The sequence below is a fragment of the Engystomops pustulosus genome, chromosome 2 (assembly GCF_040894005.1).
Source record: "Engystomops pustulosus chromosome 2, aEngPut4.maternal, whole genome shotgun sequence".
Classification (NCBI taxonomy): Eukaryota; Metazoa; Chordata; class Amphibia; order Anura; family Leptodactylidae; genus Engystomops; species Engystomops pustulosus.
In genome coordinates this window covers 216,581,881-216,642,828 of record NC_092412.1, presented here as the reverse complement: position 1 = coordinate 216,642,828, position 60,948 = coordinate 216,581,881, and the positions used below count along the sequence as shown (strand labels likewise).

The 60,948-nt window shown below is 41.7% G+C and overlaps 1 protein-coding gene across 5 annotated transcripts; it reads right to left on the bottom strand.

The window, feature by feature from the left end:
* Nucleotides 1–4,803: 4,803 nt before the first annotated feature.
* On the bottom strand, nucleotides 4,804–44,030 carry INPP5K (inositol polyphosphate-5-phosphatase K). Of its 5 annotated transcripts, none has more exons than XM_072138143.1 (14): nucleotides 43,910–44,030; nucleotides 35,284–35,353; nucleotides 25,967–26,074; nucleotides 23,424–23,532; nucleotides 21,070–21,186; nucleotides 20,476–20,651; nucleotides 20,212–20,323; nucleotides 19,463–19,572; nucleotides 16,801–16,827; nucleotides 13,997–14,189; nucleotides 13,167–13,304; nucleotides 11,278–11,361; nucleotides 10,620–10,724; nucleotides 4,804–9,565 (listed from the first exon to the last, which is right to left on the bottom strand). In XM_072138143.1, the coding sequence occupies exons 2-14, from the start codon at nucleotides 35,343–35,345 to the stop codon at nucleotides 9,470–9,472; spliced, it is 1,437 nt and encodes a 478-aa protein (XP_071994244.1). In that variant the 5' UTR covers nucleotides 35,346–35,353; nucleotides 43,910–44,030; the 3' UTR covers nucleotides 4,804–9,469. The 5 variants fall into 5 exon arrangements, with proteins under 5 accessions (XP_071994244.1, XP_071994245.1, XP_071994243.1 ...); XM_072138144.1 differs by having other exon boundaries at nucleotides 43,974–43,995; XM_072138142.1 differs by lacking the exon at nucleotides 43,910–44,030 and adding an exon at nucleotides 41,147–41,189.
* Nucleotides 44,031–60,948: the final 16,918 nt, after the last annotated feature.

Below are 60,948 nucleotides of genomic sequence, written 5' to 3'. Positions count from 1 at the left end.
CCACTAGTCTGCCCGTCTGTGCCGCCAGAAAATACCCATAAAAGAAAGGAAGTCCTAATCCTCCTTCTCCAACTGGTCTATATAAATATCCCATCTTCATTCTAACTCTTTTCCTCCCCCAGATTAATTTGTTCACTATTGACTCTAGCATTTTAAAAAAGGAGGCGTCAAACCAAATAGGAGATGCAGAGAGAACATATAAAATCTGGGGGAGCAAAATCATCTTGATTAGCCCGATTTTGTCTGCTTTGGACAGAGACAATCCATTCCACCCATGTATTCTCTTCCTCAAGTTTGTAATTAAGGGGACTACATTAAGTTGGTAAAAATCTCCTATGTTATGGGATATCTCAATGCCCAAATATCTCAGATTATTAACACATGAAAAACGTCCTTCCCTTCTAGCCCATTCTTTAACTTCATTGTCAAGGGGGATTATGTTGGACTTATTCCAATTTACCCTGAGACCCGAAATGGTCCCAAATTCTTCAACCAGATGGATTGTTTTAGGGATAGTAATAGGGGAGTTACGAAGGTATAGCACCACATCATCTGCGTAGAGGCAGATTTTATCCCCTAGGCCACCACATCCTCCGCCCTCTACTTGTGCCGAGTTTCTTATATTTAAGTTGAAAAGATGCTTAATACACATATGGATCAAAAGCTGTGTGGCTGGTGCATCATGTAAGCACTGACTTACATTTTACATCTACTATATGTGAGTGTTCTCAACCACATTCCCTAAATTGGGGCGTATTCCCCTTCCTGCTTGCTTCTATTAGTATTGTACTTTTTAGTTTTCTGCTTTTCTATGTATAAAAAACTAAAGAGCTTTGTCCAAAACTATGTAAATAAGACTGACACATTGTTGCATATATTGTAAATTTACAAAGACTATGATGTCTCAAATGTTGTGGTTTCCTAATCCCATTAAGATACATGTTTGGACTCAGTCTTGAGTAATACAACGCGGTGGATGTGTCAGTGCTCAAGTAAATTATTACTGGCTGGGAACATATTTTGCTCCAAAAATAGAAGAGCAAACAACTTAGGTCTATGTGCACGGAAAGATGAAGAGTGAGAATGGGATGTTATATTATGTTATGTTTATCTTTAAAGGGGGTAAGGGTGATTTTAACTTACATTTTTTTTTTTCCAATTTTTTTTAGACCCCATAGGGTATTCTACCTCATACTATATACTGCAATACTACTGTATTGCAGTATATGGAGAATTTGCTATAGATCTGTAGAAGCGTGCCACTGGCACACTGTTACAGATCTGCAGCAATGACAAGGCTGTCATGGGAACTGATTGACACTCCCTGATGACATCATGGAGAACAACGATCAAAAGCAATATGGTGCCGCCCACGTGCTGCCAGCTTTTGACCACCACCAGCAATGGGTTAACAACTGTTATCGGAACCAGCACTAATTGCAGGTGTTACTGGTGGGTGTTTGCTGCAATATGCAAACACCAGGCTTGTATGGAGTGGGCTCAGCCAATGAGCCTACTCCATAATGCCTTAATGGACTTGTGACGTACTAGTCACAATGGACATCATTTTAATCACTTTTAAGCAGGGTTTGACATGCTGTTTAGGAGCACTGGAACTACAGTGTTAACCAAGTAATTTGCAAGGAAAAGCCTTGTGGTTTTAGTTTAATGGGGCGGAATACATATTTGGCCGACCTTTTAACACTTTCCAGATTACATAGTTTACAAAAACAGAACCTTATACACAGCATGGTGACCACCACTTTACTGAGCTGCATAGAACAATTCATTCTTTATTTGATTTCCAAGATTCTGCTGCCTCACAAGAAGTTTCCTGAATTAATTGCCTTAGGTTCCCTCATTATAGGCCTTTTGTCTAATGAAAAGAAAAGATGGGCATAGGATATTAAACATGGCCATTAAGCCTAAATGCATTCCATTATTTTTACTGCCTGCAATATGCTGAAGTTTTCCATGTAAAAATGATCCTTACTGAGGAAGAGATGTGTGCAGGGGACACGCCTAAAAAGAGGGGCATATTCAAGCGACAAGACTGACCTCTACTGGTGGAAATTATACTGACAAGTGACTCATCAAAAATAAACCTTGGGAAATACTGAAGAATGAAACCTTTGAAAGCCAGATCCCCTTGTTCTACATATCTGCATTTTATATATCCTTACATGATTACCTATGTATAAGGCTACCAGCACATTATTGTGTGCAACATTGGGCCAAAAACAGGATCATTGGCATGTGAAAGCTGCTCACTCACTGATGAAAATAGAAAAAGACTTCCCAAGCTGCAAAGAAAAAGCAATAGGACCTGCTCTATAATTTGTGGCATGGGGAGTTGGGTGATAAAACGGGGCTGTGGAAACCATGGCCGTATGTATGAACACATTAAAATACATGTGGTTGTGGCTAGCCAAAAACATTATGCATGTAGCCTAAGTGACCTTTACAATCCCTCTTTAAAGGAAACCTACCATTTCAAATGGTAGGTATAAGCTGTAAACACCGAGCACCAGCTCAGGGTGAGCTGGTGCCGGTGCTTAGTTTCGTTAGTGTTAAAACCGCGGTATCGCGGTTATAAACACTTTTTAAACTTTATAGCAGAAACTGCTTCGGCGCTGCGTGCGCCTACATAGGAAATGCCGCAGGCGTTGCGCGCGCAGCGCCGAAGCAGCTTCTGCTATAAAGTTTAAAAAGTGTTAAAAGCGCGATACCGCGGTTTTAACACTAACGAAACTAAGCACCGGCACCAGCTCACCCTGAGCTGGTGCTCGGTGTTTACAGCTTACACCTACCATTTGAAATGGTAGGTTTCCTTTAATATGCACGGATGAGATAAGATGTGGTTCTATGTGGATTTGTACCATCTGACTTGGTGTATCTATTTAGTGCAAGAGTGAAAAATAAAAAAGGAGGCTCAGTGACCCCCTACCAGCCCCATTCCAGAAATTCCCAGGTCCCCACCATTCTCTAGTTCTTGGTCCTTCTCGACAAACATGAAAATGTGGCTTTGTGTATCCTTAGCAAAGGCTTACATCCTAATTATCCGGAATCAAATGGGGCAGTTCCCGGATTTCTGGCTTCGTCCAGTATAGTCGGAGGTATGCCGACCGAGCTAAATAAAGTTATAGTGCAAAGAGTTGTCATTGTGCAGCAGCTGCTGCTGAGTTCAGAGCGCGGCAGGGTCATATTTCTGTATTCGTTATTTTATTGCACAGCCACAAGGGGAAGCTGGGGGTGTCAGAATATGAGTAGGACACAATATCAGGGACCCTGGGGGTTACAATATACAGCAGAGCTTAGGGGACACAGTGGGGCACATTTACTTACCCGGTCCTGTTGCGATCCCCGAGGTGCGTTGTCCGACGAGGATGAAGTCCGCGCAATTCACTAAGATCGTGCGCCTGATATCCTGCATGTGTCGCTTCCCCGCTGAGGTTCGCCGGAGTTCATCTTCTTCCCGGTGTATGCGAGTGCATTGTCTTGCAACACAATTTGAATTTTAAATCCCACACTTAGTCAGAATCAGTGGGGTTGTCCGACAGCCATGCCCCCCGATTTGTGTCGCATGAAAGTCAAAAATCCGATCGCGTGCGCCAAAAATCCCTGTTAACTGCGGCGCAAATCGGAAATAGTCGGGCAACCCGACGGAAATGGTTGTGTGGACCCTTAGTAAATGTGGCACAATATTTTGGGGCCTCAATATCTGGGGGAAATAATATCAGGGGGTCATAATGCGAAAGGTAGGAAGGGTTACAATATGGGGGTGAAGTAAGGGATGGGGCAAAAAGACACAGTGCAGCATCTTTTGTCCATATTTCACTTCCATTAAAGTTTGGAGGTATGGCCAAGGTGCATCGAGACTGCGGGCAATGTTGGGTGTAGCAGAGTTATGCATAAGGGGAGAACCAGGAGACTGAGCTGGCAGTTGGTAAAGGTGGGATTGGCATGGAATTAGGTTAAGATTGCCGTTTTTTTCTCTTTTTAACTCAATTCTTGTGTAGCTTGTGTATGGGATGCTAATTTGACATCCTTTCACAGTATTGTAGACACCTTGAAGACAAAATATTATAGGGGGTATTTTTATTGTCACACTCCATGAAGAGCAGGGGTGCACCCTCCTAAACTTTTCCAAAAAGTAGAGCGTAACAGAAGGCCCGAGCCACATCAGAACCAGCACATCAAAGAAATCAGTGACTGGGATTGAGATTGATTTTTTTTGTTAGGTCAGAGAATTAAAATTTTTTAATAAGAAACTTTTCAGTATCTGTTAGATTAATGCAATTTTTTTAGTGTCTTTTTTTCCCCTCTTTTCTCTTTTTTTTCTTCTTTTTACTGTCTTAGTCAAATGGAGATTTCCAATGAGTAAAAATAGATTGGGGTTGCAGCCAGAGACTAGTGAGTCACAAAACGGAGACAGTTTGTAGAGTGGCTGAGATGAGTAAGCAGGATACAATGTAAGACATAAGACGTCTTCAGCATTTCTCAGCGTATCCAGAAGCGGCTCACACATCTATTGGCGCCGGGAATGCACATGGTACTAGATCAATAGCAGAATCTAGACATATTGGGATACTGGGATAAATTTACTATAATGCAGGAACTACAGACCTTGATTCACCTTTCAAAGGACTTATGCTCAACCTGCTGCTCTACCAACTAGTGAGAATAGGACCCTCTTCTCTAAATTTCTGGGAGTCCAATCAGGTCATGTGGATAGGGGATAACATGCAAACCTGGTACAACCTCTAAACTTAAAGGAAGAATAAAAAAAAATACAACAATAAGAAAGCTTTTTCATTCTAGGTTTATTTGTTAGTATCCAAAATCTCAATAATTGAAAATAAAACAACAACCATGGTTATAGTTTGACATAGGATGTGAATATAAGACAATTCTAACAAGGAGGTCTTACAATGATGTGTCAGAAGTAGACAGCTGGGCTATTTTAATTCTTTTATGCAGTAAAACCCACAGAACACTTTAAAATAGCTAAATAGATTATTCCAAATAAGAGCATTTACTAAATACAATAATTATATGTACATCTCAACTAATAAATAATATACTTATCTTCTAAAAGAACTCGCTGTAGGCTCTGGGTAACACATAGAATAAGTGCATGTACTAATACCTGGCCAGGAAGTAAAAGCGTGGAATAGTTTTCTTTTGAAAATATTGGGAATGGAATACTTTAAAGGGCATCTAACACCAGGATGAAGGACTGAATGCAAATGAGCCTGAGGGGCCCCATAGGTGTTAATGGAGCCCGGAGCCCCTCAGGCTTATTTACATACAGTCTTTTATCCTGGTGGTAGATGCCCTTTAAGGGTTGTCTCAGAAAGATAATCCTATCCAAATACCCAATTGGGGGTATATTTATACCCGGTTTGAGCCATGTACTGGAAACTTCTTTGGAGCCAGAAGGGAAAGCCTCTAGTGTTCCCAGTCCATCCAGTGTTCTTTATTTTAATGCTTAGCATTTCTCTGCAAATAATATCTAAATTGTGGGGTTTTAGAGAAGCCAATTTTCATATGAATTGTCTTCTTAAGGCTTCAAAGATATATTGAAAAATACCATGTTATTTTATACACTGATATATCCAACACACATTTTCCCAATAAAACAGATCAAAATGAAGCTTGGTCTCTCAGAATATGCTGGAACATGTAGTTCTCTTATGACCAATTAACATATCATTCATTCTAGTTTATAGATCACAGAACTATAACCCGTTGATAGATTAGAATATTGTGGTCCATTCAATTTTACAATGGAACTATTAAAATAAAGTAGAAAGGAACTCAATTCCAACTCTAAATTTTACATTGACAAAGTTTAAAAATAAAAGTAAAATAATGAAGAAATCAGTTCACTTTTGTTTCAGTGAGAGATTCCACATTTTACTCATCCAAATGGGGAGCTGGTGGTCTCTGTTCGGTGCTATGATAGGTTTCATCTGGGGATTCATTTAATTTTTAAGGCCAAAATAATTCTGAATGCTGTGCTGCTCTTTCATTAGCAACCTCTGCACAGTAGTGTGAACAGAGCTTTATATGCCATATGGATCGCAGTATACCGAAGAATGATAAAGATTCAGTAGCTAACATAAGATCATATACATTACCAGCAGTAGAAGATTATGAATTTCTAATAAATAACTAGAACATACCAGAAACTACAATAAGTATCTACCAGGTTCCATAGACAACAATAAGATACATACAAGAATGGATGCATAGAAAACCATGGGGCTTGAAGCCCGAAACGGCTCTTGAACTTTTGAAAGAGAAAACAATGTAACCCATAACCCATTTACTTTCTATATACCGGATCATAAAGATTGATGCCAGAGAAGCTAAACTGTTAACGGCAACAGAGTAATTCACCATGTGGTGAACACATGTAAACTTTCCATGTGTAAAGTAAGATCAAAGCCTACAATACACAAATAGGAGCAGGCGAAGATAAAGCTCCTCAGATTTCCCACAGTATAAAGGAACAAGGCACTCGTGATCTTTTGGTCCTTGAAAGTCCTTTAAATCTAAACATAATTCTTTGAAGTCAATGGTGTGCCTGAAAGGGACCGCCTAGCCACCCATTTACCCATTTGTGGTTAAAAATATAATTTAAAGAATTTTACCCTTCATACCAGTAATACCAGCTGGTAAAGGGTTAAAAGTTCTCCCCATATCACTTACAATGTTGTTCCACTGAGCAACTGTACCATAATTACAGCCATTTTTCTGATATGCAAATGAGTATAGATGAGTCAATTTCTGAAGAGAAGAGTCAGGTTTTCTTCCAGGCTGTCAGTGAACCCCCGCCTCTCCCTGTCCTTACTAAAATGCTGTCCCTCTAACTGTATGGTGTTATTAAGCAGTGTGTGGGAAATTGCAGATGTTGTAACTATTTCACACCCCACACAGTGGGCGTGGCCAATTGGCGGTGGGCAGAGCCACACACCAGTGGGTGGAGCCAACATAGACAAAAGCAGAAAAAGTTTGGGGAACAATTTTTACTTGTGGAAGGAGGCAGATTTAAACTGTAATTTTCAAAAAAGGCACAGTGGGGCATGTGTAAGGTTTATTGTGCCTCTTCTTGATGACAAGTTCCCATTAAAAGAATTATAGGGGTTATGTCATTAACTATATTTAACCTCTATCCACAGGACACGGCATAAATATATGATTGTGGGTGGTCTCAGCTGTTGAAGTCAAAGGAGCACAGGATGGGGCTCTATCTTGTGTTTCTATAGGACTTCTGGATCAGCATGCAGTGCGCCAGAAATCCGGAAGTCCGGTGCTATGGTGCAGATAAGGGGAACTTGCAATTTCCTGTTCTTCTGATTGAGATGGGGATCCAACAGCCAAGACCCCCCTTCCTGACATCATATCGCTACTCAGTTGAATTGTATGCCAGCACAGCTGACCGAATACATCAGGGGGCCGCAAATGCGACGCCGGAAGGACAGGGCTTTCCTCATATGCCGATGCACAAAGTCTATGTCCTCCATTATCATAGTTACAAAGGGTTTATAATGTGGGTTGTCTTACCCTTTACACTGTGGATTGTCAGAAGTCATAAATACCCTATACTCAATTCCTCCTCCTATAGCATTCTGAGAATATGTACCTACATAGGAGGTAATGAGTTTATATATTAATTTCAATTTCATAATCAGATACATAATTACATAAAGATAAAGTAGAACACCTCCAGGGCAGGATTTACGCAGAGGGCTTGTGTCTACAGGATGCCTGCAGAGAGGGGATTTACATCTGAATGCACCTATGGTATGATTTTATATATCACTTATATGTAATTATTTGTAAACTCTGTATCACAGTGCTATGACAGGGGGGGGGGGGGGGTTAATAAAATCTTAGGATAGGCAGACTGCTGTTTTGGAGATATAAATTACATTACGGTGTGCCCCACATGAGAGGCTAAGAATCAACTTTCAAAGGCTATTGACATACAATACTGAATACATAAAGGTACAGAACTGTATTTTTCCTAAACACATATGAAAATAGACACTTGTTTTCAACAATTTGTCAAAAATTCTTCGCTTTAACGCTGTATTTCACTGGTGCAGGTTATAGTAAATTCGCTAGGCCAAAGCGTCCCTGCCTGCGGCCACCTGGCGCTGAGGTTTAACTAGAACTAATCTAGAAGCTTAAAGGAGTTGTCTACTTTCAGCAATAATTGATATGTTTGTGTAAGGAAAAGTTATACAATCTTACAGTATACTTTGTGCATAAATTCCTCACAGTTTCCTAGATCTCTGCTTGCTGTCCTGCTATAGAAAGCTTCTATATTTACTTCCAGTGGATAGAAATCTGTTCATGGTTTGTGATGGATACGCAGGTTCAGGGTGCGATCACCTATATTGCTAGCGTTGTGCTTTCAAACGTTTTGTAAACGCAGCGCTAGCGGTAAGTGTGACCGCACCCTCATCACAGAGAGTAATCAGAGCCGTGTGATACTTATACCTTGTGCACCTGCGTATCCATCACATGATCAGGGACAGATTTCTATCCACAAGAAGTAAACATAGAAGCTTTCTATAGCAGGACAGCAAGCAGAGATCTAGAAAACCCTGTGGAATTAACACAGAAAGTATATTGGAAAATTGTATAACTTTCCCTTACACAAACCATATAAAATATTTCCTGAAAGTGGACAACCCCTTTAAATAAATGCTTTCTAAATTGAATAAGGCTCTTTTCACACTTCATTTTCCTGCTGTATTTTACAGGTAAAGCTTCTGGTGCATACCCGAAACCTATCCATGGACGACATCTGAAAATGAAGCCATGTTTTTCCCTGCCTGTTGTGCTATCCAATACACAGACATATGTATAACACAAAGTTATATAACTGCAACTGTATATACTGTACCTCATACTGTAAATCACCATACAAAACGATTGTAAGCGCAAACAACGCATGATACAAGGCCACTTGACTAATAGTTATAAGAAATTGTTTGACCATTAAAAGACATGAGATAAGAAATTGTAGAAAAGCACAGTGTACATTGAGGGACATATAACCAGTAATTCGGTCCCTGGAGATAGTCATCAGTAGTAGGTGCACTTTGAAACATATATGTAAGATCCAATCTATAGGGTTACTACAAAGTCTGAAAAAAAAGTAATTGGTGACTACAAAGTTTTGAGCACTAGTCACTCCATCATTTACAAATTAAAATAACACCTCCTGGGTAAAAGTAACGACTCTGTAAATTGAAATGATTAAAAAAACCTAAAATGGTCCATGGGTGTTCTGCTGTGTCCAGTGATATTATGATATATTCTCCTTGAAGGATGTAAACACATTTTTGCAGAGCACAACAAAGCTAAGCAGATGCAGCGTTCTTGTGCTGCTGAAGAGCACATCAAGGCATTCACCCAAACAAGAACCTCAGCGCAGATCACAAGACCTCTAAAACCCCGCTCCCATGAACATGTCCGACTTGGTGGAATCATCATTCTTTTCTTCAGTGCCCTCTTTTGATGATAAGATCCTACCTGGCTGTATCTGGATAACGAAAAGAAACACAGGGTGTCGGTTGTCAGATGAGGCAAATACATTTTGGGGTATGTTCACACAGCTAGGTTTTAAAGGAAATCTACCATTTGTTTTATGCAATGTGAACCAAACATACCTTGAGATTGCTGCAGCTACACTGATGCAGAAACATATCTTGTTTAATCCCTGAATCGAGTGGTTTTGCCCAAAAAACAATTATGAAATTCAGGACCTTGGGAAAGCTCGGTGCCGTACATAAAAGAGCTGCCTGAACTGTCCAGACAAGACTATTCAACCTGAGCTGGATGACTCATACAAAGCAGCTGGGGGATGGTTCAGCAATTGATTACTTCTGCCTGTCAGGGACAACACAGTAATGACGTATTCTCAGCTGGTGCAGTGCATAATTAGGAGAATAGACTGTAAGCTCTTGTGAGCAGGGCCCTCACTCCTATTGTTCCATATGAATGTTTGTACTCTGTAATGTAATATTATATTTGTATATGTCCCCTATGATTTGTAAAGTGCTACGAAATTTGATGGTCCTATATAAATAAAGATTATTATTATTATTAAGCAACACGGCAGCCAGAGGAGCGACATTATCATTATCATAATTTTAGAATTGTATTTTCAGCAAAACCACTCACTTCAGGAGTTAAACAAGATATGTTTCTGCATTGGTATAGCCACAGAATTCTCGAGATATGTTTGGTTCATAATGCATAAAAACAAATGGTAGATTTCCTTTAATATGAAAAAAGAAACCATCATTTTTTATTTTTAATGGGAGTACATGGTAAGAAAAAGGCAGAATCTGCTCTTAGCTCCCATTGAAATATATATTTGCAATATATATTATTAGATTTTATGGAGGTGTTAGTGTCAAAATGTATTATGGTGGAAATATATATTATAACTTACTGTGGGGGCTACTCTACAAATATTACAATATTACAAATATTAAACTAAAGACTAAAGTTGTGCTTGCCGATATATAGCAAGAACTTACATTACTCCACTAGCTACTAGAACCCCTGGCACGTGTAGTTAATCCACATACCTGGAAAGGATCACTGATACCAGCCAAACATTGTAAATTATGACAGAAATAGCCCAACAAAAATTCACCTCCATCAAGTGGAATTTCATCAGCATTAATGTAAACCTAGAAAGGGGCAAGGATTGAAAGGTCACAAGGTTACATCAAGCAACATTCTATTAAACAGATCTTTTGACAGCATTGTGGGGAAATTTTAGGGTACATTACAAAAAAATCATGTAAATCAAGGGACACCATGATTTAAGTGTAAGTGGAAAAGTATTAAAATGGCTCATAAAGTAATGGTATTAACTTAGAACTGGACATTACTTTATAATGTATGGGGGGGGCTGACCACCAGGAACCCTATGGACCCTGACAGTGAATGGTACCTGCTGGTGTTGTGCTGCACATCTAGTTGGCCAGGGACCAAGGTGCGGGTAAAAACAAGGAAATTGATTTGGTACTTGATCAATGTTGTGGCCCTTTCACTCTCAATCTCACAACTCAAGGTCACCAATCATAAAGTGATGTCTCATCCAAGTGAAATGTCATCATAACAAACATTTGGAAAGCTGAAATATTGGATTGTATGTATATTCTATATTCTATCACAAGCGTGACAAAAGTGAATTTAAAGACAACAAACAGTTAGACAAAATATTGTATGTATTCTTACCTGACTACAGTCTTTACTAAAAGATATTTCATCATCTTTAACCCAGGCATAAGTGACATAGTCATTTGTATGTCTAAAGCCAGCCTAGAATTAAAACAGAGGATCCATATAAAGCCCCTCAGTAGTTACTACAGTAAAAGATTTATTAAAATGTCTCTGTGTAACAAATACCATATATACATGAGTATAAGCTGACTTGAATATAAACGGAGGTGCCTAATTTTACCAGAAAAAAACTGAATCAAATATAAGCCTTGTGTGGGAAATGTATTGGTCACAGCCTCCCACCAGTATATAGCTACTCAGCTCTTTGCCCCCTAGCATATAGCTAGCCAGCCCCTTGCCCCTGGTATATAGCTAGGCAGCCCTCTGCACCTGGAATATAGCCAGCAAGCCAATGCCTTCAAGTATATAGCTAGCCAGCCTATGCCCCCCAGTATATAGTCAGCCCCTTGCTCCCCATTATATAGACAGCCAGCCCATGCCCCCAGTAAATAGCCAGCCAGCACCCTGCCTGCCCCAGTATATAGCCTTCCAGCTCCTTGCCTGCCCCCAGTGTATAAGCTGCCAGCCCTCTGGCTACCACAAGTATACAGCCTGGTGGCCCATGCCACCAACGTGCAGCCAGCCACCCAATCCCCACATTATACAGCCAGCTAGCCCCTGCCCCCACTATATATCCAGATAGACCCTGGCCCCAGTATTTAGCCTGCCAGCCCATGCCTCCAGTATATAGTCAGTCCCCTAATATATAGCCAGCTAGCCCTGGCCCCCTAGTATATAGCCAGACAGCCCATTCCCCCATTATATAGCTAGCCAGCCCATGCCCTCAGTAAATAACCAGCCAGCCATGATTCCAGTATATAGCCTACCAGCCCATGGCCCAGTATACTCAGAAAATGAAAAAAATATAGACTTGCTGACATCATAGTGTGTGCACCGCCACCATGCACTGACTTGTCACTGCCGGAGGACACAATATGTCAGCAAGCGGGTGATGTCATAGTCTGTGCGCCACCAGTGCGCATGGACCCCTTGCTGCCAGGCACACAGAAATCAAGAAGAGGACCGTCGTAGAGTACAGAAAGGCGAGTAAAGACTTTATCTTTTAATATATATGGGTGGGGCTTATTCATCACAAAAATTGTTCTGAAAAACTTGCCTTATACTCAAGTATATACAGTATTTAATTGGTTAAAGGGAACCTACCACCACAATTCTACCTAGAAAGGTAGGTAGGTGGTAGGTGCATGTATGGGACGCGAGGATAGCTCTTTTTAGAGCTAATCCTCACGTCCCCAATATCTTTTTGAAATTTTTATTGCCCTAATATGTAAATTTTGTAAAGCGCTACTGGGGTGTGGAGTAGCCGGACATGAGGTTACACGTTGCAGCTACTACAGGCCCCAGTAGCCTCTTTGCTCCTCCATGTTCTGCGCATGTGCAGTAGCTCCGGCTTCGGAGCAGTGGCCGCATAGCCGCAGGCCTGTGTTCTGCTCATGCGCAGACTCTGCGGACGAGGGCGCGCAGCTACGAGGAGCTGGGAAGCGAAGATCTCAGGGTAGGAGGAGCAAAGAGGCTATTGGGGCTTGGAGTAGCCGTGATGTGTAGCCTCATGTCCGGTTACTCCACTGTAGCCACTTTACAAAATTTACATATTAGGGCAATAAAGATTTCAAAAAGATAGCGGGGACGCGAGGATTAGCTCTAAAAAGATACATGCACCTACCACCCGTTCACCTTTATAGGTAGAATCGTGGTGGTAGGTTCCCTTTAAATCAGAATCTGGAATAAGTTAAACAATAATGGTAATAGTCTTGCATAAAAAAATACAACGAACAAAGAAAATTAAACATAACGTGGAGAAGCAAGAAGCAACCATTACATACCTTATAAAGCCCAATCCAGTCCCAGGTACTGCTGGGAAAATCCTTGCTCACAGTATAGCTGATGAGGGAGTCATGGTCGGCGTTCCACTCCCCCTCTGCTCTCAATGTAACTGAAGGCTCAAGGATGAGAGGTTTCATCTGCAAGAAATGTTACAATTCACTTGGAGGTTATTGTCACCTTTGTATGAGAGAAATCAAATATATATGGTACTAAATTCCTATTGTAAAATAAAATGCACTTAGCTAGTCTTATAATGCATGCATAAATTATTTCCAAACTGCAGAATCTTCTACATTCAGAGTTTTGGCTGTGGAGCATTTCCTGGCCCTGGTCACATCTTCTGTCTCTTTGGATTTCACATGAAGGAGCACAGCTTTGGCTCTTCTTTATACACTGCTGCAGTCTCCCTTCTCACTGGATAAGTAGTACCATGTCAAATAAAAACGACTTTCTTTTCTGGGGGTGTTTCACATGGAGGGGATATAGGCACGGCTGATACAAGCAGAAGGATGTGCCGACTCATACTGATCTGTCTGTGACATGACTTCTATAGAATATAGTGGATGTTGCAGAGGGAGATGAGAAACGGACTTGTTCTTTACAGCAAACTGCTCCAAAATTTTGGCACACTGACTTTTCTTGCAAAGTCATGTCCCCTTTTCCCTAGGTTGCACCTGGTTTTCTTACAGGCCCAAAAAGTGCCTAAAATGGTATATGCTAGATTTTGCTGCAGATTGTTACATCTGCCTCTCTACATCCATTCAAAACAATTGTAAATGAGACTTTAATAAGCAGAATCACACACTGCAGCGACTTGTGACATATGTACCTGTAATGTGAAGGTTCCTGTTACTGGCTTGTGATCACTTATTCCAAAGCTCATATGACTTGTATATTTTTCTAAATTAATTTTTAAGATCTGCTCAAAATCTGACGCCGCAGCTTCATCCAGTTCATTTTCGGAATCTTCCTTTAACCTCCAAAGAATGCGATCTGTCCAAGCTGGTTTGCGCTTTTTCCCACTAGAAAATAATGCAAAATATATATATCACAGGTTATTTACAGTTTCCGTCCTACCGAAATCTGATCTCCACCATAGATGAGAAGTATAATGCATCTGCTGCATCAAGAAAGGCAAGTAACTTACTATAGATGTTAGGATCTGTACTGGCTATAATTTGAGAAAAATCTTCCTAATGTGGTTTATTGAGCCTGCAAAACTTTCATTTTATAATGTAGTCATTTAATCATATATCAATCTTTAAATATCGCTAGTTTTGTTGTATTTACACAACAACGTGCTTGCTTGTGATTTGCTGCAAAATTTTTTGAGCGCAAATGGCTTTCATGCATGTGGATGGGGGTTTATTTCTGCGCATAAAGCAAAACCTGGCCATTGTACAATCACCAAGACCTTATGCTTCACCTCCTCTTCCTCATTGACTGTAAGCTCCCAAGAGCAGGGCACCCAGTCCTATTGTTTCATCTGAACATGTAGTGATATGGATGATATGGATATTCCAATAAATACATACATGAAAACAATTTGTTATATATCTATATGAAAAGTATATACATATATATTGGTAGAATGTATAAGAAATATAAACTGGTTAACAAGCTGCTGTGTGATAGTGGAAAACAGGAGAAAGAAGAGTCTAATTATAAAGAGGAAAGAGGACATTTCTCCCACATTCGGTGCTCATTAGGCAGCGGTCGTGCTGGGAGCTGGCACTTTATGTGGTTAGGACTCACTGAACTGTTCTGCTGGAGCGCCAGAGACAATTACGTATGTGTTTTTTAGATTCGCACATCATTTTTTTTCACAAAGGACGCTACAAGCATTGATCATCTATAAATAACACCAAAGCAATGTACTGTACAAATAACCGGGACATTTCATTCATTTGTAAGAGAAGAGAATACCTCTTGGATATTAAAGTAATATTTTACGTAATTGTTTCTTTATTTATCCTGCGGAATCGTTCTAGCACTAGCAAAGAATATGTTTAAATGGTGCAGGTAAAAGAAATGCCTCAGTTAAACTGTATGTGATTTTTCATGTTTTTATGTAACAAAAAAAATAATAAAAAAATCCAAGAGTGTTATCAGATATTAAACTAACCTGGTGCTGTAGGGCTTGAAAATGGTATTTCTGTCATGTGATAAAAGTTTGTAAGAAAAAATATATCCTATAACAGCAGTGCATATTTCAACCGCGCAGTGCGGGTTATCTGCAGAATCAAGATAAAATCTGTGTGATAACCTGGTTGCTCCCCGGTATGCCCATGCTACCCGGGGATGGCTCCCCGGTATGCCCATGCTACCCGGGGATGGCTCCCCGGTATGCCCATGCTACCCGGGGATGGCTCCCCGGTATGCCCATGCTACCCGGGGATGGCTCCCCGGTATGCCCATGCTACCCGGGGATGGCTCCCCGGTATGCCCATGCTACCCGGGGATGGCTCCCCGGTATGCCCATGCTACCCGGGGATGGCTCCCCGGTATGCCCATGCTACCCGGGGATGGCTCCCCGGTATGCCCATGCTACCCGGGGATGGCTCCCCGGTATGCCCATGCTACCCGGGGATGGCTCCCCGGTATGCCCATGCTACCCGGGGATGGCTCCCCGGTATGCCCATGCTACCCGGGGATGGCTCCCCGGTATGCCCATGCTACCCGGGGATGGCTCCCCGGTATGCCCATGCTACCCGGGGATGGCTCCCCGGTATGCCCATGCTACCCGGGGATGGCTCCCCGGTATGCCCATGCTACCCGGGGATGGCTCCCCGGTATGCCCATGCTACCCGGGGATGGCTCCCCGGTATGCCCATGCTACCCGGCATGACTCCCTGGTATGGCCATGCTACCCGGGATGGCTCCCTGGTATGCCCATGCTATTCAGATGGCTATGCGGCATGCCCATGCTACCCAGGATGGCTATGCGACACACATGCTATCCGGGTAGCTCTGTGCCATGCGCACACTACCCAGGTTGGCTCTGCGGCGCTCCTACTCCTCTCAAGAAGGCTCTGTGATGTGCCCAGGCTATCCAGGTGCCTCTCCGTGATGCCCACGATGCCCAAATGGATCTGCACTACGTCCATGTTAGGCTTGATGCCTGTGTGGCGCAACTACGCTACTCAGCTAGGGTCTGCTTTGTGCCCATGATACCCAATTTAACTCCGCCAACAGAGCATTTTAGTGTTCAAAAGTGCTGTTGAAGATTTCTGGTGTAAACTAAACCAAAAAATAAGTTGTACTAAGCTAGACTGGACAGTTTAATAAAAAATTTGAGTATAAGACCGACTTTCAGAAACTACCATTTTTATACTATTTAATCCCTTTGTGAAATAGAAAAACAAAGGCCTGGTCCGTATAGGGTTAAATATTCTGTGTATTTTTAATATCCAAGATTCATTCTCTTGAAGTTAATTCTTAGTAAATAAAAAAACATAAAAATGCAGTATTCCTATTTATTCACAATTAGGGACAATACTAGACAAATCCGAAATCAACAAAGAGAAACACATGTGAAATGGCAACTAGTACATGGCGGATACTACTGATTGTTTTATATTAGTAAAATCTACAACTAGGTTTAGTCGGGGGATGCAAAGGATTAACTCTTACTTAAATCCCAATAGTGACTTCTTCCATCTAAAAATGAAGCAGATCAATCAGTACATATCAAGAATATTATTATAATAAAAACTACTGAAGGTTGCTTTTCTAGGATAATAAAACTGATGACGTATCCAAAGGATAGATTATCCCCCCTAGATTGATGGGGGTCCAGCACTCTGGACTCCTACCGACAATCTGCTATGGGTAGCAATTTGGTGGTGGAATAGTAACAGAGAGTAGAAGTAGGAAGACTAGCTGTGTGCTGTTCCAGCCAGGATCCATTTATTGAATTCTTATTCAATATTATGTTGTATACCAAGATGTCCATACTATCACCCAATGGTCACTGTGGTATATGGTTATGAGCTATTGATGATGTAACTTCCCATGTGTCTTTGCTCTTTTGTGATTCTCCCCATTGTATGAGGTCACATCCTGTTTATGCTGTACCTCTCCTGTGAGCAACATGTTAGGCTAAGTTCACACCATCTCTCGTGTTGTCTGTTAGTCTATTCTGTTATTTCTTCTAGAACTTTTTGATGGAAGACGCAGTCCCCGTAGTTGGCCATTGCACGGGACGCGGAGCTGGTCTTCTGAATCTATTCTCCTATTATTCGAAGAGCTACTGCTAACAACTGATCAACAAGAGTCTGGGCTAATGGATCCCATGGATCTGACATTAACAACCTTTCCTTAGGATAAATCATGAAGATTTGAGATTAGGGAACTTGATGATCCCGACCCGGATGGATTCCTGGATTGGTGGCCGAACAGCCAATCTGGAACTAAACACCCCTAGCTATTAGCCACGGCTATGACTGGCCAGTGGAACTCCCTCCGGTCAATCAAAACCATGGCTAGTTGCTAGGCATTCATTTGTTGAATTGGCTGTTCGGCTTCCAATCCGCCAATACATCTGGGTACGGCGGCCGAACCCGGACATCAAGTCTGCTCATCTATAATCAAAATAATTATCCTGGAAAACCCATCCAAAAACAACTTTTCTTGGTTCCCCTGCCCACCGCCCCCTTCTATTGACTTTTAGCTCAGACATGACTGTATTTGATTCAGAAGAGCAAGATTCATTTACATGCAGTCCACATGTGTCATAATGTCCATACCTGCTGCTAGTGACCACATGTATACAGTCAGACTATAACTAAGAAATAATCCACATAATGGTGAGAGAGAACCAGTTGAGTAAGGGCTTATTCACATGGCAGTTATGGGGCCGTGATCTGGTCGCATGATTTGTGACCCCCATAGACTTCTACGTCCCCTGGTAAGGATGCGGTGAGCACATGGCCCCCTATAGGTTTCTAGGTCCCCTGGTCAGGATGCGGTGAGCACAGGGCCCCCATAGACTTCTAGGTCCCTTGGTCACGAAGCAGTGAGCACACGGCCCCCATAGACTTCGACGTCCCCTGGTCACGGTGCGTTGAGCACAGGGCCCCCATAGACTTCTACGTCCCCTGGTCACGGTGCGGTGAGCACAGGGCCCCCATAGACTTCTAGGTCCCTTGGTCACAAAGCGGTGAGCACAGGGCCCCCATAGACTTCTAGGTCCCCTGGTCACGGTGCGGTGAGCACAGGGCCCCCATAGACTTCTAGGTCCCCTGGTCACGGTGCGGTGAGCACACGGCCCCCATAGACTTCTAGGTCCCCTGGTAAGGATGCGGTGAGCACAGGGCCCCCTATAGATTTCTAGGTCCCCTGGTCAGGATGCGGTGAGCACAGGGCCCCCTATAGATTTCTAGGTCCCCTGGTCAGGATGCGGTGAGCACAGGGCCCCCATAGACTTCTACATCCCCTGGTCACGGTGCGGTGAGCACAGGGCCCCCATAGACTTCTAGGTCCCTTGGTCACAAAGCGGTGAGCACACGGCCCCCATAGACTTCTAGGTCCCCTGGTCACGGTGCGGTGAGCACAGGGCCCCCATAGACTTCTAGGTCCCCTGGTCACGGTGCGGTGAGCACACGGCCCCCATAGACTTCTAGGTACCCTGGTCACAAAGCGGTGAGCACACCATTTCTCATCTTTCTATGAAGAAGTGAGGGGTGAAGAGCGCCCCCGTCCGGCCCTGTGCTTGCCTGGGATCTGTTCTGGTGAGCAAATGGCCATCTGAATGAACCCTTTATCTAAGCATACTGAGGAACGTTGTGCAATCTTTTATTATATGCGCTATTTTTGAAGTTTGCTCTTTGAATAGGTTTTCTTAAATTCCTTAACTGGGAAACTTAAAATGAACCTGTCATTGGGAGCCCTTTTTCTGGCTTCTCCATGTCCCATAGAGAATAGTGTGCACATTGCTAAAGTGTATTTTTCCTGATAAAAAGAAGAGTTAGATAAAAGTTTACCTTTCCCTCTGCAGAGCAGTGTCCCATGGGAGTGGCCAGTGAAAAGTGGTCCCCCCCTACCCTCTGGAAACACAATGGTGCGGGGGACACCGATTCTTACTGGCCACTCTCATGGGACATGGGACGCTGCTCCTCAGAGAGAAAAGTAAACTTTCCTCTAAGTTTTCTTTTTATCAGAAAAATGTGCACACTCCTCCCTATGGGGACATGGTGGAGCCAGAAAAAGGTATCCTGATAACAGGTTGCCTTTAAAAGAATATAACACTTGACTTATTATGCATTTTAACACTAAGGTTTTCAGATAATTTTACCTTGTATCATATACATCTGAATTCAGGTCAAATTTGTATGTTGGCTTAAACTTCAATGGCCCCTCCAGAAATCCTTGGAGAAATCGCTCTTTCTTCTTCGCAATATTTAACTAGACAAGCACAAAAAAAAGAAAAATATGGTCGAAAAATTGCTTTCTAAAATATGATGTTTGCAGGTCACTACAAAATTATTAATAATGTAATACAATTCAAAATGTACAAAACAAGATAGACAGTAAATGATGTAATAAAATTGATTCATTATCCAGAAATGTATATAATCACTATAATCTATCAATGCTTGTACATCTCATGTAATTCAGCTGAAATGTTTGAGTCTATATATTTTAGATCTTCCTCCGCTTTTCTGCAAAGATACTGTAAATGTAAACTTTTTTTAATGTGTTATTTTAGATTAATTGTTGGTGGCCTTCAGTATAGTGCTCCATCAAAAAATTCCAGGTTATTGCTGCCGTTTCGATGTGTTATTTAACAACTATGTGGCTTACTTAAGACCAAGAACATATGTAATTTTATGCAGATTTTATCAATTAGAAACTGTGTGAGAAAGATGCATTGCTTTCTTCCAGAATCCATACTAATCCCATCTACAGGTTTTGTGTAATCTTGCTGTAACTATATATACTTCATCTGAGATGATACAACAAAAGTTTGGAGTTATTCTGCAAGAATATTGCTATGATTTTCTAGTCCATCACAGTAAATCCACAAAAATGGAGGTGACTTACCTGGTCCTTCTCCCACAACAGATTATATCTATTGCTATTCACCACTTCTCTAATAAAATGGATTCCAAAGTCCGCTATCCGAAAGTTGAGGTCCCCAAACCAGAACACGACACTATATATATGAAGAAAACAAACATTTTGACATGACGCTTATAGAGGTAGGTTTTCGGTCAATAACTAGTAAAGCGATAATTTGCCCACTTTGTCAAGTTTTTAATTTGGAGACATACAGAGGTCCTCACCATATCATTCATATTAACTTACTCATGATCCAGAATGCTGCCAATGCTTTCCCCATCAAATTGTTGTGCCTCAAGCATTCGCTCAAAGTCATCCAACCTCTGGTTTGTGTTCTCCATGTGAGCGGGCAAGTGGCAGTTCATGAAACACAACATGTGTCCATATACAGACATACGTATCGTCACTCCTCCCTTGTTACCCTGGGATTTATAAAATAGAATCAAAGTCAAGAATTGGATCGTAAAGTCCAAAAATTCATAAAAGTGATGAATAATGATGTGAGCTCAGGGCCTAGAACTCTAAAAGCATCACTTAGGAGAGTAAAGCCATGGTCTGGAACATCATAATTCACTAGGATGCAGTATATTCAAGGCAAGCAAGCTGTGATTGGCCTGGGAAATGCACCCATTCTTAGGACCATGCTCCTAGACTGAACATAGCATCTTATATGGCCCTAAGCAGGTTACAATTAGATACAAATAACATGAGGCCCACAAATATTATGTGACAGGGTCTTTTGTTTTGAAGGAACACCAGGGAATGCCTGCATGTGAACAGAAGTATGTTCTGATGATATGCATTACGAAAGGAGGGTGACACAAGTTCCTCAGCACCTACCCAATAGCCATAGAGTCCTGTGCGAATGTAATTGGTGCGAATGTCCTGTATGAAAGGAATGTGCTTGTGCTTCACAAAGGCCAACAGGAGGAGGCCTTGCATCCTAATGGATGAAAGCTAGGGAGAAAAAAAATTGAGAGATACATTCAGTGCAAAATCAGGAGATATCCACCTATTCAAGAATAATTGGGGGCGTGGAGTAGCCGCGACTAGTAGCCTCATGTCCGGCTACTCCACGCCCCAGTAGCCGCTTAAAAAAATTAGCATATAAAGACATTAAAGTTTACAAAAGGATAGCCAAGACGTGAGGATTAGCCCAAAAAGGGCTATGCTCACTTCCCATCCATCCACCTACCACCCCTTCTACCTTTATAGGTAGAATTGTGGTGGTAGGTGCCCTTTAAGATCAATTCAAGAATCAGAGACTTATGGTTTAATCACACTAAATTTATTCTGTAAATCAGATCTAGATGTACAAACATTGGGAATTGTCTGCTGAAATGAAAAAAAAAAATATGCCAGTGTCGACCTCGACGAAGGTCAAAAGTTCTATTATGTGCAACGCTCGGATTTCTACTGCAGAGTGGCGAAAAAGATTCACAGGTGGATTAGGCGCATTTTAGCTTAATAAGGGACATTTGTCATGGCTTCTATGCCATAAAATTGCAATTACTTCCCCCTTCTTGCCATCTCCACTCCAAGGGGGTGTGGAGGGGCGTGAGTAGGGTGTGGTGGGGGGGATGGAGTGGGCCTGCGCACTCACCACACTTAGCGACCGTCCAATCTGAACGGTTGCAAATTAATTGTGAAATTCTACAGTAGGTAGGACCTGGTGCAGAAATATACTCTGCACAGCCCAGTCGTCGGAGCCTCTTAAAAAGTTTGACAGTATTGGAAGGTCAGAGAAATTATCATTCACCAGTGTATGATAAATGTCCCCCAATGAATCTGGTGTTTTGGGGTGGAATCTATGGAAGCAATTAACATTTTATGGATTTTTATATATAATGTGCATAAATAATTCACTGCTAATTTTTTGTAAATAAATCATTACACCATATAAACCAATAAACCATAAACACATATTTTACTTTATGCAATGTAACTTCCCAGTGTATCAGGGGGGCGGAGCGTCGGCTGCTGCAGTAGTTTACTTTGTTCTTTGGGAGCAGGGGTGGATTAAGACTGCTATGGACCCTGGGCTGTATGAATATTATAGCCTTTACAAGTCTGGAAGTCACTTCCTACATATGGTACAAAATTGGGGAATGGTGGAAGCGTCCATTCTTTTATATATGCGAGTTCAGGACCTTTGGAGGTCCTTTAAATGTGCTTAAATGGCTCTTGAGAGCAGGGACAGGAAAACATTTATTGGGTGGTTTGAATGGCTATGGGCCTCCTAGAAGGCTTGGGCCCCAGGCTACTACCCAAAATGTTATAATCCAATACTGTGTAGGAATGTCAATAACAGTGTAAAGGGATTACCCTTGGGAAGCACTGGCTGGAGTGGAAAAAAAAATATAGCAGAAATGGACTCTCCCTAGTACACCGATAAACATTTTTGCATAAAGATAAAAACATCATCCTCTGTAAAATGAAAGATCACGTACTGGTGATGTCTCATGATGCAACTTGACCACTGTAATCGATCAATGAGCAGTATTAGGAAGCAGGGGGTGCAGATGTACCATCAGTACATAGAGCATGTACCATTAGTACTTAAAAAAAAACACCTTGTTTACGGGAATGGATTCACCATAATTTATGGCTGGAGATCCTGCTCAGATTACTGAACATATGCTTAAACTGGAATTGCCACTGCATTATATTCTAAGTGGCAAACTATATGTGGCGTGGAACAATTTTGACAAAAATAGTAAGGTCTCATGCACACGACCGTGTGGTCTTTTCTGTTATGTACATACGGCTGTATTCTGGCCGTAAATTTGCAATGGATTGTAACAGTATGGCATCGTATTGCACCATATCTGTACCGTATCCGTATAAAATACAGTGGGCTGGCAGATGATAGATGGCTGACTATTGTCTGGCTGCAGAATGCTCCTCCCACTGGTTCTGGATACTGCACATATATACGGCAGCATACGGTGTACAGTATTTAACCTGTATTTTATACATTCCCATTGAGTTCTATGGGCTGCACAGAACGGAAATATGGTGGAAAACAGCTTACGGTACGATACGGTGGCCTATGTACATGGATGTCCGTATTTGCCATTGGAATGCATGGGGCCGTATTTCGGTCCTATATACGTCCGTTTTTATACAGTCGTGTACATGGGGCCTTAAGAAACCAGCATTAAAACAATAAATTAACAATATAATAAAATTACCTTGACATAGCCAAGAGGAGCCAATACATCCATAAGAAATAGACTCCAGGGGTCATCAAAAGCCAAATCTGATAGGAAGTTTACTACTTTGGAATTTACTTCCTGTAAACTGAAACACATACCTCTTTTCAGCACTGTGAATACTTTTTTAAACTTAAAGGGTTTTTCCCACAAAACAAGTTGGGGCCTAACTTGCTGATTGGTCGGGTCTCAATGATGAGAATGGGGGGGTCCGATGTACCCATTGTGGCTCCCCGAGATAAGCGGAGCACCCGGTTGTACAAGGCTGGGCTGCTCCGTTCATCTCTATGGCATACAGCACTTGCCAATATCTGCCAGCTCCATAGAGATGAATGGGGTAGCCCGGCCATGTGCAACCGGCTGCTCTACTTATCTCGGGGAGCGACTAGGGTACATCACCCCCCCCACCACACACTGGTCAGCAAGTTATGCCCTATCCTGTGGATAGGGCTTAACTTGTTTAGTGGAAAAACCCCTTTAAAGGGAACCTGTCATCAGCAAATGACCTAATAAACCACTACCAGAATATTGTCAAGCAGCGTAACACCATCTAGTTATTGTTTCTTTCATGTTCCAGTGTGGTGGCATCATCCAGAAAATCAACTTTGAAGTGAGCCACGGTAGGGAGCTCTGAAAGCCTCCTTCTCTGTGATTGAAATCATGCTTCTGACTTCAGGAGATCTGGTTAGTGATGTCTCTTGATGCAGGACCATCAATTACAGTGAAAGGGGCTTCCTGAGGTAGAAAGAGCTTGAATTCAGTGTTAAAATTTCCACCTCCTTGACTTATACAGCTCTGACAGTGCCTGTGACATCGCACGGACCTGCCGCCGACTGCCGGATCGCACAGAAGACCCGAGGGGGCTGCCGGAAAGATGAGTTTTATTTTTTTTTATTTTTTTTGTGTCGATTTTTGTTTCACTCGACATTTTTTGTGCTGAAAAACTCGGCTTATACTTGAGTATATTCGGTAATTGGATCTCCTGAAGTCCAATGCATGATGTCCATCACAGAGAAGGAGGCATTCAGAGTTCCCCACTTTGACTTCATTGTTAAACTCTTCGCCTCCTTGGCTTTATACAACCAATTTACATCTCACTTCAATGTTGATTTTATGGATAATGCCACCACGCTGGACCATGAAAGAAACAAAAACTAGAAAGTGTTCTGCTTCCTGACATCATACTAATACTGGTTTATTAGGCCAATTTCTATTGACAGATTCCCTTTAACTCAGATAGTACAGATAGTCCCTGGATAGTCTAATCTCCTCTGAAAAATTAATCATTAAGGAAACATTCTCTAGGTATATAAAAAGTTAATCATTAGCCTCCTTATCTGTCTGAAGACAATGGCCCCCAGAAGGCTTTCAGATACACTGTGCACTAATAAATTATATATCAAAGTTCGGGATCATTTAATAATCTATAAAATAAAAAAAAATAGCTTAAAAGATTTAGTAAAGCTTTAAAGTTGCATCTTCCAGTCCTCCTGATTTTCAATGGCTGGTTACTTTTAAGTACCTTCCGATACTGTGCTGCAAACAGCACATTAAATAGTTTAAACATAAGGAAGCGCCCATTTACCCTGCTTTGATGTGTATTTTTCTTCTTACTGAAGCGTTCCGAAACTCCGCCCATACATGGCCACTGAAGGAGCATCATGTGACCTGACATGTCCAGTAGTGGCCTCCTAGTGCAAAGACCACGTATGGGCAGAGAAGAGGAGCGCTTTAGTAAGTAACAAATATACAGTCTTAATACAGCTGTTTATTTCATCGACTTCCCACTCTAGATAAGGTCATATACACAGTGGATTTGTTTCACAGTTCTAGAGCAACTTTGTACGGAAAATGTAATGAAATTCAGACTTCTTCATAAGCCATCCATCAGCTGATCAGTGGGGGAGCCAGACCCCCAATAATCTTATATGAAGAATCAATACTATTAATAGACCGTTAATAATAAAGTGCCGCGTAGGCGCGGGGAGCATAAGAGATGGATCCAATGCGCCACATCGGACCCATCTTTAGGCAAGTATAACCGATTTTTAAATTTCAATAGTGCCCACGGAGGGACTTGGTAAAAGGCGAATTGGGTCACTAATCCACCAGTCCATAAAGGGGGGTTTAGTGCCCTGAATCGCCCTTTCAGGTTCCCTTCAAATCTCCCTAATTTACGTGTGTAGAACATTAATATTCTGCATGTTGTTACATGGTTTTAATGAAACAGTTTATAATGCCCGACCAAACAAAATAAATTACATTTAAAGATAAAAATAAATTTTAAGCACTGGGATACGTGCAGTATATACACATTTTGAAGGAATGGACTGGAAAACCTAAAATTTGGGAACTTTATTTTGGAACCATAATCTAGAATTATACACTGGCTTAGTACAGTAAATACCGAAATGTTAAAACCTTCAATAAAAATAAATAACCTAAATACCTAACACAACTTACAGACTTAAGATCAGTTAAAAGTAAGTGATAAAAATAACTAGTAGCAAAAAAATACTCACCCAATAACATACAGATCAACATTTGAACTTGAAGAGTCCAGTAACAATAAAGAGCTGAGTTCTCTAGGGGGCGATGCTGTTCCTACATTCCAAGTAATAATGTGCATCCTTCAGAAAAATAAAATGAATAAAATTTAGTATAATTACATCATTCTAATTCTGTTCATTCAATACCAGAAGAAAATGTTTAATAAAATGAAAAAAAAAATTGACATAGAATCAAAATCAAAGAATTTTCAGTAATTAAACCTGAAATCCTGCATTTTGGGGGGCATCTTTTTGCCACAGATTAGAAAGGCTTGATCGATTGAGCGGGAGAGTTCCTCTTGCAGGTCATCATCAGAACTGACGTCTTCCATGCAGGTCATCAGCTGAGCCACTCTCTGACGGAGCACAAACTTGCCGCATGAGCCGGTGCTGCCCTGACTATCCGAGCGCACGCGGACCTCAGAAAAGAAATCCATATCCGAGCGATCTTCACAGTGTCTTTCCATCCTGTTGCAGGCAAACTGATTGTGGTGGGAAAAGACCTAAAAGTGTGCTAATCTTACATTCCCCAAGAAATGCTGTACCAGAAACCTCATTAATCCCAGCACAATTCCAGCCTTTGTGTGAAACTAAGAATCAAAAATCCCATGCTTAGGATTCATGGTCGAAAATCTTTGTATTTGTGAAAGCTGGCTGATGAATTTCTGGGGGGGGGGGGGAACAGCAAGCTATAACACATTTACCTACAAAGTATAATGGTCTCTTTAATTTAAATCCAAACTTCTACAAAGTAATCCCTTCCAAAAATACATATTTCTGTCTAAGGACCTGAACTATAGGCAATTATTGACATAAGGATGCAGTTTGGTGCAGAGGAGGTTGTTTTTTCTTTAGTGGGGACGATGATGGGGTGGTCCAAGCAAATGCAATGAGGGCGCTTCTCTATAGTATAGGGTGGTGCTAGATAAGATCCTGGGAGATCAGATGTGTAAGGTGCGCAGGACGTGGGAGTTCGTGATGGGCGAGTTGTTGGATGATGAGTGGTCAGAGTCTAAGCAATGATCACAATTATTCCTCGTACACAGGGTATGTTGGGCACCATTAGTGTTATGGAAAATGGGGGTGCGTCAGCCATGAGGTGAGGTGAGCCTCTTGCCTCAGGCAGCACCTCCTGCAACAAGATTGGGGGCAGCATCAGGGGTGCAGTCATCTGCTACAAAACAGATCCTGCCACTTAAGACTAGTGTCTCTTCACACCTGATATTGGCATGGGTATGAGAAACTGCAAGGAGAACCCACTTACTAAAATGATGACCTGATAAATTACTACTGAATGGGGCAGTGAGGGTGCCAGAGAGTTTAGGTTCACCCCTGCCCACTGCCGCTGGTTGTATGGCAGACAGAACAGATGACATGCACGTTTCGTTCATGCCTTACCTTGGGCTTGATGTGGGAGAAAGCGCTGGAGAAAGTTTTTGGTGTACGGATCCTGAGAGATTCAAAAATCTGTAGAGGGGTGTCCTATGTACCTTAATCTGTATTGTACTGCTTAGATTTAAACAATCTTTAAATGAATTCAAGGTCAGGGGTTTGGATACTCGTGCTAGGCACTGGATAGACATCTCAAGATCTCATGTTCGCACAGGCAAAATATGGGAAATGGGGCTTTGTGAAGCCATTTAAAGCTTCAATAACTGGAAACAGTTACATGAAGAGTTGATAGTAAATTTTATCCAGTCCTATTCCCTTGGGAGTAACTGCATACTATTTGGTCTAATGGTACAAAGTCCTTAATTTGGCAGACCAATAAGGAAAACTACCCACCTAGATAGCTTTAATAGTAATATACAATCTACATGTTGCTGGTGTAGACACATGGTTTCATATCTTTTGGGACTGTCCTCAGCCGTTTTGGGTTTAGTGTCTTTATTACAATACACATTACCACTATAATCTCTGCACTAGTTATTCATGTTCCCTCCTAGGGAGATTGGTAAACCCCCCGCAGAATGGTTCCAACACATTATTCCTGCTACCAAACCAATGGTGTGCAACATACATATTGACCGGTCTACGAGACATTGGGATTCGGGAGCACCTTACTGCCTCACTCTGCAATTCCCTGGATGAATTCTGCCTTGTATGGGTCCCATGGAAGCTCTATTTGGTTATGATTAGTACACTGGGTTCTGGTGGGGCTTCATCACTAGTCCTTACCTCTTTACTGCCCCCTTTCCTTCTTCTCGTCCTTATTTCTCATATAGTCACTTTTTGGGCTGTATACCGCCAAGTACTCTGTGCTTACTGTGCCCATGAATGTTATTATATTGCGAGTCAACGTCTTTGGGACTAGGTCAACTGCACTCAACTCCTCCTACCTGTAGTCTAGAATAAGGAGCAAGGTGTCCTCAGTTTTGGCCATTGGTTGGGGTCCGAGCAGTAGGACTGTTGCCACTTTAGCATTTATTATATATCCAGTCATGATAGGGGGTATTTTTTGTTTTGTCTGGAATAACCTTTTACCCAGTGCTTCATGGCAAAGGGAATCCCCTTGTTACTTCATCAATGTTTCTCTGGAAACTATTTTCCAAAATAAGTAAAGTGAATGCAGTTTAATTAGGACAAATATATGTGCCAAGCAATAAAATCCAGCCAACATCCCATCTCTGTATACCAGGCACTGCCAAGGTCCCTGAACACAACACACTTCACAACACTCCTCTCTAATGCGTCATAAAGCCATGAGTCCTTTGTGTGAGGTCCATGAATAACACTGGATTATGTATTATTATTGTATTTTAGTATTATTGGATATCCTAGCATGCACTATACATCAGCTTGGCATTTCTGAAGCCCTCTCTAAAATGCGGCATCATTTAGCATAACACTAACCATTTCTAAAGCATCTGTGCCACTTTAATCTGTAGCTTAATAATGTAAAATGTACCAGGCTCTCGATGATAAGCCTCTCACATAACCCACCAAGCAATGCATAGGAGGGACATGAGGCTCCATCTCATGGAGGGAAGACAGATCAACATACCTGCAGATGTCGCCATTGTTTCACTGCCTCGAAAACGGGATGCAGAATTGTGAGGTTTGTGTTAAAAGTGAAAAGTTTATTTTGTGCTGAATGTACCAAAAAAAAAGCATGAGCTTTGCTGGAAGGAGTATGTGACTGATGAATGAAAGTGAATAGTCAGGATCTTAAAATATTAGAACATTTTTTTTTGTTCTAGTTTCTCACCGCACCGTCACCAAGCTGGGTGGTAGTGCCGCAAAATACTGGACTAGTCATATATCCGTGCGGATTAGGGGCACAACCGCTCAGCATTCAATGAAGAGGGAAGGGATGAGGAGCGCTCACTCCTCCTCACTTCTCCACTAGGCAGTGTCCAGTCTGGGCGGGTACACGGCCCTGAGATTAAAGAAGACCTGTCACTAGATTTTCACCATCCTGACTAACAATGCCTGCTGATAAAGGGTTACAAGTCCTCCCCATATCACTGAAAATTAGCTACCAGTGAAAATTAGCTACTACTGTACCTTAATTACAAACATTTTTATGATATGTAAATTAGCTTTCCTGACTCATGTCTGCTGGCTGTGACTCTTCTTCTCTCCCAGGCTGGCAGTGAACCACGCCCCCTTATTATGACTGCTCTTTGTCTCTTCAAATCATTGCTCTGCCTCCTTGTACTTAGGGACTGTCTGCTAATATACAGACATATAAATCTCTATGTACTTATAGGAAATATTGTGTACATTTTTTTGCACAGTGCCTTGTGTTACAATCACGTCAAGTGACATCATCGAAGGTCTTTTAGCCTTCTAACAATAGCAAGTTGTACACCATGTATGTGATCACATGAAAATAGCAGCCTCCATGGAGAGTGGGGAGGAGTAGAAGTCCATGGAGGCTGCTGTGACTTCATGTGGGTCTTCTGCAGTGTTTAACCTCTCAGTTGCATTTTGAACCAAGACTTACACACCTTTAATCGCCATCCCCTGTTTATGTTTTTTTTCTTTTAGATCCAATATATTTGCAAGTTAAAATTTGCATGAAGAGCCCTTTTTGCATACTAGTGTCTTCCCTACAAATCTGAGTATTTATATATTTCTATTTGATAGGAGCAGCCAAGGATACAGATGACCTATGGTGGCTGGAGAGAAGGTGAAGATGAGAAAGGAGGGAGGTTACACGTATTGTATAGTGGTATAACCAGGGAACTACAACACAGCTCTTATTCACTTTGTATAGGTTCCATAGATGAAACAGCTGACTGGTACAGGGTACAGGTGTCAGACTGATGGAAACTGTCAGACTGGATACCGATGACCTATTCTGCAGATTGTCATTGAGATAAAAAAATGGATTAGGGGCCAGACATCCTCTCCATAGAGCTGCATCTCCCTATCTCTCTTCCTTCATCTCAGTTTATCACACTTCCCGTGGTCTTCAACCTGTTGGCAATCCAATATTATTCTCTTCTTTAATTCAAACCTTCCAGTCTCGTCTCCAGGACTTATCCAGAGCTGCACAAATTCTCTGGAATACCCTGCACGCAAGAGCTTACAATATGTGAGTTTGTTGCCACTGTATTTCTATAGGCTCATGCACACAGCCCTAGCTCATGCATGAACTGCCCTAGCCTCATATTGTAAGCAGGTGCTATTCCCGCCTGAATTTGTTGCTTGGGCTGTCTTTTTTCCCCGTTATCAGCGTCAGTATAGCACACACACAGGCTGCAAACGATGCACCACGGGCCTGTTTTTTTGTGCCCAAGAGCACGCCACGATCGTATGCATGTAGCCTTATAGGGAAACTGTCATCAGATATTGACCTGAGACGGATTTTAAAATCAATAATACAACTGTGTACATTCAATAAAGAATATATTGTAATCTATATTGTAATAAGTAGTAATCTAGAACCCCTAATTTGTTACAGCCTAAAGGTAATACAATAACATTCCCAGGTTTCTCAATAGTACATAACATACAACAACGTTTCTGTTACATTTTTACAATTTATTTGTTACTTCCTCTTTTATTACTATTCCATTATTACAAGTTCTTTATCTTCAATGCTGCATTCTTGTATCTTATAGGACTAAAGGGCAATACAAAGACCACATTCATCATCCCCAGTGAGCGGCGGCAGGTACCGTGTACAACAATTTGTCCCAGATTCCTCACCAGACTCAGCCACTTGTAAGCCTCTGCTTGTGATTTCCTAGCCTTTGTCCCTCGCTAATAGGGAGCTGAATAGGACTAGTCCATGGGCTGAGCCAGTAATCACACGCCTGAGTTATTACGCTTCTTACACAATCCATCAATACATTCCGCAGCGATGTTCAGGTCAGGCATGACATCTATTGTGTCCGCTCTCCGCAGTGCGCTCAGAGCTTACAAAAACACATGTATTCTGACTATACATTTGTCTGGATCATTATATATAAATATGTGGGAAAGTATAATACAGACTCCCCAGGATGTCACATTGTTTGTGCCTTTCATGTATCAAGATTCTGTCTTTGCTCTTAGAAGGCCTAACAACATAGCACTCCCTTTGCAAATTTGATCTAAACATTAGACTTACAAAAATAGAACTGTAAAATATCCAATGTCGAAATATCTTTATAACAAACTTGTTATGGCGCCCCCTGTTGACCTTTTTATTGCCTCCTGCTATGTCCACCTTATGCATGTGATGCTGGTGAGAAGTTGTTGCTTATCACTTATCTTGACCATGTACAAGAGGTCAGTCTGACCATGTGTGACCAGGGCACACTCCAGCACATCCTCTGATCGATTACAATGTACATGTGACATACATGTCCCTGCACTGACACATTTATGCTCTAATCAGGCATAATCTAGATTTCTCTTTCTCCTTTCTTTCCCATGATTCCTTAGCACTCAATCACATGGGCAGCTAGAAACTAAGGTTGCACGATGCATCCAAATCTCGGCACTTATACGATACTTTCAAAGCCAGAACGGTTCAATACCAGGTTTCTGTTACGTGCGGTACTGAATGACTTCTACAGACTCCTTGTATCTGCAGAGATCGGCAGGGAATCCTTTTGAGAGATGTGTCGGGTTAGCGGCAGAGCAAGGATCACGTCATCAGGTCAGATCAGTATCTGTCCATATATGGTCTCTATATCTCCTAGGTATTCCCCAGACACAAGAAGTATTTTATATTAACATTACCAGGATAACCTTTACAACACATATACTACACTGTCATAAAACACTAAAGCTTCTCCTCGCAAATCACTGGTGACGTTACTGATCGCATGTGTTTCGCAGGAAATGCAAATGCGATCAGACTGAGCCCCGCCCCCAGACTTTTGCATTGCATTTCTAAATGCACTGTAAACGTCCCATTTGACCGCACCCTAAACATTCAGATAATACTCTTCTTTTCTTGAAAGTATCGTATCGGTATCGAGTATCGCAATACTTATCTGGGTATCGTATCATGTTTAAAATTCTGCAATAGAAAATTGAGAAGCAGCACTCCGGTATTTCCAGTGAATAAAGTGGTTTTTATTCCACCAACATAGTGCGACGTTTCGCCAATTCAATCAAGGCATTATCAAGCAACATTATCATGCTTGATAATGCCTTGATTGAATTGGCGAAACGTCGCACTATGTTGGTGGAATAAAAACCACTTTATTCACTGGAAATACCGGAGTGCTGCTTCTCAATTTTCTATTGCATGATATTGGGGTCATTGTCGGACCTCTTAAGGAAGACCTGCACCCGATTATATATATATATACACGGTGCCGCTCAAAACACCCTGTTTTTGGACTACTATGTTTAAAATTCTGGTATCAGTACAACCCTACTAGAGACTGTACCATCTCTCCTTGAAGGGCTAAATTGTGATAAAACTTTTATATATATTAAGTCCCCGACTTACACCCGATTTACAGACGAGCCCTAGTTACAAATGGACCTCTCTACCCACAGTAATCTCTCTGAATCTCAGTAATTTACTGTACTTCAGTTTCAGGTTCCAATGATCAGCTGTAAGGTGAAACTCTCTGGATGCTTTAATACAGTCCCATTATGATGATCAGCTGTAAGGTGCCTGTAATGAAGCTTTACTGATAATCCTTGTTCCCATGACAACACAAAATTTTGAAAATCCAATTGTCACTGGGACAAAAAAATTTACAAAAAAGTTACAATTCTAAAATATACCAATTCCAACTTACATACAAATTTAACTTGTGAACAACCCTAAAGAACCTATCCTGTATGTAACCCGGGAACTGCATGTAATTCTCATCTATGACTATGATAACTGTAGAGTCTGTATATTACAGCCAATGCCTGTGCCTGAAGTGGTGAACACCTTACCGAAAAAGAGATAACACACACATTTTTCAATAATCTATCCAATGATACCAAATTTACTACTACGACCCCTTGGGAGTGGAGCAGGTTTAAAATCTTAAATTGGAAACCCCTTTTTTATTGCAGACTCAGATTCCTCAGAAGAAAATACATTGATTTGATCTAGGTCTTTGGGTGACATATGGTGTTCTAATCGCCAAAAAACAAAATGTATGCAAAATGTTGAAAAAAGGGCAAATTTCAATTCATAATCTGAAAATAGATGTATGGGAAATTTTTCTAAAAGCTATGCAGTGTTACCGAATTCAAGCAGTTAATGTAGAACATTCAATATTTGAAAACTTTGTAGGCAACAAGAAAAATCCCCATCTACAGAGGGGAGGAGACTTAAGTTAATCAAGTTCTCTGATGTGCGAGAGGCAAGGGACTCACATAAGACCAGCACCAGAAGAGAACGTCCACATAATTGTTCCTGGGTTATACTGAATGTAGTTTCTACATTACAAATTAGATTGTCTACACCTCGCATCCGAGGGGTTAAAATACAGGGTGAACTTTAGTATCATTGGTTAGATTTTTAAGAAATCTTTGTCGCATATTTTTTGTTTTGATGTGTATTTCTCAAGATATCCCCATTTTTTAACATATTTCACCCATTTTGATTTTCGACGATTACAGTGCCATCTATAAATGAAAAACACTAAGATCATAGATTGAGTCAATAATATATTTCCTGGGGAATCTGCAAAAAAAAAAATGGGTGTTCCAATTTAAGATTTTGAAGTTTCCCCTGCTCCACCCCAGAAGATGGGTATAGGAGGCAGAGTTTGGTATCTTTTGATACATTTTTTAAAAATATTTGAGACATGTTTTCTGACCTGATGTGTATTTCGCGAGATATTTCACCATGCCAACCTTTTTGTTACACCCTGTAAATATGTCTCATAGTAGATAAGGGCAGAAAAAGAAGCAGGTCCATCAAGTCCAACCTATAAATCCTACAGTGTTTATCCATAGGATCTACAAGGCTGATGCCAATTGGTCCAAATTAGGGAAAAATGCCGTCACCAACCCCAATATAGCAGTCAAAATAACTAAATGGGGCACATTTACTTATCCGTCCTGCACATTCCCCAAAAGTGCATTATCCCACCGGACAACTGCGGCGATTCCCTAAGATCGTGTGCCCGATATCCTGCATGTGTTGCTTCCCCGCTCAGGTCCGCCGGAGTTCACCTTCTTCTTCCTGGTGCATGTAAGTGCATTGGATTGCGACACAATTTGAATGTTAAATCCCCCACTCAGTCCGAATCAGTCTGATCATCCGACGGCCCGCCCCCCGATTTCTGTTGCACGAAAGCCGGCACTGCTCCGCCAAAATCAGATTGCAAGCAACACAGTCCCCTGCTAAATACCTATCACAGCCATGCAATCCCCGAAAATCTGACAAAAGTGCGGCCGCAGACCCTTAGTAAATAAGCCCCAATGTTTTGTTCCCTAAAGCTTTGCCATTTTTTCATAAGAACGACATCTGGGCCCCTCTTGAAGATCTAGAAAAATCTAAAGTGATCACTAAATAAAAATGCTACTTAAAAGGGTTCAAAAGGGCTTCGAGGATAAGAGATTGAGGATTAAAATGAAAGCATTGAACAAATGGTCGCTGTTCCTTGTTGTGCCCTACGTTTCACAAAACTGTATTACTACTAATCAGGATAAGAGCTGAATGGTGAATTATGTAAATCTTACATAAATCTATGTATTATAACACAATGATTACAATGATTACAATATACAATAATGTAATATGACACAATATACCAGAATACCAGAGTACAAGAATACACCAGTAGCAGGCTCACTTGTGCCACGTAAGAAGTTCTGTGTTGTTAATCACTTATCCTTGTAAAGTATGGAAATGTTACAAAGTTTGTGAAAAAAAAAATACTTACTTTAAATCCATTTTATTTGGATCTAGGTTCAGAGATTTAAGGCACAGATTGTCAGGATCCATATCTGATCCTAAAAGGTGGAAAAAAAGAAAATAAATATCAGCTAAGTTCTATCTTACTGCATTTTCAGGTGACTATGTTTAAAAGGAACCTGTCGGAGGAATTGTGGACACTAAACCAACCACAGGTCCTTATGGAGCAATGGTTCGGCGTTTTAAATCACTAGTAGTACACCCCGGCTTCACAGCTCGATATGCTCAGATTCAGTTGCAGCACCGCGAGGATGAACTGTTGGAAGACTAACATCAGATCAACATCTAAGAAATCCTTTTTTTAAAATGTTTTAGTTGTGGCCACACAAATACAGGTTGATTCGGGACCCTAAACCACACATCCACACAGACCTGTAGTTGGTTTAGGATCCCAAAACGACCGGACAGGATCTTTTTCTGCAAAAAAAAACACAGACTCTGACTTGATCATACAGGAACAATGAAAGGGGTATACCTGTACCTCAAAAAGACTCAGAGTAAGGTAAGACAACCCAAAAAAGGGAGCTTTTAAGAAATAATCTAAAATAGGAATAGAATGAACACCAACCTAAATAAATGACAGACCTACCCAAATTGGGACCAGTCTTTAGGACCCAATTTGGGACCTAAATGAGACATATATTCAATAAGTATATAATAGAAATTGGAACATCCATTAGTAATGTGGGGGGTGGAGGCCAACAATGTTGATGATCTGCAAGTGCTCTGGAGGATGTCACCAGAGCCCTTCCAGTACCTGGCTGCACAGGCAATAACACGCCCCTGGAGAACTCCCAGATCATTAACATATTTGAAAACCATCTTTTTCGGAAAATTAGATCATACAAAAACTGTAAAAATGGCTGATCCTGCATTAAAATGCAAAGTGGATTCAGACATTGACGCTACTTTGGGCTGCTTTCACAAAAATATTTTTTTTCCGGTTGTACACTATCCATGCAGGACCATTTTGGTGCAGGTAGCATACAGACACATTCATTTCAATGGGCAATACATCCATCCATATAAATGGACGAATCGCCTACCTTACATCGATGGGCAAAAGATAGCGTTTGCTCTAAGGTATATATATACAGCTGTGCTGCACTTCTACCTATGGCTACGGTCTGGCCGAGCATACGTTCATGTATAAGGTATGAATCAGGCGGGAGATTTCTGTATATAATCTGCATATAAATGTAATCATAGCAACACCAGACAATCGAAAATCTTTCCCCACCACACAATCCTTACAATCCAATACAGGCTGTCCCCTTCCCAACGACACCCGACTCACAGACGACCCCCAGTTAAAGACGGACCTCCTCTGCCCACTGTGACCTCTGGTGAAGCTTTCTGAATGCTTTACTTTAGTCCCAGGCTGCAATGATAAGCTGTAAGGTTTCTGTAATGAAGCTTTGTCGATAATTTTTGGTCCCATTACAGCAAAAAATTTTGAAAATCCAATTATCACTGGGACCAAAAAAAAAAAAAAATTTGTCTGGAGCCACAATTATAAAATATATAGTTCCAACTTACATACAAATCCAACTTAAGTACAAACCCATGGAACCTATCTTGTATGTAACCCGGGGACTGCCTGTACCTGAGATGTATCTTGAAGCTACTGGGCCCCATTGATAAATCTGTACTCATGTTCCCCTCCCCCTGTTGCTCCAGTACTCCTGGCTTGCGGGATTGGGCCCAACCAGAATTTCCTGGGAGGCTGGTAATGGCAATGCTTCAGCCAATGAGTGGCTTGCTCAGACTTCAGGATGTCACCTCCATTTTCCAGGGCTTCTTCACTTCCCGTATCGTACCCTGCTCCGAGGAGGCCAGCCATTGGCTGACGTGGGTCCCATGACCCCCAGGAACTTCAGGTCAGAAACATGTCTGCAGAAGTACTGGAGCGATGCAAAAACTGGAGCGGGGCAAGTGTGTCGTGTATTCTTTTTCTATTCTTTTTTTGTAATCCATGGGTTACAAGGAAAGCACACACAGTTCGCTATGGCAGCACGACATTGGAGCGAATCCCATGTATTGCAGCAGATAATATAGGAGCATCATAGAAGGTCGGGTATCATGCTAGTGGTACATGATATACTATAAAACATACTGTATATCCAATCTGATACAATGCACCAGGCAGCAGAAAACCTCCTCCCTCTATTGCTCTGCATTATTTATGGTTCACATACAAGAGATTTGTCACACAGACTTTCTTGGTTAGAGGATTAAACAGATTAAAATTGTATGGGAAGATTTCTTTCTTGATGAACAGTTCAATTCTCCTTACATAAACCATGCGGGATCAGTGGTAAGTGGCTTATAGTGTGCTCGAGGCAAGCTGTCACACACTGAAATAGCATTACCCACCAACAATACCAGCGCCTAGATCCACAAATCAAGGGTTACACACACTGAAATACACTGCTCACAAAAATAAAGGGAACACTTAACACAATATAACTGCAAGTAAATCAAACTGTCCACACTCCATAAAGGAGTGGTTCTGCAGGTGGGGACCACAGACCACTGCTATCTGGTGGATATGTTGGTCAATTTGAATGTCGGTGATGCTTTCATACTTGTCGTAGCATGAGCTGTGGCCAGAAGGTTTGCTGTGTCTGTTTGGTAGTGTCCAGAGGATAGAGACAGGCCAGTAAACCAGGAGAGGGGGAGGGGGCCATAGGAGGGCATCAACCCAGCAGCAGAACTGCTAACTCCGCCTTTGTGTAAGGAGGAACTGGATAAGAACTGCCAGAGCCCTGCAAATGACCTTCAGCAGCCACAAATGTGCACGTGTTAGAAACGGACTACATGAGTATCAGGGCCCCGACGTCTAAAGATGGGACACTGTGCAGGACTCTTGGCATTTGCCAGAGAACACCAGGGTTGGATAATTCTTCACTGTTACCCTGTGCTCTTCACATTGAGCGCATGTGATAGACGTAAGAGAGTCTGGAGTCACCGTGGAGTGCGATCTGCTAGATGCTACTTACTTCAGCATGACTGGTTTGGCAGTGGGTCAGTAATGGTGTGGGGTGGCATTTTTTTGGAGGGTCGCATGGTCCTCCATGTGCTCGCCAGAGGTAGCCTGACCACCATTAGGTACAGAGATGAGCTCCTCTGACCTCTAGTGAGACCATACCATATGCTGGTCCCGTTGGCCCTGGGTTTCCTCTAATGCAGGACAATGCTAGACCTCGTGACTGGAGGATGAAGGCATTGAAGCTATGGACTGGCTCACTCATTCCCCAGACCTAAATTCGATTGAGCACATCTGGGACACCATGGGGCAGATTTATCAAGCGTCTGAAAGTCAGAATATTTCTAGTTGCCCATGGCAACCAATCACAGCTCAGCTTTCATTTTACCAGTGCTCATGAATATTTTAAAGGGGAGCTGTGATTGGTTGCCATGGGCAACTAGAAATATTCTGACTTTCAGACAGCTTGATAAATCTGCCACCATGTCTCACTCCATTCACCATTGTTACGTTGCTTTAGTCCAGGTCTGGGAGGAGATCCCTCAGGAAACCATCCACAAGCTCATCAGGAGCATGCCGAGGTATTGTAGGGAGGTCATACAGGCACGTGAGGCCACACACAATACTGAGCCTCATTTTGTTTTGTTTTACGGACATCACATCAAAGTTGGATCAGCCTGTAGTGTGTTTTTCCACTACTACCATATATACTTGTGTATAAGCCGAGTTTTTCAGCACAAAAAATGTGCTGAAAAACTTCACTTCGGCTTATACACGAGTCAAGAAAAAATAAAAACAGTAATACTCACCATCCGGTGTCCCGATCTTCAGCGCGGGTCCCGATCTTCACCGCGAGGCTCCCGATCCTCGGCGCGGTACCAGGCGGCGGCGGGTCCTCTTCTCTCTTCTGTAGCCGGCAGATCGCGTCCATGTGATCTGCCAGCGGTCGCACAATAAGATACAGCGGTGTCGCGGCTGATGACGTCATCAGCCGCGACACCGCGGTATCCTAGTGCGCGCCCGCCGGGAGATCACATGGACGTGATCTGCCGGCTACAGAAGAGAAGAGGAGCCACCGTCGCCGCCTGGTACCGCGCCGAGGAACGGGAGCCTCGCGCTGAAGATCGGGACACCGGATGGTGAGTATTACGTTTTTTATTTTTTTTATTCGCTTGGCAGGGGGCAGGCTGTATACTCTATGGGGGCAGGCTGTATACTCTATGGGGGCAGGCTGTATACTCTATGGGGGCAGGCTGTATACTCTATGGGGGCAGGCTGTATACTCTATGGGGGCAGGCTGTATACTCTATGGGGGCAGGCTGTATACTCTATGGGGGCAGGCTGTATACTCTTTGGGGGCAGGCTGTATACTCTATGGGGGCAGGCTGTATACTCTATGGGGGCAGGCTGTATACTACATTGGGACTGGCTGTATACTACACGGAGACTGGCTATATACTACACCCTCGGCTTATACTCGAGTCAATAGGTTTTCCCAGTTTTTGGTGGTAAAATGAGGGGTCTCGGCTTATACTCGGGTCGGCTTATACTCGAGTATATACGGTACTTTAATTTTGTAGGTGACTCAAAATCCAGGCCTCTACTGGTTAATAAATTTGATTTTCCTTGATGAATTTTTTGTGACATTGTTCTCAGCACATTCAACCTTGTACAGAACAAAGTATTCAATTAGAATATTTCATTCATTCAGACGTTGGTGATGGTGATGTGTTATTTGAGTGTTCCCTTTATATTTTAAGCAGTGTATACACCAGCTAAGGCCCAACAGACCCCCTCTTGATACCACTTGGTTATAGATAAAAGAGGAACTGACTTTACAACAAAATTTGGATAATGCAGAAAGGCATAACTCAATTTTTGGTCATGATGCGACTCAAAGCTTGTCAGTGGAGACTAGCTGCTATGTTGTCTCCCATATCCCCTATGGAAAATGTGACACTTTCTCTCATTCAGAAGCAGCATCAGGGTGATATAGGATGATACATATATCCACTATCCTGAGGATAGATGTTAAACTTGATACAATGCCTGTAATTAATAACTTGCTACTACCGAATAAACATTCATCTACAGCTGTAAAGATGTCACTTCTCACCTTTCCAGGAAGATGTGAACTTTTAGGGGGAATTTACAAAATGCCTTCGGAAGATTAAAGAAAATGCAAGTAAAGAAACAAAGATTAGGTAGATCAGAGACTATGGACAGAGTCACTACACAAGGCAACAGGTAAAGGAGGAACTTCCATAAAAACCATTGAAGGGATTAGATGCGCCCAGTTAACAAACATTTACAATGTAATGTGTTTGAATAAACAAAACCTAAAATTTCCCCTGATCACATGAAAGAGGCGTTCATCATCCGGCTGACTGTACTCACCTGGACTTTCTAGCATCGTTGGAAAATTATGGCTAAAATTTGCAAACACATTTTACTAAGCTATTTTTACATTTGGGTTGGCAAGATTGCAAATAGAAAAAAACAGCAGTTCTAAATAGTAATACATTTTTATATAGTGCAAATAAACCATAGAGCATCTTCCCCTGTAACCCTGCATGGGTCCTCTATTATTCCTCCCAGAAATGTATGAATAGCCCTAAGCCTTAAGGCTGATTCACAGTGTCATGTTTTACAGACCGACCACAGTGTCCAGGATGGAACTCCAAGCATTATGGTAATATATGATACAAGGAGTCCCTGTTTTCCCCATGTGACCATGATTACATTTCGTTGCTGCTGTTCAGCGAAGAAGGGACTTCTTCAATCAAAAATCACTATTATGCTCTAAGTCCCATCCTCAACACTGTGGGGCACATTTACTTACCTGTCCTGCAGGATCCCCGAAAGTGCATTGTCTGACCTGAATGCACATCTGCCGCTATTCAAGAAGATTGTGCATGTGTCGCTTCCCCGATCAGGATCGCAGGAGTTCACCTTCTTCTTCCCAATGCATGCAAGTGCTTGATCGTGCGACTCAAATTGAAAGTTAAATTCGGTCGCATAAAAGCCGTCGCCGATGCACCAAAATCTGATCGTGTGCAACACAATCCCCTTCTAAATTCCTGTCCCAGTGGTGCGATCCCTTAAAAGTCGGAAAACCCGATGGAAATGGGGCACAGGAAAGCAATGGAACATGACACTGCACAGCTTATGACTGACCAATGGATCACAGCCTTATTACCAGGTATTACCAGAGCCCCTCCATGCTGCATAATCACAGGCTGTTAAACTGTCTAGCCCTCCCCCTGCTCTCTCAGCACTTTCCCCTTCCACTGCCTAATATAATCTCACAAAATCAGAGAAGTTTCAGAACACAATGCAAGGTGAGAAGTCCCCCTAAACAGTGTAGCAGCCTTATGAATCTGCAGGATGGAGGGGCTCTTCTAACGCCCCCCTTGCAAAGGCCTTCTTAAAATTTTATAAATGCTGAGAAAGTATGTGGGAGGGTTAGACAGTGTAACAACCTTTAAATCCAGATCACAGAGTGGCTATGGTTGCCCCTCAGGCTCATTGGCATAATTTTAGAAGTTGATGTTAGTAGGAAAGAGACCATGGATAATAAATATTACCTTTAAACTGACAAATGGGTGTGACCAGTTTGAGCTGTTTTGAACTTTTCTATCAGAACAGAATATATATATATATATTTAAAACATTATTTCTGTAAGGAATACATGTGTTTGACAAGTCAGACAGAAAGGTGTGGCATGCCCCATGTTAAGGGTGCACCAAAAAAAAGTTGGAGCGGGCATCAGAAATCCTGAATCTAGTGCCCCCTGCACACTACACAGGCAAACTGCACCACACATTGCATCCGATTTATAAGAACGTTGAAAGCTACGACACACAGACGCAGTTACGCCAGACATGAAAAAGTGGTAGAAGTGCTGGTGGTCAGAGGTGGTAGTAGGGAAGGGAATTTTACACAGTAAGAACCAATAACAAAAAGCAGGAAGGAGCTTTAGAAGCGGTAGGGCTTGGGCTGATTCACACGGCTGTGGTCAGTCTGCGAATCTTGGACCATGCACTGGTCGGCTTTTACGGACCAACCACAGGGTCCAGAACAAGACTCTGTGCATCACATGGATATATAATGCTGGGAGTCCCGGTTCTCTTTACTGTCATCAGTCCGTGAAAAGTCCTCATCATGGTCAGGGGTGACCTTACCTTGCTGACAAACTTACATATGGAAGCAGTTTTAACATCCATTTCTAAACAAATAATCAGATTATTTACCCTCCATGTTACAATAACCTATTTTCTACAGTCTCTTAGTAGAAATAAGTAATTTCCATGAGAGACCAACATAAAACGTACGAGTCCTGCCTCTCCATTCAATACTAGAAGAGTGTTTAAAATTGTTGAGCACAGTGCTAATAGTTCCCCGGATTGCTGGGGGTCCCATTCTCATAGCATCATTGTGTTACATGTACATTGCGTTACTTGTCATACGTGTCACGTGTACATTGCGTTACTTGTCATACGTGTCACGTGTACATTGCGTTACTTGTCATACGTGTCACGTGTACATTGCGTTACTTGTCATACGTGTCACGTGTACATTGCGTTACTTGTCATACACGTCACGTGTACATTGCGTTACTTGTCATACACGTCACGTGTACATTGCGTTACTTGTCATACACGTCACGTGTACATTGCGTTACTTGTCATACACGTCACGTGTACATTGCGTTACTTGTCATACACGTCACGTGTACATTGCGTTACTTGTCATACACGTCACGTGTACATTGCGTTACTTGTCATACACGTCACGTGTACATTGCGTTACTTGTCATACACGTCACGTGTACATTGCGTTACTTGTCATACACGTCACGTGTACATTGCGTTACTTGTCATACACGTCACGTGTACATTGCGTTACTTGTCATACACGTCACGTGTACATTGCGTTACTTGTCATACACGTCACGTGTACATTGCGTTACTTGTCATACACGTCACATGTACATTATGTTACTTCTCATATGTGTCACATGTACATTATGTTACTTCTCATATGTGTCACATGTACAATGTGTTACTTCTCATACACGTCACATGTACATAATGTTACTTCTCATACACATCACATGTACATTATGTTACTTCTCATACATGTCACATGTACATTATGTTACTTCTCATACACGTCACATGTACATTATGTTGCTTCTCATACATGTCACATGTACACTATTCCTGCTATCCAGAGAATGTGAACTTCTCAGTAAAGATGCCATCACATACAAGTCACAGAGACATCAGACATTCAGCAGGGATGACAGTGCAGGACCTCACAGATCTGCGTTGCTTTCTATCCAGTGATGTTCATTATAACAGAGGCTCAGGAGATTGGAGAACATCAGCTCCATCATATATACTATGGAGGCAGCACATGATCTGATCTTCTATCCTGGTGACAGGATCCCCATCATCTACATTGCCCGCTAATGCACACATCTGCATGAAGAGCAGCCAGTGTGTGTAACCATGACTACACCAGCACTGCCCCCCATGTATACCGCTATACAAGCCGCGCCACACGACATAGATACAATGCACACACAGCGGCTCTTACCTGCCCGGCTCCTCCCGCCTCACTGACAACTTTACGCTTTGTTTTGGTTTTATTTTTTTTTCACCTCCTCATTCTCTTCCGTGGGCGGAGCTACGCCCGTGATGCTACTCACGTGACTCCTCACGCTTAGAGGTATTTCCAAGCTTCTCTATGGTGATTGGCTAACAGTGGTCATGCCCCCAGATTCTGATAAGAACGCGGACGCCATCTTTGTCAGGGGCAATGTTTACAATCTCTTATGAGAGCGAAGTCATCCGCACAGATAGGACGTCTGCCTCAGGCATGAGGGATGGGTGGCAGAACAGGCCTCAGCTTTGTGCCGTCATATGTTCACAGTATAGACTGAAAGCGCCCAAACTTGTAACCCGTTATAGGAAGAAGTAACAAAATTAACCAAACGTCACTTATTCCATAGGCCCATGGCGCCAGAATTTTTAATAGTGTTATCGATCAGAGATTTTTTGGATGTGGGAATACCTTCTGATGATTTTGTTTTCTTTTTCATAATATCTACCCTCCAGGAAAGGGATTGATTTGCATTTATTAAAAAAAAATTTTTTGTTATGGAGGAATTTAGAAGACGTTTCATAGCAAAGAGGGGTGGAAATCAGGGACCAGTGTTTAACCCCTTAGTGATGCGGCCTGAAAAGGCTCTAGTGACTGGTAAAGGAGCCATTTTAGAGAATTTGTGTATGCAGTGGTTTAAGGGCCGTAACTTTTTTTTTTTTTGCGTGTGATGAATAAGCTGTGCATAGTAAATTAGGGTAAAAGATACATCTAAAAGTCCAGGGATGTGTGATAAATACGGAAGCATCTTTCATACATAGTCCTGGTTTTTCTGGGCATGTTTCACAATGGTAAATGTTGTCCTTTCGACAAATACTTAACCACCTCTTGAAATTCCAGGAACGTCCCCCCTGGCCTGCACATCGACATAACACATAAAAACTATATAGTACTATCTGCATGATGTGCACGACCAGCTTCTTGTACCACACCCTTGATTTCCGCATGGGGTTGTATGGCTGAAGCACCTGGTCTGACAAGTCAGTCCCTCCCACGTACTTGTTATAGTCCAGTATGCAGTCAGGTGTGGGCAGGGTTGCTTCTTTTATTGAGGGTATGCACTCATACTGGGACAGGGTGGCTGCTGTGCCCATGTATTGTAGTTAATACAAGGATCTCTTGTCCTTGTACTTAATACAGAGTCGCTGCTTAGTGCTCGGCTCTTATGTCATCTATTTTTTTGCACAAGCAGCAACTTAGGGAGACCTCTCTGATTTCTGCGTACAGTGCCGCATGCCGCAGTATTTCTGGCAGCGAGGCACTTGCTGGTGTAGAAATTGTCCAGGCAGAGGTGGTAGCCCTGGTCTAGTAGTGGTTGCACCAAATCCCACACTATCTTCGTAGTAATAGCCAGAAAGAGTGGGCATTCTGGGGACACTATAGTCCAGTGATGGCAAACATTTAGTCACCTAGTGCCCAAACTACAAAAAAAAAACCACATATTTTTCACAAAGTGCCAATGCGACAATTTAAGCAGTAACTTATTACTCCCTGCTCTTTCACAGGATTAAATTGTATAGGCACCTGAGGACACCAATACAGTAGAAAGAATGAGAAGAAGTTTGGATTAGCAATGTAGCTTCCTTCTAGGGTCCTGGGCTGCAAGAGGCCTCGAGTCCTGTTTGGCGAACTTTGCCCTGGGGTGATGGCAACAGTGTCCATATAGAGGGCTCTGAGTGCCACATCTGGCACCCGTGCCATAGGTTCGCCACCACTGCTATAGTCCTTCCCTTCATTTACCTTGAACTTGTAGGTATACCCTGATGTACTTTTGCAAAGCTTATACATCTTCACGCCATACCTTGCCCTCTTATTGGCAGAATTTAAGTCTCCCTGAGCAAACTTGGCACTAAAATGGTTTAATATGGGCCTGATCTTTAACAAACAATCATAACTGGGGTCATCTCTGGGTGGGCACTGTGTGTTGGTGTAATGCAAAAACTTATGGATGGCTTCAAAGCGCCTCCTGCTCATCGCCATTCGGAACACCGGGGTGTGGTACAGAATGTCTGTGCTCCAGTAATCCCTGATTAATGGCTCCTTTACAAGCCCCATAAGAAGTATTATGTCCCAATACTTCTCCATCTCTGCTGCAGTGACAGGGGTCCACCTGTAGGCTTGTACATAAAATGAATAGGGGTTTTGGGCGTATGCTGTGCAGCGTAGAGATTTATCTGTACTACAAATATGTGGAATACAAGCAGTTTGCACATGTATTTACAAAGTATGTCAGAAAACTGGCGCAGTTTAACCCCTAGGCGCACCAGGACATTATAGTACGTCCCTGCGGCTAGATACTAAGTGCACAGGGACGTACTATAACATCCTGCTTCTGGCACCGGCACCAGAAGCAGCGGCTGTCAGCTGTCTATCACAGCTGACAGTAAGCGCTAACACCCGTGTCTGAGCCGACTCTGATCAGGGGTGTTAACCCCTTAAACGCCGCGGTCAAGCATGACAGCGGCCTGTAAGGGTGTTTCCGCTATGGATCGGATCCCCCGTGCCACTTACCGTGGGATCCGATCCACTTCTAGGCAGCCCCGAGGACTGCTGAGTGCCCCGGGACTGCCGATCTTCTGAGCAGTCAGATCCCTTCCGGGTCTGACTGTAAACTGTCTGCGCATGCTCTGCATGTTCAGACAGTTTACGCTGCTCTACAATGAAAAAGTATTGTAGAGCAGTGTATTGGACTAGAACCAGCGATCAGAGCATCGCTGGTTCAAGTTCAAGTATGGAAAGTAAAACATGTTAAAACACTTAAGTTTACAAATTAGAATTAAAAAAAAAATACATAAAAATATAAGCCATTTGGTATCCCTGCGTCCGTATCAATCTGCATAATAAAACAGAATCGTTATTAGATCCTCTGGGTGCGTTCACACGTTGCTGTTAAAACTGCATCGCAATCATTTTTGAGCTTGTTTTAGGTGCAGTTTTGTCAATTGAACAGGTGAAAGACATGAACTGAACGAGTGAATTTGATTTTGAAGGGGAAACCTGCTCCACAAATGTCATTCACTCGTTCAGTTTATGTCTTTCACCTGTTCAATTGACAAAACTGCACCTAAAACCACCTCAAAACTGATTGCGATGCAGTTTTAACTGCAATGTGTGAATGCACCCACAAAGTGAACCCCGTAAAAAAACAAAAAAAAAGCTAAAAAAAAAAGATAATTTTTAAAAAGAACAATCTTTCTCACAACAAATAAGCCCTTAAACAGATTTGTGAGGTGAAAAATAAAAAAATTATGCATATGAAAGACGGTGATGCCAAATTACTTTTTATTCAGTAATCGTGGCGACCCATAGAATAAAAATAATATACTATGGTATGGTTAATGGCCAAAAAAAAAAACATAAAAATGTTTCTAAAAATTGATGATTTTAATTTCCTCCACCAACAAAGAGTTAATGAAATCTGACCAATGAGCTATAGATGCCCCAAGATTAAGTAGCAGAAAAGTGCATCTCATGTGGCAAAAGAAATAAGCCCCTATAGGTCCACATTAAAAGAGAAAAAAATTATAGCCTGTACAATGTGACATAGAAAATCTGATCTGGATGGCGCCTCCTTCTCTTCTATGCCCGGCCGTGCGCCCATACAGCAGGATACCACCACATATAGGGTATCGGTGTAATCGGGAGAAATTGGGTATCAAACTTTGTGGAGCCTTTTTACATTTAATCCATTGTAAATTTTTCCCTGGAAATATTATAGCGTTCCAAAGCTATAACCACTTACAGTGACACAAACAAGATTTGAAAAATGGGGCCGCGTCCTAAAGGCCAAAATAGGCTGAGTCCCGTAGGGGTTAATAAATGTTGCCCATTGTTTACTACCATTAGTGATCAAGTTGCACTTTGGAATATATTGAGGAAAGTTTTAAATAGGTAGATCGGCTACATCTGAAGAGTGAACACTTAACCCTTTAATGCTGAAGCCACTTTTCACCTTCCTGACACGGCCCATTTTTTAAAATCTGACATGTGTCTATTTAAGTGGTTATAAACATATCCAGTTGATTTTGAGATTGTTTTTTCTGACACATTGTACTTCATGTTGGTTGAGAAATTTAATCAATATGTTTAGTATTTATTTATGAAATAAATGGAAATTTGGCAAAAATTTTGAAAAAAAAGCATGTTTTCCAAATTCAACATTTTCTACTTTTTGGAAAGTTGGTCATATCACTAAAATAACTTGATAACTAACATTTTCCATATGTCTGCTGTCTGCTTTAACTCGGCATCATTTTTTTCCCTTTTTTAGGATGTTAGGATTCTTATAACTTTAGGTGCAATTTTTACAGAAATGTAATTTTATCTTACTATAGATTCATTGAACACTAAAATTTGCACCTTCACAATGGCTTAAAAAGGAAAATGCATTTTACAATGTTTAGTGCAATTCCTCCTGAGTTTGCCAATACCCATTTGGTCACTGTACCCTGCTGCACGGGCACAGGGGGGCACTTGGAAGGGAAAGAGCGTTGTTTCGTTTTTGGAGGACAAATATGGCTGAAAAAGTTTTCATGTGTCAGGATGCATTTGGAGAGCCATAATGGTACCAAAACAGAGGAAAGCCCCAACAAGAGACACAATTAGTACACCCCTTGGAGAGTTTAGCAAGACGTAATTTGTGTATTTACCCCAACAGGTGTTTGAGTCAAAAAGGAAAAAGCTGAAAATTTTCCCAAAAAATTCACTTTTACCCCAAATTTTTGTAAGCCACAAGGGATAAAAGATGAAACAACCCCATAAATGTGTAAAACTATTTCTCCTAGGCACAGAACTGCACCACTTTTGCATATAAAGTGTTGTATGGGTACACAGTAGGGCTCAGAAGGGAAAGAGGGGCGTTGGCCTTTTAGAAGCCAGATTTGACAGACATCCTTTACATGTGTCAAGATGCATTTAGAGAGCCGTTTTGGTACCAAAACAGAGGGGAACCCCAACAAGTGTCACCATTTTGGAAAGCACATCCCTTAGAGAAGTTATCAAGGTGTAATATGTGTATTTGTCCGTAAAGGTGTTTGATTTAATTAGGACTTAAATAGGAAAAAGGTGAACATTTTCCTATGAAGGTCATTTTACTCCTAATTTTATATAGCCACAAGGGATGAAAAAAAATTTAATAACCCCCCAAAATGTGTAAACCTATTTTTTCAATGCAAACCCCTTAGAGAATTTCGCAATGTGTAATATATGTATTTGCCCCTACAGGTGAATGATCCAATTAGGCCCTAAAAATTAAACAGGTGAAAATTTTCCTATAAATGTCACTTTACCCCTAATTTTTGTAAGCCACAAGGGATAATATAATAAATAACCCCGAAAAAGGTGTAAAACTATTTGTCCCGAGTGTAGAAGTACCCCACATGTGCATATAAAATGCTTTATGGGCGCACAGTAGAGAAAAAGAGGGATGTTTGTATTTTAGAGGCCAAATTTGACAGAAATCCTTCACATGTGTCAGGATACATTTGGAGAGCCGTAGTGGTACCATCCCGGGCTGCGATCAGAGCAGCAGACCCCCCGGTAACACGATCGCGGTTGTTAGAGGCGGATGATATATAGCCGACACCCGCAGCTTCTGGCGTTCGGGAGCCGGTGCCAGAAGCATGACGTAATAGTACTGCATTTTGCGGGAACGCACCTCCCGCGATGCAGTACTATTACGTCAAATGTCGGTAAGGGGTTAAAGAACAGACAATCCAATGCGCCAACATGCACACCTGCCATGTCTTTTTACTTCAGGTAATAGCAGCATCATTGCTTTATATTGGTCATATGATTATGTCACACTATGTGTGTATATATATATATATATATATGAAAAAGTTTGGAGCAGCAACGCAATGCTGGTGGGTGCACAGTCCAGATGCCCTCTGGCCCGAGAGCCTCAGTAATAAAGTTTCAAAAACTGGCAGCACTCCGGATTGGTGTCAAAAAGGTGACGGGGTGTCTTTTATTCCATGTGCAAATGGAATAAAAGACACCCCGTCACCTTTTTGACACCAATCCGGAGTGCTGCCAGTTTTTGAAACTTTATATATATATATGTATATATATATATGGTGTTCCTACCACACCACAGCACACCCCAGGAATAAGCGATAAGTGGTGGTCAAGTCTTTCTCCTGAAATCTTGTATGATGTCACGCCCGGGTGAGTAATATGAATTTGCATAATTTTGGTCATGTCTATTTGGACATGATATTGGAGATGTATATGCATTGATTTACTTAGGACCACCACCACATTTCTTTGAGCTTTTGTGGAATTTTTGTTGTTTTTAATAATTTGTATTGATTGCTATAATTTGTGTTAATAAAGATTGATATTATTATTTTATTCCAAGTTGTGTCATAGTCTATGACTATTGGGTGACTTTTGTCCTATATACCTATAGCATTCATTCTGGAATCGGGTTTTCTTATTGGTATTCATAATAGGGTATGTTCACTATACAACGTTACAATTTTACTTACTTAACTTACTTTTATGCATTATGAACCAAACATACCTTGAGAATGCTGTAGCTACACTGATGCAGAAACATATCTTGTTTAATCCCTGTGCTGAGTGGTTTTCTTGAAAAACTATTATAAAATTCAGGACCTTGGGATGCCTCAGGGGTCTTCATGTAAGTCAACTCTGTGTATATCATGCAACATAGGCATAGTATAGAGCACAGATGAGACAGGGAAAAACTTAAAAAAATAACATAATTCATAAGGCCTTAAAAACGGAAGTAAGCTGTGCCTAACCTAACCAGTCCCTGCAGGTCCCATCCACAGACTGAATACCAAACTGCCGATCATTGCTTGTCTTCTTTTATCCCTTATATTATTGAATTTATCCCTTATATTATTGTTCTGTCATTGTTTGTACTGTACTGTCTGTACTATCTCTGCTGCTGTAACATCGGAAATTTCCCCACTGTGGGACTATTAAATTATCTTATTTATTTTCTTCATGGAGTTTCATAGTTTATACGGTTGAAAAACGACACTTGTCCATCAAGTTTAACCAAGGAAGGGAAGGGATTGGATGAGGAAGGACTTTAGGGGAAACAATTCTATATAACATAACCATCAATGTTATTTAGGTTTAAAAAGGCATCTAGACCCTTCTTGAAGCTCTCTACTGTCCCTGCTGTGACCAACGCCTGAGGCAGGCTATTCCACAGATTGAACGTTCTCATAGTAAAAAAGCTCCGTCGTCCCCGGTGATTAAACCTTGATTTCTCCAAACGGAGACAGTGCCCTCTCGTCTTTTGATTTGATTTAATCTGAAACAACTTACCACCATATTTTTTGTATGGACCATTCATATATTTAAATAAATTAATCATGTCCCCTCGTAGTCGTCTCTTTTCCAGACTAAATAAATCTAGTTGTTTTAATCTTTCCTCATAACTAAGACCCTCCATACCCCTTATCATTTTTGTGGCTCTACGTTGAACCCTCTCCAGCTCCAGGGCATCCTTTTTATGGACCGGTGCCCAGAACTGGACAGCATATTCCAGGTGAGGCCGAACCAATGCCTTGTACAGTGGTAATATTACATCCTTATCATGAGAGTCCATACTACTGCTGATACATGACAAGATCCTACTAGCTTTATAGGCAGCTGCTTGACATTGCATGCTGTTACTCAATTTATGATCTACTAGTACCCCCAGGTCCTTCTCAACAAGGGACTCTCCCAGATTTACTCCCCCAAGTACATATTTTGCCTTTGGATTATTGGCCCCCAGGTGCATAACCTTACATTTATCCACATTAAACCTCATTTGCCAAGTGGATGACCAAACATTCAGTTTGTCCAAGTCACCCTGCAGCCTATGAACATCCTCTATAGACTGTATTACACTACACAGTTTGGTGTCATCTGCAAAAATAGACACAGTGCTATTAATTCCTACCTCTAGGAATATATTAAATAGTAGTGGGCCAAGCACAGAACCCTGGGGTACACCACTCATAACTGGTGACCATTCCGAGTAGGAATCATTGACCACAACTCAGGATACGATCCTTCAGCCAGTTCTCAATCCAATTGCAAATGATTTCTTCCAAACCAATAGCCCTAATTTTACCCATCAGGCGTCTATGAGGGACAGTGTCAAATGCCTTTGCAAAGTCCAAGAACACAATATCCACAGCTGCTCCTCCATCCAGGCATCTGCTTACCTCTTCATAGAAGCAGATCAGGTTAGTTTGACAACTTCTATTCTTAGTAAACCCATGCTGGCTGTCACTTATTATACTATTTGATGTCACATACTCCAGTATATAGTCTTTTACTAACCCTTCCAGTATTTTCCCCACAATGGAAGTTAAGCTTACAGGCCTGTAATTGCCTGGCGAAGTTCTAGAGCCCTTTTTATATATTGGCACCACATTTGCCTTGCGCCAGTCACTTGGCACCACACCAGACATTACGGAATCCCTGAAGATGTTAGACAGTGGTACAGCAATTACAGAACTGAGTTCTTTAAGAATTCTGGTGTAACCCATCTGGTCCAGGAGCTTTGTACACATTGATTTTATTGAGCTTAGATTGGATCATGTCTACATTCAGCCAGTCTAGTATATTACAAGATGCATGACCCGCACTGGCACCACCCACGTCAGAAGTTCTTTCTTCTATCGTATAAACGGAGCTAAAAAACCTATTAAGTATCTCCGCCTTCTCTTGGTCTCCAGTCACCGATGCCCCATTTTCAGAATAAAGGGGTCCAACCTGTTCCGACCCATTTTTTCTTTGCATTGATATACTTAAAAATTTTCTTGGGATTTGTTTTACTATCTTTAGCCACCTGTCTTTCATTTTGTATTTTGGATGATTTGATTTCTTTTTTACAGATTTTGTAAAGTTTTTTGTAAGTATTGAAAGCCTCAGGTGACCCGTCAGATTTATATTTTTTAAATGCCCTCTTTTTCTCTTTAATTGCCCTTTTAACTGTAGCTGTAAGCCACGCAGGGTGGCCCGTCTATACTTGTTACCTATTGGAATAAATTTAGAAGTATAAAAACTTCTTCAGGATAGATTTGAATTTCTCCCATTTAACATTAGTATCTTCATTTGACAGAATCTGATCCCAGTCTATATCCTGTATTGCAGCCCTGAATTTCTGGAAATTAGCCCGCTTAAAATTCAAAGTTTTCGATTTTCCCACCTGTTTCTGTTTTTTAAAGTTTAAGAGGAACATAATTATATTATGATCGCTGTTCCCAAGGGGTTCCCGGACACTGACATTTTGGATAATCTCCTCATTGTTAGAAATCACAAGGTCCAACAATGCATCACCTCTTGTGGGATCTTCTACAAGCTGCAACATAAAATTATCCTGCAGAAAGTTGATAAAATGTTTCCCCTTCACAGATGAAGACAAGCCCTGACCCCAGTGAATATTTGGAAAGTTAAAGTCTCCCATTATCACAACGGTCCCCCCCTGTGCAGCCCGCTCCATCTGTTTTTTTTAAATCAAATCGTTTTTATTAACCACTTAACCAAGTTTCCATTTTCAGTACACAAATCCAGTACAGACATAACTACGCACAGGTAGCATGAGTACAACATACAAACATTAAATACACAAACCCCTCCCTCACCCGTCCCTCCTCCCCCCCCCCCTGCCCAGACTGAGATATAACATTGACCACTATGCGTTGAGGTATGCACTCGTCTCAACATTCAAGGACTGAGCTCCTAAGTGTAGCCTTTCCCAGTATCAGGTTCACCACAGTTCATTCTTTCTGCACATCTGATAACCCTATATATGCAATAAAGCATCCGTCAGGAGTGCACCTGACGGTAACCCAGGGGTATCCATCCATTTTCCCCAAATGGCATCAAATTTCTTTAATGTGTTTCTCTTTTTGTATACAGCTCGTTCTAGTCTAATATAATTGTTTAGTCTGCTGCGTAGTTCCGCAGAGGAGGGGACAGTAGGCTGGATCCAGTGTGCTGCTATAAGTTTGCGAGCCTGGTATAATATGCGTGCTATGGCCAGCTTAACCGGTCTGACATCGCAGACCTCATCCAGATAACCCAACACACAGGTCACAGAGGAGGGTCAGAGAGTACACTTCTCTAATTAGTGCCAATACGTCAACCCAGTACTCTCCCAGCTTGGTACACCCCCAAAACATGTGCATCAGCCCGGCATCATCTATGCCACACTTGGGGCAATTCGCATTATCCCAAACCCCTATTTTCCGCAGAAGGTCAGGTGGCCTTTATGCCCTGTGAATTAGCAGGAGTTGTGAGTATCTATGAGACTCGGAAAGAGACAGCTGTGGGGTCATTTCTAATATGGCATTCCATTGATCATCTGTTAGCTGCCCCACATCTATTTCCCATTTATGTCTAGCCTGAATGGGGTATTTTTCCAGGTGTTTGGATAACAGCAAATTATATAGTGCCGAGATAAGACCCCTCGTGCCATCAGAGAGCTCCAGTAATCCCAAAAAAGAGAGGGGCCCAACTGACGGGTCTTCCTCTTTAAACTGTATTGACCACGCGTGGCGTAACTGGAGATACTGATAGAAAGCGCGATGGGGAATTTTAAATTGTTCCTGCAATCCGCTCCATCTGTTTATGTAGGTGACCCTCTATTTCCTCAGAGATGTTAGGGGGTCTATATATTACACCAAAAATAATTCTCTCAAAGCTCTCTTGGCTTTGAATTTCAACCCACAAAGTTTCAGCCTCCTCACACTCGTCTGAGACCACTGACTCATTCACAGTCGCTTTTAAGTCTCTTCTGACATACAGACATACACCACCTCCCCTCCTATTTGCCCTGTCTTTCCGAAAGAGTGTAAAACCTTGAATATTAACAACCCAATCATGCGATGCATCAAGCCATGTCTCTGCTACACCAACAACATCTAACTGTTCCTCTAATATCAGAGCCTCAAGCTCGCCCATTTTGCCTGTGATACTTCTGGCATTTGTGAACATACAATTTAATTTTCCCTCTGTAGATTCAGACTATCTTCTTCTTGTTTTTTACTAGCTTAAGCTGAATTCACATATCCGTTGGGTGTATATATATGGCCGTCGTATATATGCCCCCCCCATAGGCTGGTAATGGGAGCACAGCTCAGTACGTGCTGATCACATGCTGCATGTATGGTTCCGTATCCGGGAAAAGACAGGCGCCGTGCACCATATATCTCTATTGAGAGGGGAGGGGCAAGCAGTTCACACCCCTCCTTCTTTCCCGTGCGCCGACGTGTGCCTGCCACGCTACGGTACAACGGGCACATGTGTGATTGCAGCATTAGATTGTATCTATAACAAATTTAGGTTACATTGATGCAGTATAGATATTTTCTTTTAAATCAAAACCAGCAATGGTCTGTAAGGCGTATATGCAATCAATATGGCGGGCACCGGCACTATACACTAACATCACATTATGCTGATCCTGGCTCCCTGCATCATTCTCTATATAAATAATCCCATGGCCACAAGTCATTGAAATGACTTCCAACCATGTAGCACATATTAACTTCATCCCTATAAAAATTAAAGGTATTTGCCCATGAAAGAAAATTCTCAAATTTCAACCTCCTAGTGATGTTTAAAAAATAAAGATCATTTTAACCCCTTACCCCAACAATGTTACTCATTTTTATTGCTGTTTTTACTCTTATAACTCAGTGCTGGTCAATGTAAAATTGGGTGGGGACTCTCTGAGCAGACACTTCATGATCCCTCTAGAGCTGTGAGATGCTGTGTCCTGACAATGTGGTTAGATTATCAGGGTAAAAGGTTTTTGTACACTTTCATTTAGCTACTGAACATTGTACTAGTATATGACACATAGAAAGAGATATGAGACCAGCAGCGTAACTACTGTGTGTTTTTTCCAGCTCAAAACTTCAGTTATGATTTCTTTTTAGAAAAACCTCCCCCGACACACCCTTGTAAACCATTTTATTCAAAAAAATGATCCAGGTCACTGATGTAGCCCACCGAATCAGGCGAAGTCTGCAGCATTCGCGCACACACATACATATATACATACACATATATACACACATATACCTTATATACTCGAGTATAAGCCTAGTTTTTCAGCACAAAAAATGTGCTGAAAACCCCAAACTCGGTTTATACTCGAGTCAAAAAAATTAATATATCTAAACTCACCTTTCCGGCGACCCCTGTATATCTTCTGTGCGATCTGTCCGGCAGCGGTGGCAGGCTATATACACTGGGGCAGGGTCTGGCAGGCTATATACACTGGGGCAGGGTCTGGCAGGCTATATACACTGGGGCAGGGGCTGGCAGGCTATATACACTGGGGCAGGGTCTGGCAGGCTATATACACTGGGGCAGGGTCTGGCAGGCTATATACACTGGGGCAGGGTCTGGCAGGCTATATACACTGGGGCAGGGTCTGGCAGGCTATATACACTGGGGCAGGGTCTGGCAGGCTATATACACTGGGGCAGGGGCTGGCAGGCTATATACACTGGGGCAGGGGCTGGCAGGCTATATACACTGGGGCAGGGGCTGGCTGGCTATATACACTGGAGCAGGGGCTGGCTGGCTATATACTGGGGAGGCTGTGACCAATGCATTTCCCACCCTCGGCTTATTCTCAAGTCAATAGGTTTTCCCAGTATTTTGTGGTAAAATTAGGGGCCTCGGCTTATACTCGGGTCGACTTATACTCGAGTATATACGGTATATAAGGGAGGGGGCCCCAGACTGCAGTTTGCTATGGGGCCCACTCATTCCTAGTTATGCCACTTGATGATACAGATGAGATAGAGATGAGATGATGAGATCAATGAGATGCATGTAACATTCTCAGCACTGCAGAACAATATGGCTGCCGATCCTAAGTCGGAAGATCCAAAGTCTGGTCTAGGGGCAACCAGAATTGTGTACACCAGGACTGATAGAGACAGCGTGGAATAATATCTGTGAAATGCTGTATTTTAGTTAATTGCATTGAATTAGAGGATGTGTACATTCCTTAGTACATTTAAGAATCTTGTCTTCATGGGAAAACCCCTTTAGTGATTAATAATCAGGGATGTGACATTGCTTTGTAAAGTGCAGTCCTGTTACTGTGCCCACACACATCACTGGGATAAGGGTTGCTGTAATATTAGCTGGTCTTTTAGAATAGAGATAATAAAAAAATTCCTTCTGGTCCTCAAGATAAAAAAGCTGCCCCTTCTATGGTTGCTTGCAGAGGTTATGGTGTCACCAAGTTCACTATAGATGCTGAAAAGTATGGAAATTTGCATTCACACTCCAACCACTAAATTATAGTTACTGGTAAATTTGTAAAGATGAACACATTTGGGCAAATTTACTTACCTGGTCCTATCGCGATCCCCGTTTCGGACGGTCCGACGAAGATGAAGTTCAGCGCGATTCATGTAGCTCGTGCGCCCGTGTTCGTGCATCCGTCGCTTCCCCACTGAGGTCCGTCGGAGTTCACCTTCTTCTTCCCGATGCTTGTAAGTGCATGTTAAATGTTAAATCCCTTATGTTAAGTATGGGTAACTCAACATGTCACACATCCCTAGCGATTGTATATAGTAAAGAAAAACAGGTGGGATGTGTAAAAAGACAACTATATTCAATGGTATATAGCAAAAAAAGGTATCAATTTATTTATACAAAACACTAAACACTGACATTTAAAAACATTTAAAATGAGCACTCCAAGAGTAAAGTGCTATCCACAGTGCATGACAATAACATGTCCTCTTCTCCCCCTACTAAAGATTATGTTGAATCTAAGCTTGGTGTTGGTATGGATAATAATGTGATCAATAATAGACTGTGCATTGGTTACCAGTGCGGTCAAAATATAAAGAGTATCCCACAATCAATGTATGAAATGATGCTTCAAATAGGACCAGACAATGCAATAAAGTCTAAATATGAATGAAAAGAGTTGATATCACCAAGTTGTAAGGTGGGGGAGATCACGCGCCCCACGCGTTCTGCCTACGATGTGGCTTCCTCAGGGGTCTAGAGTCTAGTGCCCTAGGGTCATGTATATATATTGTGATAATAATTGGAGAGTTAGCTCACCTGTGTGAGGAGACGCTGTCAAGCTGGCCATGTGTATATGTGATGGCGGCCGTGTCGCGGCGGCTCCGCGCATGCGCGATCCCGGATCTCGCGCGACTGACACAATCCTCCACCTCCAGTTTGTGTCAGTCGCGCGTCACCAGGAGGGCACACCCCCGGAGTCCCGTAGTTATCATCCAAGGGATGTTCTGAGGTATCTTAAATTAGAATGTTATGACCTCCAGAGTTGGAGGACTGGAAGAACAAGCAGTCTGAACCAATATGACTGTGTCGATTAAACTTAGAATGTAGTCATGTATCTTTGATAAGATATATTCACTTCCTACTGTGAGTATATATGCAATACATAAGGGCTAGTAGTAAATAAGAATAATTTGTAAAACAGTCTGTATAATAATGAATTGGCCAAATACATGTATTAAATGCAAGAGGAGACACACGTGCACCCATTGCCAAGTTATCAATCCAAGATACTCAAATGGTATCGCTTCATAGATGACATCATCTTTCTATGGCAGGGCTCCGAACAAGAATGTCTGGAATTCATAGGTGAATTGAACACCAACACGATCAATGTGAAGTTAGTTCCATACATCTCCAACACATCGGTGGAATTTCTGGATCTGAAAGTATCAAGGCATCAGGAGAAAATAACCACCTTACTATTCCGTAAAAAAACTGCGACCAACAACATACTGCACTTTGAAAGCTTCCACCCACAGCACCTAAAGAAGGGAATACCATATGGCCAGATGTTAAGATTAAAAAGAAATTGCAGTGACCCACAGGAATTTAAAGTACATGCAAAAGAACTAACAGAGAGACTAAGAGCAAGAGGGTATCCAAAGAAGGTTATCTCTCAAGCATACATGCGAGTTAGTAAAATCAACAGAGAAACAGTTCTAACACCAAAACCGAAAAGATCAAGAAATGACAAAGAAGTGAGACTAATTACAACATTTAACAACCAATGGCAGGACCTGTACCAGATTCTTGGCAACAATTGGAATATACTAACAAGTGAACCCAAATTGCGGGATCATATTAGTATGAGACCAACCCTTACGGCCAGAAGAGCCAGAAATTTAAAGGATCATCTCACAAAAAGTCATTTTATACAACCTACTTTCCGCACTACGGGAGGACATCAAATCAAAGGAACATATGCCTGTGGAGAATGCAACATCTGCCAATACATGGCAAACACAGACACGTTCACGGACCCCACCAACAGGAAGCAATACAAACTAAAAGATTACATCAACTGTAAGACAAGAAACGTTATTTACGTACTTGAATGCACGTGTTCTAGGATCTATGTTGGTCAAACAACACAACCACTAAAAAAGAGAATTCAACAACATTTTTCCTCCATCAACATGGCTAAAACACATTTCAAACAAGATAAAAATCTCACCTCAGTGGCAAGTCATTTCATGAACCATCACAATAGTCAATGCACAGGGGTGAAAATATATGGCCTAGAGAAGATCATTACCAATATCAGAGGAGGCGATGTCACTCCAATTCTACTCCAAAAAGAATCCAGGTGGATATATAATTTAAATTCCATGACACCGAAAGGGATGAACGAAGAATTACAATTCACAGGATTCTACAAAAAGGTATAACCCTCTGCCCCCAGAAAGTCATATTCTGTGTTATTGCTACATTGCTCATGCTGCAATGACATGATGTTATTTGATTTAATATAGGGGGGGCATGAGTGTATATGCAAATTTAATGGGCTTATGTACTATCCTTTATAAAATAGTGCAGGTACATGGCCATATACAGATTAAGGGTCAACTCTAGAACGGGACCAGGATTATGGTTATTCATTGTTTGCTGAGGCTAAAAACATGTATGGAATGTATGATATATGCACCTTAAAATAATTCACTAAAAATTTTCTAAAACAAAATTTTTTCTCTTTTCTTTATTTCTCCTTTCACTTTTTCCTTTTTACACAGCACCGCCTGATGAGGATGCCATCATTGCACAAGAAGTAGAAGGCACGGCTATATTCAGCCCAGAATGAAATCTTCTCTCCAGAGATGCGATTTAAACACAAGGGGAGAAGCCCCAAAAGTCACTAGAAAAAAAAAAAAGGAAAAAAAGAAAAATCACTTACTCAGGCAACTTGGAGAAAATCGTAGACGGTCTTCTTCCTTGGAAAAGAAAAAAGAAAAAGAAAAAGCAAAAGAATAAGATGTACACTATGGGGACACCTATAATTTTTGTCACAAGATCACCATGGAATTAAGGTTTTTCACTTAAAAATATTGTCACAGCCACAGTGTATCCATTTATCCATAGTGGTCTCCAATTTATATGTTTATCATTATATCTTAAATTAATATCACATATATAGGAACATGAACCTGCATTTAATACATGTATTTGGCCAATTCATTATTATACAGACTGTTTTACAAATTATTCTTGACAGCGTCTCCTCTCACAGGTTAGCTAACTCTCCAATTATTATCACAATATATATACATGACCCTAGGGCACTAGACTCTAGACCCCTGAGGAAGCCACATCGTAGGCGGAACGCGTGGGGCGCGTGATCTCCCCCACCTTACAACTTGGTGATATCAACTCTTTTCATTCATATTTAGACTTTATTGCATTGTCTGGTCCTATTTGAAGCATCATTTCATACATTGATTGTGGGATACTCTTTATATTTTGACCGCACTGGTAACCAATGCACAGTCTATTATTGATCACATTATTATCCATACCAACACCAAGCTTAGATTCAACATAATCTTTAGTAGGGGGAGAACATAAACATGTTATTGTCATGCACTGTGGATAGCACTTTACTCTTGGAGTGCTCATTTTAAATGTTTTTAAATGTCAGTGTTTAGTGTTTT

Coding starts and splice junctions, on each gene's coding strand:
- INPP5K (XM_072138140.1), bottom strand. CDS start 26,460: ATGGAAAGACACTGTGAAGATCGCTCGGATATGGATTTCTTTTCTGAG. Junction 21,187..23,423: donor CTCCTCTTGGCTATGTCAAG/GTAATTTTATTA, acceptor TTTTCTCCCTAG/CTTTCATCCATTAGGATGCA. Junction 19,573..20,211: donor TGTTGTGGGAGAAGGACCAG/GTAAGTCACCTC, acceptor GTGCTTGTCTAG/TTAAATATTGCGAAGAAGAA.